Source organism: Impatiens glandulifera, chromosome 6 (assembly GCF_907164915.1).
Source record: "Impatiens glandulifera chromosome 6, dImpGla2.1, whole genome shotgun sequence".
In the NCBI taxonomy this organism is placed as follows: Eukaryota; Viridiplantae; Streptophyta; class Magnoliopsida; order Ericales; family Balsaminaceae; genus Impatiens; species Impatiens glandulifera.
In genome coordinates this window covers 11,156,715-11,228,803 of record NC_061867.1, presented here as the reverse complement: position 1 = coordinate 11,228,803, position 72,089 = coordinate 11,156,715, and the positions used below count along the sequence as shown (strand labels likewise).

The window sequence follows — 72,089 nt, the reverse complement described above, 5'->3', positions numbered from 1 at the left end:
TCTTTATTGATCAAAAGAGAACACAACTCTATATTTTGTAACTTTATCTCATTTATTGCTAAGAAATGAATATACACATACTCGAGAAATAGTGTCGGACATGAGATTTCGAGGCCTGAGGCGAGCACAAAATTTGGTGCCCTCAAAGCTTAATATTCATACATATATTTTTTATCGATTTAAATATAATAGTATTTGTAACATGAATTCTAAAAATAAAATATCATCAAAACAATATGTCATAATTAATACTAAAAAAACAAAGAAGATCCAAACAAAATATAAAATTCATATTCCGAACTAGTACATAATCACTTGAATATTATTCGTCTCGCATTTTTTGAAGCGAAAGTATTGATCAAGTTTGCATAATCAATTTTCTCAATAATTTTTTTCTCGATAGATAACATAGCTAACCCATTTAGTCTTTCTTGCGACATAGTTGATCGAAAATAAGTTTTAATCAACTTCAATTTGGAAAAACTTTTTTCCGCAAATGCAACATTAACTGGTATAGTCAGCAAAACTCGATATGCGATATAGGAATTTGGATAACAACCATCCATTGTTTTCAAATAATTCAGCACATCAATCGCTCTTTTTGCTTCTCCGTGTAATGAATGTCTTAACAACTTTAGTTCTAGAAATAAATCTGATCCATCAACATCGGAGTGCCCATCATGTGTTAAAGAATTTTGAAGATTGACACATGAGCTCAAAAGACCATCATCATCAATAGACTTCAACTTCTCCAAACTAAATAAAAACCCAAAAGTTTCTTCGTACTTTTGAAATTTCTCAAACCGAGTTTGAAGTGAAGAAAGAGCTTGATCAATTATAAATAAGAAGTAATTAACTCGAAAAGATTCTTTAGGAGATTGAGTTACCTCTTCACTGTTGATATCATCAAATTGTCTCTTTCTCCGAATGATGCGAAAAAGGCCCAAGAGCTCGAGAAAGGAGACGACCGAGTTTTCTACTCCGATTCCGGCAAGCTGGAGGATCGACGACAAGCTTGAGGTTTGGGGGAAGTGTTTCTTTTTCTTTTTCCAGAATGCTTGTTCTTTTTTTCCCTTAATTTTGTTGATAAATGAGAATCGTGCGATTCTTTTCTCCAAGTAAGATAGTGTTTTTTATTTTTATTTTTTGGATACAAATTAAGTTAGGGTTTATCATTGATAGGTTATCAATTATTATTTATGAGCTTTTTAAAAATAAGTCCATGAACATATCATTATAAATTTTTTTTTTGAAGATTTTGTTGCCCCAAAAATATTTGGGCCTGAGGCAATTACCTTACTTATTACACAGTAGGTCTGGACCTGTCGAGAAAGCACCACAAAGACAATTGGTGTGTATAAACAGTAAACGACCCGTCAAAAGTTGAAATTATTGATTATAAAACTCGAGACTAAAAATCAATTCGACTAAAGAAGATGTCGAATTGAACAAAATACAATATCAACTCAAATTTGAGCCGTAAAAATAAAAACGAAGAACCTTCTAATGTGAAAGAAGCCATAGAGGAGCCAAGAACAAAATGACTCACCAACCATCATTTCTTAAAACAAATTAGTGAGAAAAAAACTAATATACATGACACCTATATATTTGATATTTTTTGGAGAATGTCGAATTTGTCTTAATGCGGAGGAGATGGTTGCGCACCTCCTCTTGTATTGTGACTTGTGAGTGGATGGGTGAGATTTGGAGCCTTCTTTGGACATTGACTTGGGTTCAATGAGTTATGTCTAAATTCATTGGTAGTTGTCCATCCAAATTGACTGGTCTAAAACGAGGAGCTTTTATTCCCGTTATTTTTTTGTGGATCATATGCCTTGAGCGGAATCGAAGAACCTTCGACGACTATAGACGACAATTGAGGTCTATTCAAAACTCTATTATCATGACGTTAGCTTATGTGAGATTCGATAAGAACGTGGACTCAATAAGTGATCTCTTTGAAAGATTTTTGTGCTCAGTGATTTTGCATTTTCATTTTCTCAACTTGTTTTTCATTTTTCATGTAATATATTTGTGGTTGTTTTAACGATACTTTAATTCTCATGAATCATTTAAAAAAACAAAATTGATATTTTTATATGCTATTTCAAATATTATAATAAAGATGTTATAAATTTATTAAATTATATGTATTATAAATTAATTCATTATGATAGAAAAAGTTTAACAGTATATATCTTGGATAAATTATAAAGAGGTTTACTCAATAGAATTTTCTACTTTCTTTTAAATAATAAATTATATTTTTTCATAAAATATATATGAATTAAAATAGATTTTACTAGAAGACTCTCCAAACTAAATAGTTACTGAGATACTAATAAAAAAAATTGTTTTCAAATTGAAGGTAAAATTGGACCAAGTCCAAAATGAGAATTGAAAAGGAATATATTAAATAATTGATTTAAGTTGAATTTAATATAATATTAAGAAAAAGATAGATTATTAAAATGAAACACATATGAAATCAGCTAAAACTATAAAGAAATATGGAGAGTGGGATTCAATGAATCTTTAGAACTCGACAATTTTATTATTTTGATAAAATGGTGATTTTTTATTTATTTAAATCAAATAACCTTCTTAGTTCTAAATTAGGATATTTTGGTTGGATTCTAACTAAGGACTTGTTAGATATTTGGTTATTTAAGGGTTTTGAAATTTTATCTAAAAAAATATTGTTGGATTAAAAGTTGGTTATTTGAAATTTGTATTTGTTAAATTTCAGTAATTATTATAATATATTTTTATTTAAATTTTTTAAAGATAAAATAAAAATATTTTAATCAATGATTTGATTAATAGAAATGTTATAATAAAAAAAAATCTATATATCAAACGAGCTCTTAAGTTTTAAGTGATGGAATCTTTTCATAAAGATTCGTATAAGTAATTAAAGTCAAAATAGTTTATTCTTTCAGAGATCCAAAAGTTATCTCAATTTAAAAATCACACCCATTATAATGACATAAATAATAATAAATAAACTCTATTATTGTGTCTGACTAATAATTAAAACAGGGATTGTATATTATTTAAAATTCCAAACAATTAATCATTTGAATCAAATTAATTGTATAATTAGTTAATATTTTTTTATTTTTTATAAAAAAACCACTCTTTATAATCTCTATATTCAAAATCCAAATAAAAAATTGGTGTCATCAATATCGCATGGATCATGTATGATCTGTAAATAAGAAAGAAAAAATAATAATAATAATGATGCAAAAGCAAGCGTGGTGGAAATCAACGGTTGGTTGGTTTGTTTTAATTAAATAATAATTAATAAGTCACGGATGAGATGGTGGTGTGGACCATGTTTGGCATTAAATATTTGACTCTATGAGTTTTATCTAAGAATTTTCTTCATTTACATTTTTAACTCTAGAACATTCAAAATTAAAATATTAATACTTTATAATATTTCTGTGTGTATTAAAAGGAAACAAATAGAGAAAAAGATCTCACCTTTCATTTAAAATAAATATTTTAATATTTTTTTCTTCTAAATTTAATCCAATAAAGTAATTCAAGGAATCAAAGGGAAAATTTGACGAAATGTTCCTAAAAATGTCATTAATGGTGGTTGACCAGCGCATAAATTTAATTGCGCAAATAAGCACTTTAAAATATTCTGACAAAATTACCCTTGTCGCGTAACGCGAAAGGCATGATCGTCTCGCGAAAGAAAAACTTATGAAAAGTCCAGAATGTTCGTGTCCTTTGCGTGACGATCGTGACCTTCGCGTTACGCGACGGAAGTAATTTCACAGGCTTTCCCTTCGCGTGACGATCATGCCCTTCGCGTTACGCGACGAAAGTAATTTCGTCAGAATATTTTGAAGTGGTCATTTGCGCAATTAAATTTATGTGCGGGTCACCATCACATTTAAGATACTTTTAAGGTCATCTCGTCAAATTTCTCAATCAAAGGGGCTTATAAGAGATCAATTATCACCTTAAATTTGGACGGTTAAAACGAATGTTATGATTATAGATGTCATCGAGCATTTTATATTAAAAATATTACTTTAATCACTAATTTCAATATATTAATTTTATAATATTTTTATTCATATAAAATAATATTATACAATATAAAAGACCTATGTTAAAAATATTGTAAATATAAATTTAATTGATACATCTTTTTTTAAAATTTTCATATGGGTTTCATAAGTGACTCTTTAGTCTTTACTATTTGAACCCATGTCGGATTGGACCAACTAACTAGATCGAATTGTGTTGGGCCAACTTACTCAGCCCATATTTTATTTTGCATTTTTTTAAAGATATAAATACATTACATAAGATTGTAATCTTTTTTAGATTATAATGATAAAGTTTTGAATTACCTAGTAATTATAAAAATAATTCATAATTTCATTTAGGATTTATTTGAATAAGTTAAATTAGAATTGAAATTGTCAATAAAATTATAATTTTATTGATATTGAATTCTAATTAACTATAATTTTTATGTTTAAAAAAAATAATATAATAAAAAAAATTTAAATATATATTATTTATTATTAAGATATTGACTTGACACAATCTATTAAAATAACTCATTAAATAAAAATATATCGGTTTGACATGTTAACTTTCTAAAATAAAAAAAATATTTGTTCGACATTGTAACATTTAAAAACGGTCGACATCTTAAAACGTTTATTCGACTCGATAGTTTTCACCTCATAACTTACATTTATCTCGAATCTCTAGTGGGATGATGAACCAAAATGATAGGTTAAACTAGAATCTAATTTAATGTCGATTTCATTAAATATCGTGACTTACCTTTCTCTTGAACCTCGTAAAAAGAAACGAGAGTATGACTTTCTCGGAAGTCGTCTCGTATAAAATGAGGTGAGAAATTGAAATATGATATAACTTTGACTTTTTAGAGTCGCTACCCAATTTTTTCTTTAAAAATTTAGGAAAATAAAATATTTTGCATTCTCAAACGCGAATAAAAGAGATTCTGATCAAGGTTCGATGCTTGGTTACATGTGAGAAAATGCGTTAACACTATGTCTCTTGTGCCCATCAAATGATGGTCTCTATTATAAACTTTTAGTCGTTTTATATCAAATATTTCTTTTACACTTCGTTTATTTAATTAATCCTAGTACATGAGTCAACTGATAAATTCAAACATAATTATGTAACTAAAACTTTGTATAAATCTGTTTTTAAAGCACCTGTCTACCTTATTGTCATGGTGCTATAAATAAATAGATAAAATTAAAATAAGTACATAGAAATAAATGTGAGATCTCAATAATATCTTAAATTGAATGTGATAAAAGTGAGTAGAAAAAATAAATAAATTCCCAAATAAGACTTAAGGTAATTTATATTTTTGTTGGAAAATATTTATTTAATCATTTTATATTTATTTATTTTGAACTTTTTTTGAATTAATAAAGAGTCTTAAATTGGGGAAATTTGAGGAAATGACCCTAAAGAGGGGTCTAATAGCGGATGATGAGGGCTGCTATTTTAAATAGCGCTGGTGACCCCCATTTTTTTTTCTGACGAAAATACCCCTATTGCGTCACGCACCCGAGGGCATTGTGAAAAGTCCACAATGCCCTTACTATATAATTAGAAAATTTTCAGTTCTTCCTATTTCTTTCTTCCCTGTTCTCTCTCTTCACCTCCTCTTCTTCCCTTCTCCTCCTTCTCTCTAAAAAGACCACGACCCCGACGTCGGAATCCCAATGAAGACGTCTGAATCCCAACGAAGGAAGGATGTCCGCTGCTACTGGTATGCTTACTCCTTCCTTTTATTTCTTTCTTTGAATGCATTGTTTGTTAGAGTTTAGGGATTATGGATTCATTAGGTAAATGACACAGTTGCGGCGAAATACGGGTGCGTAACGCAGGTGCGTTACGCATGTGCGTCACGTAGCTGCCTCACGCAGGTGCGTAACGCAGGTGCGTAACGCAGATGCTTAACGCAGATGCGCAAGCTTGTGAATGTTGATGTTGTAGAAAGCATAAGGAGAATAACTGTTCAAGAAATGAACAGAAAGGTGTAAAACAGTTAATTCTTTGTAGTATCATACATAGGAATCTCCGAAAACTCTAATAATTGTATTCTCCATTGTCTGTTGAAAACTCAGGATAGAGAGATTGATGGGTTAAATGAGCAATTGGAAGAGGATGCAAAATGTGTTGAACACCTGGAAGTTTAGCTGTTGGAGAAGATAAATAAAAGGTCTCATGTAGAAAGAGAGAACGTGAGATTGCAGAGCCATATCGACATGTTAATCAGTTTGGTGCAGGAAAATGACGACGAAGAACCCTAGTTTCTGGATCTGATCGATCTTTTTTATGATCAACAAAGATCAGATGATATGTGTCTTTATACTGTCTTTTATAAATTATTTTTTTCTTTGTAGAGAATTCATGATATTATCACATAGATGGGTAAGTAAATATGTAATTACATTGGTTTGTAAATCAGGCATTACTCAATAATGATCACCTTATGTTGGGAACTTTATAAATATTTGAAATTTGATTTATACTGAATTTTCGAAGTTTTCGTGAACCGAACCATGAAAAAATCAAGTCGAGTTTGGTTCGAAATAGGTAGAATCGAGTCAGGTTAGAATCGTTAACCCTGCCAACTTAAATTGCCACCCTTAATATTTTTACAATTGAAACTATACATATTCCTTGTACATTTAAAAGAAAAACTAAAGCAGAAAATAATAGACCTATTATCTATACACAATTTATTAACGTCGATTTCAGAATCCTCTTAACAACCATTCATTTACTAGAACAAGTTTTCCCAACAATAGATTCAAGGTTATCTAGTTTGGTTCATCTTGGAATCCTCTGGAATGTTGAACAAGAACTATGGAAGAGAAGCAATTTTCGGGAGATTAACCAGCAGCTCACCAAGTGAATCTATTCTCGACATCTTTTGAGCAGGTTTGGTCATATTCTTCTATTGCATGGTTGTCCATTACTGCATTATGATCAGAATTTGTCAATTAATGAAATGAAAGGACAACAAAATAATTACTTTACAAACTATAATTAGTTGCACTCTACCTGATGAACTATGAGAAGGCCCATAATGTGGAAAACTTCCCATATGTTTAGAAGTGGACTGTGTTTCCCCTCCTTTGCAGGAGAAGTTTGAACATGAAGAAATGATGATCCACAGTTGCTCAAATCTAAGTAATTTTGGTTTGCCCATCCGTAAAATCTGTAAAGAAATGTACACATCGTTGTCATACAAATCAAAAGTTCACCAGCAGTAGTTCAAGAGCCATTCAAACACAAAACCGAACCAACAACAACAATCAAAAGAAGCAAGTTAATTACCACTAAATCCCCTTCATGTCTTGACTTATACTGCATCCAAACAAAACCAATGAAATACCCACCTTAAAGTAATAACTAAATCCAAAAAACATCAATAGTTTATATACCTCCCAGAAACCAATCCTCAATAGAGAACCAGTAAAATTAGAAGCTTTCAACTTCTTAGATGTAGAAGATACTGCAGCCTTTTGCTCCTCCTTAGTTAATGATTCAATCTTATTAATATTCCCTTGAGTAAGCCTCATCTGTATCAAATCCAGAAGCGAAGGACTCTTCTTAGCCGTAAACCCAATGGACTCGGTTCATCAAGAGGATTGTACTGAGATGAAGGCATTAGAAACCCACATGTTCCTAAACTTTTCTTCTGCAAATAAACAGTACCATGACGATTAACGATCGACAGAATCAATAATTCCTCATCAAAACAAATCGTTCTAGTCAACCCAATTATCTAATTAAAGCTAGAAATTGAAAAAACAAATGATAAATGAACTAAATCGAGTAATCGAACCGAAAGAGAAGAGGGTTGCTTAGATCTCTTGCTGGGATGACTGTATTCTTCGAAAAAAGCATCGTCCACAATTTCCCGCTTCACTGGAGCCATTTTCCGGCGCTTTGTATTGAATTTCTGCCTAGAATTCATCAAGTGAACCATCTAAATTAATAGAATTTCGAATTAGTAAACGGTCAATTCAACTAGAATCTGAATCGATAGTAACCCTAGTGAGAAGTTCGTCGTCTTTCTCAAAGTAAATGAAAGAGCTTTACAAAAATGACTAGATTTTCAATTGCCGCTGAAAATACAAATAAATTTGACACGTGCCAGCGTGACGCACCCGCATGACGCAACGCAACTGCGTGATGCACCTGCGTGACGCAACCAACCAACCGAAGAGCCCATATACGAATCAACCTACCAACCAACCTGCATTCAACGAATTAGGACGATTCAATGACGTTCTATAAACGAAATCAACACAAACAATCATATGTAAACGAAAACAACACAAAATATAAACGAATATAACGAATATAGTGGAAATTTTATCTTTTGGCCGTCGTCGTTCGTCGTTGGAGCCGCAGTTCGCCGTTGGAAGTTCTTCTCCGCTCTACGTCATTGAATATAGTGGAATGGTCCACGGTGTCTCTTCGATTTGTTCTTCACCGATGAAAAGAAGAGAAAATCTTCTCCGCCATTAGGGTTCACCGGCGGAGAAAACATAGATGAGAGAGAAAATGAATCGAAAATGAAAAAAAAATTATGACTTTATAGGGTTTAGGGTGCGTCACGCATCTGGAGGGTGCGTGACGCAAGTGTATAATGGTCATTAAAAAATTTGGGAGTCACCAGCGCTATTAAAATTATGGGCCCGCACCATCGGCTATTTGACCCCTCTTTAGGGTCATTTACTCAAATTTCCCCTTAAATGCAAGTAATACAAAAGATAATTAAATCAGAAACCAAATTCTTACATTCCAATCGTCCACTCCAACGCACATTACATCAACAAACCTCTTGTTGTAGCTCGAATTATCAAACTATAAACAAACTTACCTGTTCTAAGATACTCATATAAAGGCGATAAGTCAACATTACTCAACAACATACTTTTTTTAGTTTTCAGAAATTACTATTAAATTGGATTTTTCGGATTTAGGATTAAGGATAGAGATTCATCTCAACCTACACCTCACAAACACCATTTAGAATATATTCACATCATTCAAACATAAAAGCACATTGTATTAAAACAAGAATAAGCTCAAATGTCAGGAAATGTTATCTTCATTAGAATATGGTGTTACAACTTGAATAGTAGCTTACTAGTGTCTTTATTAGCTTCGAAATGATTATAAGAATCTCTTAGGATCCCTGACCAAGTTTAAAACACTACCTAAATTTGTTTACCTGATGACGAAGCATGAGGCCGTTGCTCGTAGATTCCCCTTTGATTCCAAAAAATGTGGCATCAAACCGTTTTAGAATGGTGGTTCCTTACTATTTTTAGAATTTTTTGAAAATAAAATCCTACAAAGGCTTGAAGAACAATTTGTTTTCTGTTTGTTTGTGTTGAAGAAGAAGGAAGATTCCTCTTGGGCAAAATGATGCCTTCCTACTTCCATTAATTTTCACGGTCATTTAACTTGTTAGTTTTACCTAGTTACATTATTATTATTTTTTTCTGCATAACTAAATAAATCAGAACAAATTAATGAATAACCCTCATTTACTCGTATCGCTTACTTTTATCTCTAAAATTATTTTTAAAAACTAATCGCCCCTCAAACTTTAGGAGGTTTATCATTGGGGAAATTTGATGAAATAACCCTCATAAGAGGGTTATTTCCAAACTTAGTATAGGTTAAGTAATTTTTTCAAATATAATATTTTCTCTATGGAAAATGTCTTTTTTGCCCTTAAATTTTTTAAAAAAAATCATTTTCTCCTTCCCTTCTCTCGTTTTCCCTCCCTCTCCCTCTTTTCAACCCTCCCCCTCCTCCGAAGACGACCGATCCAACCCTCCCTCTCCCCGACGACGAAAAGCCCCCGAAACATCAACGACGATCCAAACCCACGTAACCCTTCCTCTTCCCCGACCCCCGACGACAAATATGAGCCCCCGACGAGAAGCAGAATGACTATCCATTGAAGGTGAGTTTAGAGTTTTATCTTCCATGTTTTTCCCGTTTTCTATCATATTTTTCCCATTTTCTATCGTTTATACTCCATGCATGCTGAAATGGAAGAATGATTTAGTGTTTATTGTTTAGGTTTAGGTTTATTGGTTGACTGAATCGTTTTGGGTTTAAAATGCATCTGTCGAAGGCTGTTGCAGGCTGTCGCAGGCGAATGTGCATCTATCGTAGACGAATGTGCATATGTCGCAGACGAATGCGCATCTGTCGCAGACGAATGCGCATTCACCTGCGACAGATGCGCATTCGCCTGTGACAGATGCGCATTCGCCTGCGACAAATGCATTTTTCGCTAGATGCATTTTTTGTTGGGTTTTTTGTTTCCTTAGTCCATGAGGAAAAGCCCAGCAAATAGGTCCATTTGGGCCCCCACTTGATTCACTTATTTGGGAGTAATATAAAAGGGGAGAAATCTTCTTTTGCAAGAAATAAGATCAAAAGAAAGAGAGAGAAAATCAAGAAAGAAAAGAAGAGAAAAACTTCAATTTCAGCAGCCTTAGTATTTTGATGATTGCCGGAGTTTGCACCGTTGGATCGTTCTAATTTTTGGACAGCAGCTTCACAACTTCTGGGCCAACATTCTGAACGGTGGAAATCGGATTCTGAGGTCTGGAGGTCGGAGTTATGTTGCCGGAACAGTAGCAGTTGTTTTTGGTGATATTCTTCCTTTATTGTTCTTTGATTGTTTCTATATCCTTGATGTGCATGTTTCCAAGGGTATTATGAATTTGTATGCCTCTAGTATTGTCTAGAGAAGACTTTTGTATTGCTCTCTTACTGGTGATAGTGGATTTTAAGCGACACTAGGTGTCCCGTGGTTTTTACCCATTGAGGGGTTTTCCACGCTAAAATTCTGTGTTGTTTGTGTGTGCTTGCTTGGTGTGTTACTCACTGTTTTAGGGCTGTGTTGATTGCATTTTGCATACCTATTTGTTAGCTTCCTCACAGGTTTAAACGGTTTGGGAAAGTGTTGCCAAACGTAGGATAAATTCCGCATTTGTTGTTTACTGTTGTGGTGCATTTCCATCAAAGTGGTATCAGAGCCTTGGTTGCTTATTTGTGAATTGAACTGTTTGAACGATGGAAACTAATACAAGTAGGATGTTTAATTTGAATGGTTCAAATTATCATGTTTGGAAGGCAAAAATGGAAGATCTCCTATATGTGAAAGATTATTACTTACCTGTTTTTGCTACTGATAAACCTGAGAATAAAACTGATGCAGAATGGACTATTTTGCATAGACAGGTTTGTGGATATATTCGGAAATGGGTGGAAGATAATGTGCTGAATCATATTATTGGGGAGACACATGCTCGTACTTTGTGGAACAAGCTTGAACAGTTGTATGCTCGGAAGACTGGGAACAATAAACTGTTCTTGATTAAGCAATTGATCAAGTTACAGTACAAAGATGACACTCCTGTTACAGATCACTTAAATGCGTTTCAGGGCATTGTGAATTAGCTTTCAGGAATGGGTATCAAGTTTGATGATGAGATTCAAGGTCTATGGCTACTTGGTACATTACCGGATTCTTGGGAGACTTTTAGGGCATCCTTGTCCAACTCTGCACCGGATGGTATTATCACAATGGAATTGGCTAAGGGCAGTGTTATGAATGAAGAGATGAGAAGAAAGTCACAGGGTTCCTCTTCACAATCAGATGTCTTGGTCTTTGAAAAGCGGGGGAGAAGTCAGAGTAGAGGTCCGGGTAACAAAGGAAATCAACGTGGTACTAGCAACTCCGGTAAAGGGAAGTATGCTAATGTTGAGTGTTACTATTGTGGTAAAAAGGGGCACACAGTAAAGTTCTGCAGACAGGCAAAGAAAGAGAACAAAAAGAAAAACTACAACAACCAGAACAACAATCAAAAGAAAGATGACGATGGCAGTGACAAGGTTGAAGTGAATACTATCACTATTGATTTCTTTGTTTGTTGTGATGATAATTTGGTGAACTTTGCACATGATGAGGCGAGTTGGGTGATTGACAGTGGAGCTTCGTGTCATGTTACATCACGAAGAGATTTTTATTCATCTTACACTCCAGGTGATTTTGGGGATGTCAAGATGGGTAATAGTGGGCTATCAAAGGTTGTTGGTATTGGAGAAGTCTGTTTGAAATTTGATACTGGGATGGAGCTGGTTTTACAAAATGTAAAACATGTCCCGGATATGAGATTAAATTTGATTTCTACAGGTTTAGTTGATAATGATGGGTACAACAACTACTTTGGTAATGGTTTGTGGAAACTCACTCGTGGTTCTTTGATTGTGGCAAGAGGTAAAAGGTGCTCAAAGTTGTATGTGGTACAACCGAAGATCTCCAAGAGCATTATTAATGCTGTGGAGAATGCTGACATGACTGAGATATGGCATAAGAGACTTGGCCATATGAGTGAAAAAGGCATGGCTTTGTTGTCAAAGAAGGAAGTGTTATCAGGTGTAAATGATGTTCAGTTGAAGAGGTGTTCTCATTGTCTTGCAGGTAAACAAAATAGAGTTTCCTTCAAGAGCCATCCTCCTTACAGAAGAGAGAACATACTTGATCTTGTTCATTCTGATGTTTGTGGTCCTATGAAGACAAAAATACTTGGTGGTTGCTCATATTTTGTCACATTCATTGATGATCACTCCTGGAAGGTATGGCTTTATACTTTGAAGTCTAAAGATCAAGTTTTAGATGTGTTTAAGCAGTTTCATGCCTCAGTTGAGAGAGAGACTAGAAAAAAACTCAAGTGTATTCGGACAGACAATGGAGGTGAATACATTGGGCCATTTGATGCTTACTGTAGAGAGCATGGTATTCGGCATCAAAAGACTCCTCCAAAGACACCACAGTTGAATGGCTTAGCAGAGCGGATGAACAGAACACTGGTTGAGAGAGTCAGATGTTTGCTTTCACATTCAGGGTTGCCGCGTTCCTTTTGGGGTGAAGCGTTGAACACGACGATACATGTTATTAATCTAACCCCTTGTGTTCCTTTGCAGTTTGATGTTCCTAACAGGGTTTGGAGCGGCAAAGATGTTTCTTACAGTCACTTGCGAGTCTTTGGATGCAAGGCATTTGTGCATATTCCCAAAGATGAAAGGTCAAAGCTTGATGTGAAGTCTAAGCTTTGCGCGTGATGAGTTTGGATATAGGCTTTATGATCCAGTTCAGAAGAAGCTTGTTCGAAGCCGGGATGTTGTGTTTATTGAAGATCAGATTTTGAAGGATGTTGAGAAGACAGAGACAATTCCTCGACATAGTGATGATTTTATTGATTTGGGTCCAGTTCCTCTACAACATGTTAACACACAGGTTAGAGATGATGTTCCTATTGATGACCATGGTACTGATGATGTTGATGCTCAAGAGCAAGATGTAGATGAAGTTGTTCATCCAGAGTTACCAGTTCCAGACATACCACCATGTGTTCCACTCAGACGGTCTACGAGAGATCGTCATCCTTCTGTACGTTATTCTGCAAATGAGTATGTTCTTCTCACTGATGAGGGGGAGCCTGAATGTTATGCAGAAGCTATTGAAGATGAGCACAAGAAAGAATGGGCTGAAGCTATGCAAGATGAGATGGATTCCTTGTATAAGAACAATACATATGAGTTGGTGAAGTTGCCTAAAGGCAAGAGAGCATTGAAGAACAAGTGGGTTTATAAGGTGAAGACTGATGAGTTCACCACACAACCAAGATACAAAGCTAGATTGGTGGTCAAAGGATTCAGCCAGAAAAAAGGTATTGATTTCGATGAGATTTTCTCTCCGGTTGTGAAGATGGGTTCTATTCGGGTGGTTCTCGGTTTAGCGGTCAGTCTTGATCTTGAGGTCGAGCAGATGGATGTCAAGACTACTTTCCTTCACGGTGAATTGGATAAAGAAATCTACATGGAGCAGCCTGAAGGGTTTCAAGTAGAAGGTAAAGAAGACTATGTGTGTAGACTTCAGAAAAGTCTATATGGGCTGAAGCAGGCACCGAGACAGTGGTATAAGAAGTTTGAGTCTGTTATGGGGGAGCAAGGCTACCGAAAGACTACTTCAGATCATTGTGTTTTCTTTCAGAGGTTTGGTGATGATGATTTCATCATTTTATTGCTTTATGTTGATGACATGCTTATCGTTGGCAAGAATGCAGGAAAAATTGCTAAGTTGAAACAGCAGTTGAGCAAGTCTTTTGCAATGAAAGACTTGGGGCCTGTGAAACAGATTCTTGGGGTACGGATCACTCGAGATAGAGCTGCCAAGAAGTTGCATATGTCACAAGAGCGATACATTGAGAAGGTGCTTTGTAGGTTTAACATGGACAAAGCTAAAGTGGTTAGTTCTCCTCTTACTACCAACTTTAAGCTAACAGATAAAGATTGTCCTACTTCAAAGGAGGATATTGAAGATATGGATAAGGTTCCATATGCCTCAGCGGTTGGTAGCTTGATGTATGCTATGGTATGTACAAGGCCAGATTTAGCTCATGCAGTTGGTGTTGTTAGTCGGTTTCTGTCAAATCCTGGTAGGAAGCATTGGGAAGTAGTTAAATGGATTCTCAGATATCTGCGCGGTACTTCCAAATTGGGTATCACATTTGGAAATGAAAAGCCGGTGCTTATGGGATACATAGATTCTGATATGGCTGGAAATAAGGATAACATGAAATCCACTTCTGGATATTTGATGACATTTGCAGGGGGAGCTGTTTCATGGCAATCAAGATTACAAAAGTGTGTGGCCTTATCGACAACAGAGGCTGAGTATATGGCAGCAACGGAAGCTTGCAAAGAACTATTATGGTTGAAAAGATTTCTGCAGGAGCTTGGCTTCAAGCAACAACGCTACGTAGTTCTTTGTGATAATCAAAGTGCAATACACCTTGCTAAGAATTCCATGTTTCATAAGAGAACGAAACATATTGATGTACGGTATCATTGGATTAGAGAATCTCTTGAAGATGGGTTGTTTGAACTTGATAAAGTTCACACTGATGATAATGGTTCCGATATGTTGACAAAGGCATTGGCAAGGGAAAAGTTGAAGGTGTGTTGTTCGATCGCCGGGATGGCAAACTCTTCCTCATAGTCAGGAAAAGGGGGAGATTTGTTGGGTTTTTTGTTTCCTTAGTCCATGAGGAAAAGCCCAGCAAATAGGTCCATTTGGGCCCCCACTTGATTCACTTATTTGGGAGTAATATAAAAGGGGAGAAATCTTCTTTTGCAAGAAATAAGATCAAAAGAAAGAGAGAGAAAATCAAGAAAGAAAAGAAGAGAAAAACTTCAATTTCAGCAGCCTTAGTATTTTGATGATTGCCGGAGTTTGCACCGTTGGATCGTTCTAATTTTTGGACAGCAGCTTCACAACTTCTGGGCCAACATTCTGAACGGTGGAAATCGGATTCTGAGGTCTGGAGGTCGGAGTTATGTTGCCGGAACAGTAGCAGTTGTTTTTGGTGATATTCTTCCTTTATTGTTCTTTGATTGTTTCTATATCCTTGATGTGCATGTTTCCAAGGGTATTATGAATTTGTATGCCTCTAGTATTGTCTAGAGAAGACTTTTGTATTGCTCTCTTACTGGTGATAGTGGATTTTAAGCGACACTAGGTGTCCCGTGGTTTTTACCCATTGAGGGGTTTTCCACGCTAAAATTCTGTGTTGTTTGTGTGTGCTTGCTTGGTGTGTTACTCACTGTTTTAGGGCTGTGTTGATTGCATTTTGCATACCTATTTGTTAGCTTCCTCACAGGTTTAAACGGTTTGGGAAAGTGTTGCCAAACGTAGGATAAATTCCGCATTTGTTGTTTACTGTTGTGGTGCATTTCCATCATTTTTCGCCTGCGACCTTTTGGTTACTTGGTTGTTTGTACAAACAATGTTAGTTTGTTTTCTGACATTGTGATTTACTTATCAGATAACTCAGCACAAGTGAGAATGGCCCTTTATGCAGTATGTTGATATTGAAGGTCTTGGGTTGGATGACTACTATGAGTTAAGATACTTTTTTCTTTTCTGGTTTACATTTCTATTGATTTTAATGTTGGAAAGTGTGTATAGGTTATTGACAGACCTATGTACTTCAGTACTATAAAGAATCAAATGGAGGCCAAAGATGGAACTGGTTATAAGAATGTCCGTGACATTTTTGCTGATATGAGGCTAGTGTTCGACAATACAATGCAATATAACGATGAAAAGAGCGATGTTCATTTGATGGCGAAGACTTTGTCAGAAAAATAAAGATATTTTTACAATTGTTTAGAACATTCAAATTAAGTGTCTTACAATAAATGATACATGGTGATAATTTAAATAATGATGAGAATGATTAAATCTTAGTACCCAGCTCCAATTGACTGTTTTCAAATAACACTCATTTTATGTACAAAACATCAATAATATAAATATTTTGATTAATGATTATTAGATTGGACAGTAAATTATTAATTATCAAGATCATGACATGTCTAATTGGTTTAAATGAAACTTAATTTCTCAACACATATATCAACAATTAAACATCATTCCTAGTAATTTGATTTCAATATAAATGATTATGACAAAAAAAAATCTGCAACAACAAACACCACCACTCAGTGATGAAAATAAAACCCTTTTAATTCACAAACATATCAATCAATCAAAATATCATTCTTTGGATTCAAATTTAGAATTGTTCCTCTTTTACTTAGCATTTAAATCAAACTCACCCCCTCCATCACGCCAATCGTTTTGCCCATTATAAGTCTTCTCGTGGTTCAGAAAATACTCTGAAGGTTCTCTCTGATCATCCCTTTGTGCATTCACCTCTCCACACCCATTGTTATTATTACCCATTTCATTCGGGCTCCCTCCATCCTCAACGCCTATTCTGTGTGCCCACCCATTGTTATTATTACCCATTTCATTCGGACTCCAACCTCAACGCCCATTCTGTGTGCCTCAAAAGCATTCAAACGTACAGGCTAGTGAAGTTATGCTCATTCATTGATTATAGACATCAAAATAACACATGCATAGACCAGTAAGCAAAACATAAAATGGAGACTGAGAGATACATATCGCAAACGTCGCAGACGAATATGCATCTGTCATAGACGAATGCGCATCTATCGCAGACGAATGCGCATTCGTCTACGACAGATGTGCATTCGCCTTCGACAACCTGCAACAGCCTTCGACAGATACATTTTAAACCCAAAATGATTGAGTCAGCCGATAAACCTAAACCTAAACAATAAATACTAAACCATTCTTCCATTTCAGCATGCATGGAATATAAACGATAGAAAACGGGAAAACTCGGATAGAAAATGGGAAAAACATAGAAGATAAAACCATAAACTCACCTTCAATGATGTTTCGGGGGCTTTTCGTCGTCGGGGAGAGGGAGGGCTGGATCGGTCGTCTTCGGAGGAGGGGGAGAGTTGAAAAGAGGGAGAGGGAGGGAAAACGAGAGAAGGGAAGAAGAAAGTGATTTTTTTTAATTTAAGGGCAAAAGAGACATTTTCCATAGAGAAAAGGTTATATTTGAAAAAATTACTTAACCTATGCTAAGTTTGGAAATAACCCTCCTATGAGGGTTATTTCATCAAATTTCCCTGATCCTGACAATTTTTGGGGTTAAACATAACGTCACTTTAACAAATAAAAAAAAAAACTCAAGCTATTTTAATCGTTAATTTTTGTCCCTCTAACTATATATTGAGAATTTTATTTATGTAAATTATTTATACAATTTAACATATAGATCATCAATTATTTTGATTTTATAAATAATTTTATTTATGTAAAGATCTCTAGATTATCAATTATTTTGATTTTATAGAATTTTTTTTTTATATGTAAGTATTTATTTGTTTAAATGAGAATTAATTCTTAATAAAAAAATAAATTTATTTGAGATGTAAAAATATGAGGGATTTGATTATTTGGATGAAATAATAAAAATAATTTAATTTTAAATGTATAAGTTTGGTAACCATTTTTGAAAGTTTGAGAGACGATTTGTTTAAAAAATAATTTGAGGGCTAAAAGTAAGTGATCAGAATAATTGGAGGATCATCCATATAATTTCTCCTTATTTATATTTTAATTTTTTTTTTGAATTAAGGAGAACTAACATGACACCCCACTGCCATGAACTCTGTTTCAACTCAAAGCGTTTTCAGATAAAATCGAACCCGTGACATTTTTTCTCTTAAGCCGACCATTACTACTTAGCTACATTGGTGGGTTCCATATGTATTTATTTAACTTGGTTTATTTAATTTGTCTATCTTATTTATATTTTTTATTTTATTCAAATAATTCGGAATTTAATTATTTTAGAATTCGGTTGATACGACACCACTTTAAATTAATTAATTTTTAATCATGTGCAATGAGTTCACAGGAATTTTTAGAAAATAATTTCGTTAGTTCGAAATTATTTAAAATTATAAATTAGGAGTAAAATAAGTGTCTACAGAAATATTAAATTAATGAACTAAAAAAAATATTGACTTGTCAGGTTAATGTCTTTGACCTTAAGACTAGAGACTGAGCTATTAATGAATTTACTGAACATACTACTCAAATTAAAGGAAAGAACGAAAAGACAAACGGAGGAGAGACGACCAGAGAGAGCGGAATGATCGCTTAACTATAACTAATTAAAGTGCTCCCATCCCAAAAGTGCTTTCTCAACGGAGAAACTGTGCCACATCCCTTTAATCGGTCTATAGTGTAGTGTCATTAGTGTCATTCTAAAGAATTCCTCTCTTGTTTTCCACATGCTTAATTTCTTTTTGCTCACTTGGCTCGGGGATATAGCTTAGTTGGTAGAGCTCCGCTCTTGCAATTGGGTCGTTGCGATTACGGGTTGAATGTCTAATTGTCCAGACGATAATGATAGTATCTTGTACCTGAACCGGTGGCTCACTTTTTCTAAGTAATGGAGAAGAGGACCGAAACATGTCACTAAAAGACTCTACTGAGACAAATATGAGTTGTCAAGAAGGTAGAGGAGATATGACGGGCAGTTGAGATTGTTTCGATATTGTAACTTTTTAGGTTGTTACAAAAACACACATTTTTAGTTAAATATATTTCTTTTATTTAAATATTAACTTTAATAAATTTCAGATCATGCTATAATTTTTTATACCAAATATAATTTGTTTAAATTTTTGATAAATAAATATAATATTGTATTTTTTTTTTTAAATTAAGGAGAATTAGTATGTTATCCCACAATCATGCCTCTCCGTTTCAACTCAAAACGCTTTTAGTTAGAAACGAACCCGTAAACTGATTCTCACTAAACCAAGTTCTCAATATTGCACGAGACTTTCAATTTTATTTTTTTATACCGCCTCATTATGTAGCCTACTATTAATCATTATTTTTCCATTTGATTTTTGATTTTAAGAAAAACAAATATATATGATAATGATTATTGACGCATGGCATGGGGAACATTTTCCATGTTACTGCTTTTTTACCAGTGGAAAGAAAACATACGGATGGGCCTGGAGGACTCCCCATTCACACTTGCTGCACTCTACGATTAAATAATTGTGATATTTTCAATGATACTACTATTTCAAATTTCAAAAAGATCTTTCAACGACCATTAAAAAATAGAAGTGAAAATCCTTATCATAAACTTTGAGAGAATGTTCCATTTTTTTTCATAGAAATAAAAGGTTCTGAGGATATTGGTCGTAAATGAAAATATTGGATTCATATTCATAGCCTAAATTACGGAGTAAATGATCTTCTTAGTGATCCTTTCCAAATTGGATTCATATTCATAGCCTAAATTGCTTAGTAAATGTTCTTATTAGTGATCATTTTAGGGCTTGGCATGCATATAAATTTCATATTTCTGCATATTAACGAATTATGTTTCCGCAGACTTTCCCTACAGTAATGGTCACCGTAGTAGACTTTAACCATCAAGTTCGGATAGATTGGTGCGGTTCCTCTACGCCTCAAGTTCGGATAGATTGGTGCGGTTCCTCTACGCCTCAAGTTCGGGATAGATTGGTGTGGTTCCTCTACGCCTAGGACACAATTAATATCGAACCATGAACAGAAAAGCCTTAGTTTCAGAACGTATGAGGTCTCTCGAACAATTGGGAGACTCGCGTCATATAACGCGAGATTTTCTAATTTTTTAGGCCACGAACACCAAAAAATTAACTTGCACAAATGTCTTCAAGAATGAAAATAACTCTCCAATCGATTTCACGAACTTTTCAAAACAAATATATGATAGTGTCATAATAATGATGTTATGAAATATAGTAATTATGTATGTAATGCTTTGTTTTGTTGTCATTAGACTATTTTATATTTTATATTTCATTAACTTTTTTCAACTAGCTAACATTTTCAAATAAACCTAATAATACTAATAAGCTTTTCTACATTTCATCATTTTCCTTGTACTTTAAGCAACATTTCCACTCACACCATATAGGGTTTTCATTATAAGCCACGAAAAAGTTTCAATATTTGAACAAGAACAGCACTCACTGATAAGTGAGAACCCATTATCAACATTCAACCCCCACCACCATCTTCTATTTCTCTCTTAAATGCAGCAAACCATTTCCTTCATTTTCAGAAAGATCTTCAAAAAACAATGAAGAAGATCTTTCCTTTCAACTCTTCTCTCACCATTATCATCATCATCATTAATGCTATTGCCATTGAATCAGCCAGCAATAGCTTTGGCAGATCAGGCATAGGAGCTGTATGGTATGGCAGAGGTACAAATGATAATATCAGCCCATATACAGCGCTGCAAGCATGGAAATCCGCCATTACAGATGACCCATCAAAGATTCTCGACAGTTGGGTTGGATCAAACGTTTGCAATTACAAAGGAGTTTTCTGTGTTCAATCCACTCAAAATGATTACATGGGTTCCAATGGACCAACCATAGCTGCCATTGATCTCAACCATGCAAATCTTCAAGGAACCTTAGTTAAAGAACTGTCTATACTCACCGATTTATCACTTCTCCATCTCAACAGCAACAGATTCACCGGCACCGTTCCTGATTCATTCAGATCTCTCTTCTCACTCACTGAATTAGATCTCAGCAACAATCTCTTTTCCGGCCAGTTTCCATCATCAACTCTCCTCATTCCCAATCTCCTCTATATAGACCTAAGGTTCAACAATTTCTACGGAAGACTCCCTCAAGAACTCTTCAACAGAAGACTCGACGCAATTTTTCTCAACAACAATCAATTCGGAGGCGAAATCCCACAAAACCTGGGAAATTCCCCTGCTTCGGTGATCAATCTAGCTAACAACAATTTCTCCGGCGAAATTCCGTTCAGTTTTGGGTACATGGGTCCTAGATTGAAGGAGATACTTTTCATTAACAACCAATTAACAGGTTGTATCCCTGAAGGAGTAGGGATATGGCAGAATTTGCAGGTTTTGGATTTGAGTTTCAATTCGTTGATGGGTCAGTTACCTGATTCAGTATCATGTTTGGCTCAGATTGAGGTGTTGAATTTGGGACATAATAGGTTGTCCGGCGATCTACCGGAGTTGGTTTGTGAGTTGAGGAATCTTTTGAATTTGACTGTTGCTTATAATTTCTTTTCTGGGTTTAGTCAGGAATGTTCTAAGCTTTTGAATAGGAATGTTGGGTTTGATTTCTCTTTGAATTGTATTCCTGGGAAGGATATGCAGAGGCCGAGACCGGAATGCTTTATGATCCCCGGCGGTGGACTTAACTGTTTGAGGGTCCCTTCTCCTAACTCTCTTCTTTGTGGAACTATGATGGTGGAATCACACCAAACCAATTCCACTACTAGTACCACTCATTCATCTCCTTGAGTGTGTGGTTTGACTAAATTTAAGTGGATGAGAAATTGAGCATGTTCTTATTTAACCCAAATTTATAAATAGATTATTCAACTTAAACAAATTTGTAAACCCATTTTAAGTAACATAATTACAAGATGTTTCCTTCAATGCCCTAGATTAGAGTCCTGATGTACTAGTTTTATTTATCGAATATGAATTATTTGTATCAAACCGACACAATGTAATAGTATAACCAACATATTTAGTTGGTTCGTAACGTATTTAGTATAACCCACGTAATAGAACAACATGATCCAATATGACCGTAATACGGTTACTTCGATGCTACCCGTACAGGCCAATATGACCCTAATACGGTTATTTCGATGCTATCAGTACCTACAATGTCTATATCTCACTCATAAAGTGACACCTATACACAAAAGTAAAACACCACCTTCCTCAAAATTTTTTTGATTTTTTTCTCTTTGTACAGGTGGTGCTGCCTTAGTGGATATAGACAATGCATGTACTGGATGCCATCGATGATCCGAACTAACCCACTAATACTATCATACTCTATAATTTAAAAAGAAAATCACTCATGCTAGAATTTGGGAATATAGAATTCAAAATGAAAAGGTTCAAGCCCTAAATAAAAATGATTGTGCAATTACAGTCATGGGAACATTTACAAATTGTTAGAAAAGGGATCTTTACCAAACATTCTTAATCAAATAGTTGGTAATAAACATTGAAAATATATTTGTAAAGAGATGAGTAAATATTTACATACTTTTTTATAAGAATTTTTACAAATTCTTCAATACAATAAATCTTCTTCCAAGATGATTGATAAACAATATTAGGATTACGAGAAAAAGAACTCTATCGAACATTTATGACAATAGAGGAAATCGTTATTTCTAGATAGTTGATAATCAACATCGGTATTCATTTAGGGCAATAGTTCAAATCATTCTTAATATTTAGGGGAATTTTGGTGAAGTGATTGAACATCTAATTTCACAAAAGAATGTCTATTTTTAAAGGAAGACTGATCATATACTTATATGATCAAAATGAGAAGAAAACAAGACAAAATATGATAGTTTATTTATCTAGACAACACCCTTCAATATAACAAGATACAATTCTGTGGTTATTACTCGACAAATAGGTCTTCAAATCAATTTCAATAACAGCAACTTCACAACCACTAGAAATAATAACTAATACAGCAATCAATTTCTTGAACACCCCCCATTCTGATGTTCTTTCAGGCAATAAAATACATAGGATTTGGAAGTTTAAACGATCTAACTGCCATGGAAAAGCCCATCAAATCACTCCATTGATCCCCGGAATTACCATGGATTACATACCCCAATTCTTCTATCTCCTTTCTCTTTTCAGATTTGTACACAATTGCTGGTTTTCCTAAATCAGACTCTCCCCTGTTTTCACCAACCAAAACACCTCATTCATGTGTGAATCCAATTGAATCACACTTAAAAACAATGTCTATATGAATTCAAGGTGACCCAGATTAGCATTTCTCTGTTAGATTTGGATTCCATATATTCACAGTGTTTCTATTACTCTTCACTAAACACCTAAACCACAATCAATAGTTAGATCTACATACCTCAGAATCAGCTTCTCCCAGTTGCTGTAGCCAACAAACAGCAGATTCTTCACTGTTTCATTTCTTTGAGACTCACTACGGCCAGTAAGCAGAAATATCTTGATGCCGGCTTTCTTGACCTCATTGTACACTTTCAAACTCGCAGGCAAGGCAGGGGCCACAGCTAAATCCACCCACTCATTAAAACTGTTCTCATCAAATTCTTCTGACCTATGTTCAAATGGAATGTTAAATGCTAGTTTCAAAATGATGCATTCAAAAGTGACTGTACCCGAATCCATGGTCAACGTAATACGGCAGGTTAGTGAGAAGTGTCTCGTCAATGTCGAAGACCCAGGCATCCCTTCCGTCTCCTGAGAAATTGGTCGTATTAATGAAAGATGACGCTTCAGCACCAACAGCATCCGAATCGGACTTGTACCGGCCGCCGGTCATGTAATCCTGAACGTAGTCAATGCATTTGTAGGGAATTTTACTCCATGGGCCAGCGTCATTAGTCTCAATTGTGAATCTCCAGCTATCGCAATAGAATGGGTCGTCTCCTTTAGATCTAATTCCATCAGATATTAGATCGGAGTTGTGGTTTTCCCGAGAGAGACGGAGGATCGATTGACTAAGAGATTTGGACGTGAAGCAGCAGAAGATTAGTATCACGATGAAGCATTCGCTGGTTTCCATTGCTGGAAAATCGCGAAATCAAATCAATGAACTGGGTTGATCGCACTTTGGCCTTGTAGTCGTATAAGAGACCGAATTTGTGGTCCGTATTCAAACACATTTTAAACGAGCAAACCTAAAACCAACAATAAAATCAATTTTAAACATGTTTAAGGTTTCAACTAGGCTATGTTTTTTTACTTTTGGATTAAAGAGAAATTTGATGAAATGACTCTAAAAAAGGGAGTTAATTTTAAAAATAACCTAAGCTCAATGTTATTTACAAAAATAATTTTTTTCTCCTTCCAAAATACCAAACTATCCTTTATAAAATTTCTCATTTCTATCGTTCTCTTTTCCTTTCTTCATTTCAGTTTCTCTCTCCCTCCCTCGACCGTTGGACTCCCCTCTTCTTCATCTTCTTTCTCTCTTCTTCTTCCCCGACTGTGATCTCGACCAGCGCCCTAATCAACGCAACAACTCCCCCGACTCCCGACTCTCCAAGCAACGCAGACAACAACTCTCAGTGATGCCAAAACGCCTCCACCGACGGCGTCTTCATCATTTCAGCCGACGTCTTTAACGTATATTTAGGTGAGTTTCTGTTTTTCCGTCATTTTCCTTTGCATGCATGCATGCTGAGTGAGTATGAAATGGTTTAGGGTTTAGGTTTAAGAGAAGAATTATTTTGTGTGAATGATGAATGATTTGAAATTGTGTGAATCTGTATATTATGTCGGCGCAAATTCCAAATTACAGCATCGACGCAAAGTGCAATTTGCGTCGACACAAATTGTACTTTGCGCACTTGGCATCGGCGCAAATTGCAGTTTGCGCACTACACTTTGCGCACTTCATCGGTGCAGCAAATCATAGTTTTCACTTTGCATTAAAGTATATTGTGTTTTCATTAGTCTAACATATTGTATCTTTGCAGATGACACAAACCAAAATCAAAACCAAATACATTATTGAGAAGTTTCCTAGCCGTGTTTTATGGGAATCCGTCAGCACCTATTTGTCAAAGATAAATGAGAGGTTTAATAGCTTTGATCTTATAGACAGGGATTTATAGACCCAATTCCAGCATATATTCAAAGCCGGTGTATTTTTCTCAGGAACAATACTTCATCAGATGTTGGTCAAGAAAATCAGCTCAAATTCGAAGGAGATAAGGTTTATGGTCAATGGGGAGGAGGTCTACTAGGGCATGAAGGAATATGCCTTGGTGACAAGCCTCAATTTTGAAAGATTTCCTGTGGTGGAAAACAGGACGTTGAAGAATGTTCATCCCTGGTCCGCAAATATTTTGGGAGTAAAATGATTATTAGAGTAACAGAGGTTGAAACAAGTTTTCTCCAATGCTCTAATAAGGAGGATGCGTGGAAGATGAGGCTCATATACCTAATTTACCAGTATATTTTCGCAACTGATAATAGAAGGAGAGTAAGTATGGAAATCGTCGACATAGTGGAGGACATGGAGATGTTCCTCCAATTTTCATGGGGAAAAGTGTCATTTAGAGCAACCCAGAAGGGTATTCACAAAGACATGAAACATCTCCGGGAGGTATAGCTGGCCGAGAGGGAAACGTAGAAGGGGAAAAGCGGTTGTGATGTCGCTTATATACTATACATGGGTTCGCACTAGCCTTCCAAGTGTGGACCTATGAGGTTATCAAGACATTTGTCCCCAAATTTGCGGATGAGACCGAGCGGAAAGAATCTATATGCCCAAGGATATTGCTCTATAGAGCTTCCAAGAGCAACTCCATCTAGAGTTTAGGGTTTCAATGAGTTTGAGGAAGAGAAGAGGAAGTACTATAGGGAGGATTTTAAAGATATGAGATGCTATATTTATGATGAATTCTTTGAACTAGATGAGAGGAAGAGATAGAATGAAGATGAAAGTACTCTCAAAGATAAAAGTACTCCAAAAAATGAAAGGATTCCCAAACCAGCGGTCAAGAAGAGAAGACTACTTAATCCCCAGCCCGCCAAAACTGTACTAGCCAAGAGGAAGAGGACTGAGAGGTCATTTACTAATGAATCTAGCCAAGACACCTCTCAATCATTTACTGATGAATCTAGCCAAGACACCTCTCGGTCTACTTGGTAAGTCTCTTAATCGACGACACCTCAAACTAACCAAGATAATTCTCCCTCTAGTGCACCCAATCGCTACTTGGTAAGTCTCTTAATCGACGACTCCTCAAACTAACCAAGATAATTCTCCCTCTAGTGTACCCAATCGAGTGACTGAAGCCCAAACTAATGTCAAACTTGATGAGCTGACAAATAATGTAAATGAGCTTAAAACTGAAATGAAGCTCATCAAAGAGGATCAACGTCTTATGTTCAACCAAATAATCACATTATTGGGGAAAAAAAGGAAAAAAAAGAATGTTGATTCAGTAAAAGAGTTGGAGAAGGAGATGTTTGATGAGTTGAAAAAAAGGAAGATGATGATGAGTTGGAGTTAAAGAGGCTTGATGAGTTGAAGAAGAAGCAATATGATGATGAGTTGGAGAAGAATAGGCTTGAGGAGTTGAAGAAGAAGCAAGATGATGATGAGTTGGAGAAGAATATGCTTGAGGAGTTGAAGAAGAAGCAAAATGATGATGAGTTGGAAAAGAATAAGTTTGAGGAGTTGAAGAAGAAGCAAGATGATGATGAGTTGGAAAAGAATAAGTTTGAGGAGTTGAAGAAGAAGCAAGATGATGATGAGTTGGAGAAGAATGAAGATGATGATGAGTTGGAGTTGACGCAGGAGGAGAGGAAGCAGAATGAGAGGCTTGAGTTGAAGTGGGCATAAGAGACAATGGAGGTAGAGGAGTTAGAGAAGAAGTAAGTTGAGTTAAAGAAGGAGGAAAAGAAAGATTTGTCCACAAAGAAGAAGGAGTTGACCACGAAGAGGAAGTAAGAGTTGGCTAAGAAGAGGAAGGAGGAGTTGGAGAAGAAGAATGATGATGATCAGGAGTTGAAGAAGAAGAAGGATGATGACCAGGAGTTGGAGGAGGAGAAGGATAATGATGATGTGTTAGAATTGACTCCAACAAATTTTTTGGGAAAGCAGTTTCAGAAAAGAGGGAGAAGTCCACCCGATTGGAGAACTACACAGAAAAAGTTTAAATTCAATGATCCAGTAACGATCAATCCTATTTTAGATTATGAAATTGAACATATGAAGGAGTTGAACAATTGGATGAAGTTGAAGGAGCTGAAGGATGAAGACTTGAAGGATGTGAGTACTTGCATAGTTGGTCAACAAATTCTTTTCCAGATTGCTCAAGCCACAACACTAACTACATGATAATGTAAGTTTTGTTCAGTAATATACACTTTGCTTAGGCGCAAATTGCATTTTGCGTCGGCAAGTGCACTATGTGTCGGTGCAAATTATAATTTTCATTGAATGCATACTGTCAATATGTATATTGTGATTAATTAATTTTTTCTATTGCGCAAGAGATAGATGACATATGTTCCTTATTAGAAGAAGGGTTGTCGAATTCCCTAGGACTTATCATGATCTGATGAATTTAACAATATGTGACTGTCATATCGCTCCGAAGTTTCAGTGTCATTATGAAGAGTTCGCCGCAAATACTGGAGACTTCAAATTCGACATGACCTTAATGGAACATTTCATGGTGATTTTGACTAATTCATGACTTGTTGGAATACCGTAGATATCATATATATCCCTATGAACTTGAAGCAGAAACACTAGGTCCTGTTCTAGGTGCATCCACAAGATTGGTGCATCAATGTATATGACTGCAAATAAGGATTTTTTAAAAATTAAACAACTATGTGAAATGCTTCCATATTTGCTTGAACAATGAATAATCCATGTTGACAAGTCCATGTATCCTCAGTTCAAATTGGAAAGTCTGCCATATTTTGTAATACCACACCAATAGTCCCAAAGACAACAAAGATTGGGGAACGTGGTGTTCTTACAATTATATACATCGTTCATGAATTTCCCAATAATCTTGGAGATTTTAGGAGTCTATGGAGCCCATAATCAATTCTCAAACACCGATCAAGTATTGAGAAGTCATACTTGTTTGTGCTGATTAAAAATATTAGTTAGTTGTAAATATGAAATATTATTAAATAGTTAAATGAATGAATATTAAATTTCAGTATGAAATGAATATTGGTTAACATAATTAAAATATATTTTAAATTATTATTTTTATCTAAATCAATATCTCAATAAAATATTATAAAATTATATTTTTAAAAAATTAAAAAATAAAATCGTCCAAACTCGATTCCAGATATGTTTTCTAACTTAAATAATCAATGTTAACATTGTTATTTATATATATGCACCGTTGTGTTTGACTAGTCTGTTTATTCTTTTTTTTTTTTTATCAAAATATTAATTCAATGATATAGATGACATATAGCATAGTGAATAAAGATTTTATATGGTTTTAAATTGATTTTTCTTTATTATTTTATGTGATTTTTCATGTGTACGTAATCTGTTATAAGCTCCAAAATATGGTTAGTGATGGGAAATTATATTTTGTTATGTTTCTTAATTAATTATTATGAACTTCAATAATTACTAGCAGAGCTTGGATGTGTCAATACTTTTTATTTATTTATTTTGATTTTATTTTTACAATCAAGTTTTAGTATCACAAATGTAAAAAAAATAAAAATTTAATGGGTAGCTAAATTGTTAGATAATTTTGAATGTGAGGATATTCGACTTAATTATTTTTTATGTTAAAAATATTTTTAATGGTGACTTAACTAATTTTATAAAACTAAAATATGAATCAATCAACTAACCATAGTTCCATAGTTTAGTTTTTAATCTATTCATTGTGCATCAATGATCTTAAGATGAATAAGTCACATGTAATTGTGAAAGTAACCATTTATAGTAGAATAAATATTTATTTCTTATTTTCAACTCTCCTTCATGTTTATATTTTAGATATTAGGTTTCGAAATATATTGATTTTTCTATATTTGGGCATGTAAAAAATAAAATTTGACCTACCTTATTTTTGAAGAAAAAAAACATTATTATTTTTAATAATATTAAAATAATATTTTGAATTTTTAAATTCAAAATAACTAAAGGAGGAATTAAAATAATTATTATGATAATTAAACCCTAATAAGGAAAATTATTCAATTTGAGGTTAAAATATTGTATTAATTTTACCCAAATTAAACCAAGAAGGGGTTAAAATTATTTAAAGAATTTAATCATAAATTAGGTATAATTTATGGCTTAAAAAAAAATACCCAAAAATACCAAAAAATTAAATATATGAACATAACTTTTATTATTATTCTAGAAATATTTTTTTTGAAAATTTTGGTGAAGAAAAACGTAAGAAAGGGATTAAAAATTGATTTCTAATAACTCTTTTATTAAAAATTAAACTGATAATATGGTGTAGCCGAAATTATGTTTAATAGGTTGTAACAGGATTATCAACCTCAAATCAGCCTAGACTTTCATTCAACGCTCAAGAACGTGCCACACAACTCGTTGTAACGAAGCTAGCGCCGCCCGCTTCACCAAATCAAGTAACGTGATAAGCTAACTCCGTTAGTCTAATCGCTGACGGACCAGACGGAACGCCTAATGACGCCACAAAACGACACCGTTTTGGGTCCTCTTCTTCGTTGATGCAAGATGCTCGCCGTAATCGTGACTCGCCAATGCGATTCTTCTAGACAGGCTAACGCGGTCATTTCTCCACCTTCTCCCCTGATTTCTCCGCCCTTATCCTCCACTCGTCATTGCCTACAATAGCCCTATAGATAGGTTGAACACCTCACCCTAGAACTAGGCTACCACATTTTGGATAGGATTTAGGGATAAGGATGGAGATCGTCAATTTTGACTTGAATTGAGCTTCTTCGACCAACCTAAGACCACTATAAATACTCCCTAAGGGTTTCTCTACAAAATCATCAAACAATCACAACCTAATACACTACAAATCGAAGTTTGAAGATTCTGGTCAAGAACAGTTTATGTGAAAATTTGATCCGGCCACCACAACTCTAATTCAGGCTTCTAGAAAGCCTTCAACACATCTAAGGAGTGCTCTCTAGTTTTTGGTATGCATCCATAAGCTTTGTATTTCAATTTATGATTGAAAATTTGATTTTTTTTCAAAATTTTCAAGTTTGATCGGTTTGATCTGTTTTAGGGCTTGATTATGTGATTTCTTTGTTTAGAATCATTCCATATGTCATGTTTGAACTTTATGTTGAAAGAAATCAGATCAAATCAACTTGAAACAAAGATTTTGAAAATTTTAGTTTGAAAAACTGAATTTTGAAAAAATTAGTTTGAAAAACTTCATGTTCTTGAGCTTTAATTCTGATTTTTTGATTCAAATAGTTGCTAAACATGTTTGTAAACATGTTGGAATGATTTCCCAATCCAATGAATGTAACACCATTTTGATAATGTTTAACCAAAATGTATTTTTTTTAAAATTTTGGATTTTGATTATATCTTAAAAAATCTTTGTAATGATGTAATGATGTTCTTATTTTGGTTGTGTTCAAGTATATTCATCATTTCAAAGCTAATAAAACAAAAATCAGACTTTGAAATTGCCTAATTTTAAAGATCCCAAATTTTGACCTAAAAATGTTTTTTAGAAAATGATATTTGTAAAGATCCAATGACCGTGATTTATGTTAGGGCTTTTGTTCTTCATGATCATATGAACTAACTATAATTTATAGATCATAATTCCATGATCTAAATCAAAAGTTATGAGACATGTAATTTCTTCATACCAAATGAAGAACACTCGGTACTAGTCTTGTAGGTCCGGGCCCGAGTAACATGACCGAGAATCTTCGGTCCGAAGTCCGAACCGAGACTAAGGATCGGTGTTTTTGAGTTAGAACCAAGACCGATGATCGACATTATTGAGCTAGGACCGATGATGACGACCGGTGTTCTTGAAGAAGGACCGAGCCCTAGGATCGATACCCAAGACATAGGACCGCGAAACCTGACCGAATTTTCTAGCCAAGGACCGAGCACTCCCTTTAGCTTATGACCATTTTTTCTAACCTAGAACCAAGTTATATCCTAACCTAGGACCGAGTACCTCTTACCCTAGGACTGAGAACTACATAACCCTAGGACCGAGGACCTAGACTGATGAACTTGACTTGGGACCGAGCCTCCCAAACCAATGAACTTGACTTGGGATCGAGCCTCCCAGACCTAGTATCGAGTAGTCCAAGTTCAGGACCAAGCCTACCGAACCCAGGACCAAGCCCTCCGGATCCATGGACCCATGCGCCCAAGCCTAGTCCAAACCACCCCGGTTTAAAACCGAGCCCGTTTGAGCCCAGATCCACAAAATTGAACCCAGGCCCTAGGACTGGGTCCTAAGGCCTATTTGGTTCCACTTTTAAAAATCCAAAATTATTTTTGTCAATTTGGAACCCGAATCCATTTTCAAATAATCCCGAAAGGTCATAAATTGATATTAAAATATTTTCGAGATATTTTTTAAACAAATATTTTGGCTAAGGTCTTGTTGGAATTAATTTTAAATTATAACACTTTTCTAATATTTTTCAGAGTTTTACTCAGTTTTATATCAACGCAATCGTAGGTATGCCCTTTTAAATAATTTTGTACAATTTTTTACGCAATCTAAACATATCATTGTTTAAGACCCCAAACTACTAATTAAATAAAATAAATGTTATAAATAAATTTTAAATAGTCAGACTTTGTTTATTTTAAAAAATTTAAAACCGTCCTTTGACGAGCGTGATGATATAGCGCGAAAACCATTTCCCGAGCATAATCAAAACACCCCTTACCAAAATTCTAGTATAAATATGTTTATACACGTATCATTTTATTGATTTCCATAAAATTATTTGGCGACTCTAATTTCAAATAAATAATCTTTTTAATTAATTATATTTAAATAATTTAAACTGGGCTTTGGACAAATTATTATTTGGCTCCCAAATTATTAAAATTTGAACAAAAATTAATTATTTTTACATAATTAATTCCAAAGCTCCCAGGTATTTTTTTTCAAAAATCTTTTAAAAGTAATGTTTTCTTTTAAAAGAAGCTTGGCACGCAACCAAGGTTAAAAAGCATTGAACATTGAGCCACCCTACGATATTCCCTCGTATTGCCATGTGTCCACGACACGTGCTAAGCTATGGAAGAGAGAGATTAATTCTTGGGGGTTATAGGGCCTTGTTCGGTTTTGGACTATTCTAATAATCCAAAAAATCAAATATCACTTCACTCTCCCTCTCATCCATTAAATCAATCAATGCATAAACCAAAATACAAAAATATTATCTATTTTAAATTATTATTTTTTATTTTATTTACATATATCTTTTAAGTCATTTTTACTAAAAAAAAAAACATTCCACCTCCTCAAAATCATCACTTTAACCCATGGAAAAACCCTTTACGGTTTCCGTAGAATGAGGTTCGAGAATTTTAACCTCGATTTACATGTTAGGAATCTTTTTAAAATAAAACATTATTTTAAAAGATTTTAAATAATTCTTGATAGCTTTTGACATTAATTATAAAAAATATTAATTTATATTCAAATTTAAATAATTTGAGGATTTACAGTAATCAAATTACAATTTGATTTTTCTAGAAATACGTTGTTTAAATTGATTAAAACTAATTAATTTAAAAGAATATTTTTTTGAAATAGAGTTGCCGAATGATTTTTGAAAATTAATAAAAATGACGTATGTGTACAAACGTATTAGCCACAGTTTCTTTTTGGTTCGTAGTTTGGTGATACTTGAGAAATGACTTTTGCGCTTCATCCTCCGTACCCGTTTTAATAACGGTCTATACTTATAAATTTGGATTTTGAAAATTGGTTGTATAACATTTTATTTTAACAAATTATTTTTCTGGTCCTAAGCATGCATAGGTTTGTGCGTTATTTAAAAATTGTAACAACAAATATTTAATTGCTGATACTTGTTGCTGATGATAACTTAGGGAGGAAAGTAAGGGTTTAAAAATAAATCTTAAACGAGCCTTTGTCAAAAAAATTTTTTGTAAATATCCCAAAAATATTTTGAAATCATTTTTTAATTTTTCGAGATTTTTAGAAAATGGATTAGGGCTTTAATATTACAAAAATAATTTTGGAATTTTAAAAAAGGAAGCAAACAGACCTTAGGATCGGTGTCCTATGTCTTGGATTCATTTTATTGGTCGAGGACTAAAAGCCCTTGGTCCTAGGTCAAGAGCCTCTCGGTCGGGGATTAGGATCCTTGGTTGGACCTCTCAGTCTTGGTTAAAAAGCTTCAATTTGGGTGTTAAGGACTCTCAGTCCTGAGTTAGAATTCTCGGTTGGGTGCCAACATTTTCGGTCGGACCTCTCGGTCCTAGGTGGAAGTCATCGGTCTTGAGTTCAGGAGTTCTCATTCGGGTGCGAGACTCCTCAGTCCTATATTTGACTTCTCGGTCAGATGTAAAAATCCTTAGTCTAACTACTCGGTCCTAACTAAAGAACATCAGTCGGACCTCTCGGTCATGACTGAAAAAGCATCGGTTGGACCTCTCGGTCCTAGTTAAGTTTTATTGGTCAGACCTCTCGGTCCTAACCGAAGATCCTCGGTTGGATCTCTCGGTCCTAGGTCAGACCTATCGGTCCTCAAGTATATCAAAATTGCAAGTTTTGTAATTTTGATTAATGCTTGGATTCTTTAATCCAAGGGCCTAAGTAGCTTCATAAAACTCATAGGAACATTTTAAACATCACCCCCGAAGTATCAATCGACCTAGTGATGATCAATTTGTTCAAAACAGTTTATAGCTAGATATCAAGTTTTTGGTTTTAAAGTTATTTTGAATTGTAAAGAGCTAGTCAATGGCTTCCTTATACTCCATATACTTGATTGGTACTAAAACAAGAACATTAGGTTCATTTGGACCAATTCAAGAACTCAAAGTTTTTAATTATTTTGAAAATTTTGATTTTGATCAAACATGATCGGGGATAGATCAAACATGATCCAAATAGTTGTCCAACATCATTAGAAATATGTTGAGATGCTTTTTTGGGAATCTGTTTTTTAGGATTAGTCCAAGAACATCAAACCTAATTTTTGGATTTTCAAAATTTAAATTTTGGTTTTTCTATTTTAGGTTGATTGATTGATTCTAACCTAAATAGAAAGCTTGGAAACGATCTTATGATCATTTTTCAATCCTAAAATTCAACAACCAGACAATATACAAACTTATGAAAACTGAAATATAAGAATTTGAATTTCAAATTGGAAGTATGAATTAAAGAATGATTGGAAGTATACTGATGATTGAAGAACACTCCTTAGACCTTAAGGAAACTTTTAGGATGTGTAGATCCAAACTTTAGAGCCTTATCCGAAAATTTCGAAAAATTAGAAGCTTTGAGCTTTAATGGAGGATTTTCGAAAGTCTTTTATTTGAGTCTTGAGATGTATCTTCTGGCTTTAGAAATTGTTGAGGGAGACTATTTATAGCCTTCCTGAGTCGGTGGAGACTTTAAGTGGATCGAATCAGCCAAAAGTCATTAATGGCGTTTTGACTGTTCTTCATCCAACTTGCCGAAATAGGTATGATTAATACCTATAGATGTAGGGGAAATGATCACCGTGGTAGGGTGATCATTTCACCTTTCGAACCAATCGAATGATTGAGAAACGATCGAGTTCCATCTTTGAAAAATCAAAGATGGCGATTGTTCTTATCCTTCCGATGATCGCGATGAGGAAGATGAACCAGGCGCATAACGACGCATTTCGAAGGAAAATGCGGACGCCGAGCATTCGGTCCACGATCGGACGCTCCGTTAGCGTTTTTGCTAACGGGCGTTAACTGATCTAGTGAGGCACGGGCGTGCGTTTTTTCGGTTACAACAGGCTTCGCGGGCACGTCTGGGGAGTTGTATGACAATCCAACGCCCATCTAGTGGATGTGGTTTCGGCTGTAGTTTTTTTCCGAATTTCGACTCCACCCGATTACTGATTCATTTTTAAATTAAAACCTTAATGGTTTGTTTGAAATTGATTTTTTTCCATATTTTTGCTTTAATTTTGATCTTTTAAATACGCAAAATATTAAAATAAATATGACAAATATTTTGTCAATTTATTTATTTATTTTATTTTATATATTTTAGGGTTAAATAAATAAATTTTGAGTTTTAAATTATTTATTTTAATATTTTTCTAAAATTATTTTAAGATAAAATGAGTAAAAAATTTATCTCAACTAATTTTATTTTTTGTTTGGGTCATTTTTCTTAATTAATTAAGCTTTAATTATCACAATAATTAATCTAATTAATTATTTTAATTTTATAAATTAACTAGGTAAATTTTTAATGCTTATAATCACTATCATCAATTTTTTTTCTGCCTACATTATGTCAAAATAACCCCAAGAAGAAGCCATTGGTTAGTGTTTTGATTTGTTTTCATTTATTAAAATACTTCTATGTTTTATCTTTTGTTGACAAATTGAATCATCTCACAAAAATGCACAATCAACCCTTTATTAATATAATATCTATAAACAAAACAAAACAAACTTATAAAATAATTTAATATTAACTAGGCCAAGAAGACATTAATAAGACTCATTCACTCATAATAATAATAATAAAAAAAAAGATAATCATCAAAAATATTTAAATTAAACTTGACATAAATTAAACATTATATTAAAATAAAAAAATATAAAATTTATCAATTTAACAAATAATTCATATCTATCTTTTAAAATATATTTGAACAATAAATATTTATTATAATAAAAAAATTTAACTTCAATACCTTTAACTTTTAGAAAAAAAATAATTCAATAAAATTAATATTATTATAATAAAAAATTAAACAATTATTTAAATATATATATATAATTAAATAAAAATGTGTTAATTAATATTTTTCCATAAATTTTAATTACCAATTTTAATATATATATATATATATATATATATATATATATATATATATATATATATATATATATAATAATACTTAATTTTGAAAGTGTCCAGATTGTTGGGTTTTGTGGTTAATTTGGATATATATGTGAGAGTAAATGAATATTTTGGTCGGATTTTAGGTTGACCCACTCATAAATTTAAAACGGTTAAAAATAAAATTAAAAATGTTATAGGTATGTTTCAAACTCGCAACAAAAAAAAGTACAACTCTATAACAAACTAGGCTAATAACACTATATATTTTAAATTCAACACCAAATTTGATAAACTCGGAACTTTTTTAACTAACTAATATATATATATATATAATGCTTAATTTTAAAAGTGTCTGAATTGTCGGGTCGAGAGTTGTGGTTAATTTAGATATATATGTGAGAGTAAATGGATACTTGGGTCGGATTCTGGGTTGACCCGCCCATAAACATAAAACGGTTAAAAATAAAATTAAAAATGCTATAGGTATATTTTGAACCTCGTTGCCTAACAAAAATAAGTACAACTCTTTAACCAACTAAGTTAATAACACTTTATATTTTAAATTCAACACCAAATTTAATGAACGCGAGACATTTTTAATTAACTAATATATATATATATATACATAATACTTAATTTTGAAAGTGTCCGGATTACTGGTCGAGAGTTATGCTTAATTTAGATAGAGAAATGATACAGACAGCTACTGGGAGAGCGATTCTCCCAGCGACTGTCTACGTGGCAGGCCACGTAGGCCCAATAAAAAATAAATAAATAAATAAAATCTAAAAACCCAAAAGCCCAGAAGCCCGCCCTTTCATCTTCCATTTGCCATTTTCATCTTCCCAAACATTTTAGGTTTTCTCTCTCTCTCAAGTTCATCTGCAATTCTAGCGATTTACAAACGCAATTGATTAACTCAACCATCTTCAACATCTTCCAAGACATTCACATATTTCTCTCTCTTTCTCAAATCCATCTACTTTCGAATCCTAGCAATTTCCATCGTCTGCTCGCGTTCTTCAGAGAAAACCCTAACATTAATCAGCAGAGAAAATCCATCGTCTGCTCGCGTTCTTCGTTCAACACAAAATGGTAACTTCTTCATCATTTTTTACTTTAGTACATTCGGTTATATAATCTAACTTGCGACATTTTTGTAATGTTTAGGAATCAAATAAACAAGTGGTTATATATGATGTTTCTAAGAAGAACGAAGCAAAAAAGACGAATGCAATGATTGAGATGAAAACAGTGAAGAAGAAGAACGAAGTGAAGAAGAAGAATAAACAGAATGAGGAAGAAGAACGAATGTAACAAACGAACAACAGTTAACTGCATTGTCTAGTTGATTTTGTTAACTACATTATGTTTTATTTATGCAATTTCATGTTTATGAACTGTAATGAACTATAATAAACTCCAATGTCATGCTACATGAGCTGCAATGTCATGTTTCATGAATTGCAATGTAATGTTATATGAATTATTTTGTCATGTTATTTCTGTTAACTGTATTGTCCTATTAACTCTGTTAAATGAATTCTATAATGAACTGTAATGAACTCCAATGTCATGCTACATGAGCTGCAATGTCATGTTTCATGAATTGCAATGTAATGTTATATGAATTATTTTGTCCTGTTATTTCTGTTAACTGTATTGTCCTATTAACTCTGTTAAATGCATTATGTTTCATTTATGCAATGTCATGCTTATGAACTACAATGAACTGTAATGAACTGCAATGTCATGCTACATGATCTGCAATGTCATGTTTCACGAATTGCAATGTAATGTTACTTGAACTATTTTGTCATGTTAGGTGAACAACAATGTCATGTTATCTTAAATGCACTATCCTGTTATTTTCTTAATTGCATTGTCATGTTTTATGAACTGCAATGTCTTGTTAGGTGAATAACAATATCATTTAACTGAACTGTCCTGTTATTTTTCTTAACTGCATTGTCATGTTTCATTTCTGCAATGCCATGTTTCATGACTGAAATGTCATGTTACTTGAATTACTTTGTCATGTTACTTGAACTATTTTGTCATGTTACTTGAACTACTTTGTCATGTTAGTGAATAACAATGTCATGTTATTTTAACTTCATTGCTCTGTTATTTTATTTTAATTGTATTGTCTTGTAATTAAATTCATTTGTCATATTTTTTTGTAGTGTGAATAAAAAAAAAGGAAAGCAGTTTCACCACCTCCACCTCCCGCATCTTCCATGAATAAAAAAAAGGAAAGCAATTTCTCCACATCCACCTCCCGCTTCTTCTATGAAGCTAAAAACAAGGAAAAAGGTCATTTTTAACACCAGAACCTCGCCTAATGGTCTGTTCAATCTCGTTCGAGAACTCTCAGATGTTCAGAAAAAAAGCCGTAAGAGAAATTGGATTCGGCTCCTTACTCTCTTTGGGAATATCTAGATGCAACTTAAAATTATCCCATTACTTGGTGAAGAATTTCAATGTTAGAAGAAGTGTTGTTCTCCTCAACAATGGGGAGCTATTAAAAATTGATGAAGAAGATGTCCAATGCATTCTGGACCTTCCAAGAGGTGATATTGAAGTGACTGAATCTACTGGGAAGAAATCGGATGGAGCCCAATACATATCTATGCTGCAGGATTGGAGGAGGAGGTGGGGTGAAAATGAAAATAAAGGAGCTCCTAACACTCTCTCAATGACCGACAAAATTTTATCAAACACCAATGCAGATGACAATTTCAAGCGTGACTTTGTCATCTATGTCGTCTCGAGCTTCTTATGGACAACACAAAATCCACAGTGCAGGTAAACAACAATCTTATACTTAAGAATGAATAATGTTATGTATTGCATTGTTATTAATTTTGCTTATATTTTGAAAATTGCAGGTTCAAAATTTTAAAATCTTTGATGGATGTTAACAAGATAAAACAAATGAATTGGTGTAAATTCGCGCTGAATGGATTACTCGAGAGTGTCGAGAAATGGCAGTTAAACGAAGAATCATATTTCCACGGACCACTAAGTTTTCTAATGGTAATTTATTTCTAACTTTCATTTTGGACTCATTCTATCATTTCTGGAATGACACGTTTCATGAACTATAATGTCACGTTTCATTTCTGCAAGGTCATGTTAAATGAACTACAATGTCATGTTATATGAACTACAATGTCATGTTACACGAACTACAATGTCATGTTAAATGAACTATAATGTCATGTTACTTTTCTACAATGTCATAATATATTAACTGCATTGTCGTGTCTTTGTTTCAGTTGTGCTACCTGGACAGGGTATTAGATTATAGTACAAGAAGTAAATTCAAGAGACAGTTCCCTATTTTGTCATGTTGGGATGACAAGATGATATCTGAAAGAGTACAAAAAGAAGAGGAACATGGGGGATTCGGCCAAAGGAGGGTTGTTGATAGGATTCAGTTACCTACAGTGGAGAATGTGCATGATGTGGAGAATGAAGCTGATTCGGAGAATGTGGAGAATTCAAGTGTTGATGCTTGGAAGAATGTGCATGATACAATTGAGAACTTAACAAAGATCTCAACATGCAATTCTTCAAATGTTCAATCCATACATTCAATACTTCAAATATTGAATGCATACATAAAAAATCCAAGCGCTCACAATGATGGTGGAAGTGACAAGCCTGAGCATGAGCTTGAGCCTGAGCTTGAGGCTGAACATGAGCCTGAACCCCCATCCACTGCGTTATCAATCCCCATGGAAATAATACAAGCTATACCGTTGAAGAAGAGAACTCCCCGTCTAAGGAGGAAACCTTTGAATTTGAGAACTCCAGTGGCGAATGATGTTGTTAAGAAGGTGGCGAAAGATGTTCTTAAGCCGGCGGCGAAAGATTTTGTTAAGACTGTGGCAAAAAATGTTGTTAAACCGGTGGATGAGATCCTATACTCAAGCAATTATATAAGCCTACCACGTAGTGTTTTGTCGTCGATGAAGAATGGCCACTGGCTTGACACAAATATCATCGACGTTTGGGCAATGGAAATGAATACCGTTGCACAATACGAAGCCTTAACTAACAATATCAAAAGAAGAAGGATATTCTTCTCAACTGTACATTGTGGAGTGTATGAATTTAGAGACAGTTTATATAATGATTCACTGAACATGGAAGTGAAGTCATTCGGCATAACAGTACAAGCACTCGATGAAGCAGACCTAGTAAGTTCTCATGTTATTTTTAACTGCAATGTCATGTTACGTGAACTTAAATGTCATGTTATATTAATTACAATGTAATGAACTGCAGATTTTTGTTCCGTTATGTATAAATTCACATTTCTATGTGGCGGTATACAACAAAATCAAACAGGAAATTGAAATCATCGACAATAGGACAGTCCCTGATGGTATTAAATTTGAGGACAAGTATGAGAAGCTTCCGACAATACTGAAAAAGCTAATGGGTTTTTTGAAGTCTATGATGAAGTCTCCCATTGCTGATGCACTCTCCACCTACAAGATGAAGTTGGTCACTATGTCGTGGCAAGATAACAGCAACTATGATGATTGTGGAGTGTATCTGATGCTTCATATGGAGAATTACATGGGCGAGGCCCATAATTGGAAGTGTGGCATCACACATGCCAATTCAAAGGAAAAACTTATTTGGTTGAGGAATCATTACGTGAACAAAATCTTGCACTCGAAGAATAATAATATCAACCTGTCTATTGATTTTAAATTGTAAACTTGATACTTGCTTGTATGCTTTTAACTTGATATTGGGTTATCATATTTATAATCCTGAACAAGAAAATCCTGTATTATAAATATGATAACCCAATATCAAGTTAAAAACATACAAGCAAGTATCAAGTTTACAATTTAAAATCAATAGACAGGTTGATATTATTATTCTTCGAGTGCAAGATTCTGTTCACGTAATGATTCCTCAACCAAATAAGTTTTTCCTTTGAATTGGCATGTGTGATGCCACACTTCCAATTATGGGCCTCGCTCATGTAATTCTCCATATGAAGCATCAAATACACTCAACAATCATCATAGTTGCTGTTATCTTGCCACGACATAGTGACCAACTTCATCTTGAAGGTGGAGAGTGCATCAGCAATGGGAGACTTCATCACAGACTTCAAAAAACCCATTAGCTTTTTCAGTATTGTCGGAAGCTTCTCATACTTGTCCTCAAATTTAATACCATCAGGGACTGTCCTATTGTCGATGATTTCAATTTCCTGTTTGATTTTGTTGTATACCGCCACATAGAAATGTGAACTTATACATAACGGAACAAAAATCTGCAGTTCATTACATTGTAATATAACATGACATTTAAGTTCACGTAACATGACATTGCAGTTAAAAATAACATGAGAACTTACTAGGTCTGCTTCATCGAGTGCTTGTACTGTTATGCCGAATGACTTCACTTCCAGGTTCAGTGAATCATTATATAAACTGTCTCCAAATTCATACACTCCACAATGTACAGTTGAGAAGAATATCCTTCTTCTTTTGATATTGTTAGTTAAGGCTTCGTATTGTGCAACGATATTCATTTCCATTGCCCAAACGTCGATGATATTTGTGTCAAGCCAGTGGCCATTCTTCATCAACTGCAAAACACTACGTGGTAGGCTTATATAATTGCTTGAATATAGGATCTCATCCACCGGTTTAACAACATTTTTTGCCACAGTCTTAACAAAATCTTTCGCCGCCGGCTTAAGAACATCTTTCGCCACCTTCTTAACAACATCATTCGCCACTGGAGTTCTCAACTTCAAAGGTTTCCTCCTTAGATGGGGAGTTCTCTTCTTCAACGGTATAGCTTATATTATTTCCATGGGGATTGATAACGCAGTGGATGGGGGTTCAGGCTCATGTTCAGCCTCAAGCTCAGGCTCAGGCTCATGCTCAGGCTTGTCACTTCCACCATCATTGTGAGCGCTTGGATTTTGTATGTATGCATTCAATATTTGAAGTATTGAATGTATGGATTGAACATTTGAAGAATTGCATGTTGAGATCTTTGTTAAGTTCTCAATTGTATCATGCACATTCTTCCAAGCATCAACACTTGAATTCTCCACATTCTCCGAATCAGCTTCATTCTCCACATCATGCACATTCTCCACTGTAGGTAACTGAATCCTATCAACAACCCTCCCTTGGCCGAATCCCCCATGTTCCTCTTCTTTTTGTACTCTTTCAGATACCATCTTGTCATCCCAACATGACAAGATAGGGAACTGTCTCTTGAATTTACTTCTTGTACTATAATCTAATACCCTGTCCAGGTAGCACAACTGAAACAAAGACACGACAATGCAATTAATATGTTATGACATTGTAGAAAAGTAACATGATATTATAGTTCATTTAACATGACATTGTAGTTCGTGTAACATGACATTGTAGTTCGTGTAACATGACATTGTAGTTCATATAACATGACATTGTAGTTCATTTAACATGACATTGCAGAAATGAAACGTGACATTATAGTTCATGAAACGTGTCATTCCAGAAATGATAGAAGGAGTCCAAAATGAAAGTTAGAAATAAATTACCATTAGAAAACTTAGTGGTCCGTGGAAATATGATTCTTCGTTTAACTGCCATTTCTCGACACTCTCGAGTAATCCATTCAGCGCGAATTTACATCAATTCATTTGTTTTATCTTGTTAACATCCATCAAAGATTTTAAAATTTTGAACCTGCAATTTTCAAAATATAAGCAAAATTAATAACAATGCAATACATAACATTATTCATTCTTAAGTATAAGATTGTTGTTTACCTGCACTGTGGATTTTGTGTTGTCCATAAGAAGCTCGAGACGACATAGATGACAAAGTCACGCTTGAAATTGTCATCTGCATTGGTGTTTGATAAAATTTTGTCGGTCATTGAGAGAGTGTTAGGAGCTCCTTTATTTTCATTTTCACCCCACCTCCTCCTCCAATCCTGCAGCATAGATATGTATTGGGCTCCATCCGATTTCTTCCCAGTAGATTCAGTCACTTCAATATCACCTCTTGGAAGGTCCAGAATGCATTGGACATCTTCTTCGTCAATTTTTAATAGCTCCCCATTGTTGAGGAGAACAACACTTCTTTTAACATTGAAATTCTTCACCAAGTAACGGGATAATTTGAAGTTGCATCTAGATATTCCCAAAGAGAGTAAGGAGCCGAATCCAATTTCTCTTACGGCTTTTTTCTGAACATCTGAGAGTTCTCGAACGAGATTGAACAGACCATTAGGCGAGGTTCTGGTGTTAAAAATGGTCTTTTTCCTTGTTTTTAGCTTCATAGAAGAAGCGGGAGGTGGATGTGGAGAAATTGCTTTCCTTTTTTTTTATTCATGGAAGATGCGGGAGGTGGAGGTGGTGAAACTGCTTTCCTTTTTTTTTTATTCACACTACAAAAAAATATGACAAATGAATTTAATTACAAGACAATACAATTAAAGTAAAATAACAGGGCAATGAAGTTAAAATAACATGACATTGTTATTCACTAACATGACAAAGTAGTTCAAGTAACATGACAAAGTAGTTCAAGTAACATGACATTTCAGTCATGAAACATGGCATTGCAAAAATGAAACATGACAATGCAGTTAAGAAAAATAACAGGACAGTTCAGTTAAATGATATTGTTATTCACCTAACAAGACATTGCAGTTCATAAAACATGACAATGCAATTAAGAAAATAACAGGACAGTGCATTTAAGATAACATGACATTGTTGTTCACCTAGCATGACAAAATAGTTCAAGTAACATTACATTGCAATTCGTGAAACATGACATTGGAGATCATGTAGCATGACATTGCAGTTCATTACAGTTCATTGCAGTTCATAAGCATGACATTGCATAAATGAAACATAATGCATTTAACAGAGTTAATAGGACAATACAGTTAACAGAAATAACAGGACAAAATAATTCATATAACATTACATTGCAATTCATGAAACATGACATTGCAGCTCATGTAGCATGACATTAGAGTTCATTACAGTTCATTACAGAATGCATTTAACAAAGTTAATAGGACAATACAGTTAACAGAAATAACATGACAAAATAATTCATATAACATTACATTGCAATTCATGAAACATGACATTGCAGCTCATGTAGCATGACATTGGAGTTTATTATAGTTCATTACAGTTCATAAACATGAAATTGCATAAATAAAACATAATGTAGTTAACAAAATCAACTAGACAATGCAGTTAACTGTTGTTCGTTTGTTACCTTCGTTCTTCTTCCTCATTCTGTTTATTCTTCTTCTTCACTATTTTCATATCAATCATTGTATTCGTCTTTTTTGCTTCGTTCTTCTTAGAAACATCATATATAACCACTTGTTTATTTGATTCCTAAACATTACAAAAATGTCGCAAGTTAGATTATATAACCGAATGTACTAAAGTAAAAAATGATGAAGAAGTTACCATTTTGTGTTGAACGAAGAACGCGAGAAGACGATGGATTTTCTCTGATGATTAATGTTAGGGTTTTCTCTGAAGAACGCGAGCAGACGATGGAAATTGCTAGGATTCGAAATCAGATGGATTTGAGAAAGAGAGAGAAATATGTGAATGTCTTGGAAGATGTTGAAGATGGTTGAGTTAATCAATTGCGTTTGTAAATCGCTAGAATTGCAGATGAACTTGAGAGAGAGAAAAAACCTAAAATGTTTGGAAAGATGAAAATGGCAAATGGAAGATGAAAGGGCGGGCTTTTAGGGCTTTTGGCTTTTTAGATTTTTTTATTTTTTTTATTGGGCCTACGTGGCCTGCCACGTAGACAATCGCTGGGAGAATCGCTCTTCAAGTAGCTATCTGTATCATTTCTCATTTAGATATATATGTAAGAGTAAATGGATATTTGGGTCGAATTCTGGGTTGACCCGTCCATAAACTTAAAATGGTTAAAAATAAAATTAAAAATGTTATAGGTATATTTTGAACTCGCAATCTAACAAAATAAGTACAACTCTTTAACCAACTAAGCTAATAACAATTTATATTTTAAATCAACACCAAATTTGATGATTGCGAAACATTGTAACAATATATTTTTTATCCGTGTGAGTTACAAATCACATTGAAATTTGAAAAGAACTAACATTATATTGAATAAATAAATATTATTAAAATTTTTAATATATAATTAATTACAAAATATCTTAAACATTTTTACATTTAAATCAAACACTCCAAATAGTTTCATAATTATTTACTTTTTTTTTATAAGAATAAAAAAAAAATTAATGAATACATAAAAACAAAAATTATTATAATTGTTATTAACATGTGAATATTTGATTGGTTGTGTAACAAAGTATCTCAAACAGAAGGTGTATACTAGGGCAGCCCCAAACATGTGTATTTCCTGATGATGAAGATGATGATGACGTGCATTTCCCTCGTTCTTCCATAGCTCTGATTGTAACAAGTATTATTTACAGTGACAGACGAATTCATCTTCACAAGGAAGAATGGGGAACAAAATCGCCCGTACGACCCAAGCATCGGCGACCGAGTACTACCTTCACGACCTGCCGTCATCGTATAATCTCGTTCTGAAAGAAGTTCTTGGCCGTGGCCGTTTCCTTAAGTCGATTCAGTGTAAGCACGATGAAGGACTTGTCCTCGTTAAGGTATACTTCAAAAGAGGCGATTCAATCGATCTACGTGAGTACGAGCGTCGACTTGCTCAAATTCGTGAGATCTTCCGTGGTCTCGATCATCCTCATTGCTGGCCTTTTCAGGTCAATTTCTTATTTTTATGCTAGAATTTTGAAAATACGAGTTGCTTCTGTTTGTTTGATGATCAAATTCGGGGAAAATTAAAGAGATTAAGTCTCAATTTTGAAAGAATTGGTTGAGTTAGTATTTGATCTGTAGTATTTTGTGAAAAGTTGATTTTAAATACTATTGTAGTTTTGGCTAGAATCTAGATAAAACGAGTTGCTTCTGTTTGTTTGATGATCAAATTCGGAGAAAATCATAGAGATTAAGTCTCAATTTTGAAAGAATTGGTTGAGTTAGTATTTGATCTGTAGCATTTTGTGAATTATAACTTTCAGTTAATTTTAAATACTATTGTAGTTTTGGCTAGAATCTAGAAAAACGAGTTGCTTCTGTTTGTTTGATGATCAAATTCGGAGAAAATCAAAGAGATTAAGTCTCAGTTTCGAAAGAATTGGTTGAGTTAGTATTTGATCTGTAGCATTTTGTGAATCGTAACTTTCAGTTAATTTTAAATACTATTGTAGTTGTGGCTAGAATTTAGAAAATACGAGTTGCTTCTGTTTGTTTGATGATCAAATTCGGAGAAAATCATAGAGATTAAGTCTCAATTTCGAAAGAATTGGTTGAGTTAGTATTTGATCTGTAGTATTTTGTGAATCATAACTTTCAGTTAATTTTAAATACTATTGTAGTTGTGGCTAGAATCTAGAAAAAACGAGTTGCTTCTGTTTGTTTGATGATTAATTTTGGAGAAAATCATAGAGACTAAGTCTCAATTTCGAAAGAATTGGTTGAGTTAGTATTTGATCTGTAGTATTTTGTGAATCATAACTTTCAGTTAATTTTAAATACTATTGTAGTTGTGGCTAGAATCTAGAAAAAACGAGTTGCTTCTGTTTGTTTGATGATTAAATTCGGAGAAAATTAAAGAGATTAGGGTTGAATCAGTATTCAACCAATTGTCAATTAACAATCTGTAGCATTACTGAATGGACTAGGATCATAGGTAACTTCATTTGTTATGAAGTTTTTAAATATTATTGCAGTTTTGGCTAGAAACAGACAAGGCAGCTTATCTTCTTAGACAATATTTCTTCAACAATCTTCATGATCGGCTGGGTACTAGGCCTTTCCTCAGTGTTGTAGAAAAGAAATGGTTGGCTTTTCAGGTGATATTACGTCTCTCAGTTTCTACACATCATGTAGCATTTTGGGCAAGTTGAGTTGGTTGGGATTGACATTTCTTTCCTTCTCATGCAGTTACTTTATGCAGTTAAACAATGTCATGAAAAGGGAGTTTGTCATGGTAAGTGCTATGACAAAACTAATTAATTTTTCTTTCTAAGTAAATCATTCTTTAAGTGGATTTGCATGATTTTCAGGTGATATTAAGTGCGAAAATGTTCTTGTTACGTCATGGAATTGGTTATACCTTGCTGATTTTGCATCGTTCAAACCCACGTACATTCCTTACGATGATCCATCGGATTTTTCATTTTTCTTTGACACTGGAGGAAGAAGGCGTTGTTATCTCGCACCTGAGGTTTGAGCATAACTTTACTATTTCCATCTTCAGTTTGAAGAATCAAGTTCTCATAACCTTGAAGGAGTATATATCTTCTTGATGTGTTTGAGTATTTTATTTCAAGCATATAAAATCAGAGTTCTTCTTGATAGAGATACACAGCTACTGTTTTTTTAGGTGGAAACTTATCATTTCTTTTTGTTTGGCCTCAGAGATTTTATGAGCATGGAAATGAGATTCATGTCCCACAAGAATCACCTCTAATTCCCTCCATGGACATTTTTGCTGTGGGGTAAGTATTAGAACTGAGATTGTTCTCTTTTACATAGGAATTGATGTGTTTCAGATTTTATGAATATATGCTTATGATCAGTGTCTTAGAATGAAGTGAAACAGATCATTCTCATTTCTATCTGTGCCTGGTTGGTATTTGTTATCTTAAGAAATTTGTAATTTGCTGTAATCAAGGTCAAGCATAGCTGCTTAGCTCTTATCCATTAGAAGTAATAACTCTTTTTAACTCTACCATTTGTTTCCTTTTCTCCGTATACTCGTGCTTCCGTAATTGTTACTTGGCTTCACCCACATTGTAAATTGATATTTCAATGCAGTTCTTTGTATTAATGATTTGCAAGTTAATTTGTAATTTTTGTTGAAATTATTCAAAAAATAGCTTACTTCACTTGAATAGATTTTGCAGAGATCATTTTCACACAATAAATAAATAAGAACTTAGATAGGCGAACTATTTTATTTTAAAAAGCAAACTTAGATAAGGTAGTTTTATCAGTGAACTTAGATGTGCTAGTTTTAGGATGAGTTATTATATATTCATAATTATTATGCATAACTGATGTTTTTATATTTGGCTTTCTTAGCTGTGTCATTGCTGAACTATTTCTGGAGGGTCAACCACTTTTTGAATTATCTCAACTTCTGGCCTACCGGAGAGGGCAATATGATCCTAGCCAACATCTTGAGAAGGTACTCTCTCATGCGGACTGACATCTCTTTTATGTATACACAAGTATTCCCTGCTATAACTGTTGCAGGTTACTGTTTTCATTTGTTTCCTAATTACATTTGTATCTTGAGTGTTCTCTGCTTCATTGGATTGCCTGTAAAACACTATAATGTTGATTGTCTAATGTTGTGGACATTATAGATTCCAGATGCTGCCATCCGAAAAATGATCCTTCACATGATACAGCTGGACCCAGAATTACGGCTTTCAGCTGAAGAATACCTTCAGAGCTACACAAGTGTTGTATTTCCGAACTATTTTTCACCGTTTCTGCATAACTTCTTTGCCCACTTGAATCCATTTGACAGCGACAAAAGGGTAAAAGACTGTAGTTTTCTCATTTGTGATTGACCACCTTGACCGATTAAACATTCATTTTTTTTCCTGGTTAGGTATTTGCATGTCAGACAATTTTTCCGGAAATTCACAGACAAATGATGGGTAATCAATTGAACAACGAAAGTGTTGGTCTGATAACACCTTCAACCACCAATGTTGGCCACTTATCACAGCAGATGAATACTAATCAAACCTCGGTTTCAGGAAGAGAACCAGTAATGAAAAGCTCTTCTTCTCATGGTCGGCTTGAACTTCTCAGCGACATCAACAATTTAGCCAGGGATGTAAAAACAACCAAGCTAGATTCTGTTAAGAATGTGGCTATTAAGAGCATGCCAGCTTCTCATAAGGGAGAACAATGTGATATCCAGTCCCCAGACGAACTCCTTCAATCCATGTCTAGCGTGTTTAAAAGAAATCATCATCCTTTTGTGAAAAAGATCACACTGGATGAGTTAAATGTATTTACGTCAGATAATGAGTATCAATCAGATAACTTTGGAGTACCTTTCTCTCCATTACCTGATGATAAAGTGAGCTGTGAAGGTATGGTCTTAATTGCGACACTGCTGTGTTCCTGCATACGCAATGTCAAGTTCTCTTATTTGAGGAGGGTAGCCGTACTTTTATTGAAGGCTTGTGCATTATATATAGATGACGAAGATAGATTGCAGCGTGTTATTCCATATGTAGTTGCTATGTTGTCTGATCTATCATCAATTGTGCGTTGTGCTGCTTTGGAAACACTATGTGACATATTGCCTTTAGTTCGAGACTTTCCACCTAGTGATGCTAAAATATTTCCAGAGTATATTCTTCCAATGCTTTCCATGGTTCCTGATGATCTAGAGGAAAGTGTGAGGATCTGTTATGCCAGCAGTATATCTAAACTAGCATTAACTTCTTATGGGTTTTTAATTCATTCAATTAGCTTGAGTGAGGCTGGTGTTCTCACTGAATTAAACCCACCTAATAAATTAGCTTCTTCTGTTACGGAAGATAAACTGCAGAAATTAAATGCCACTGGACAGCTTGCACAATTAAGAAAGTCAATAGCTGAGGTCATTCAGGAACTTGTAATGGGTCCAAAGCAAACACCAAATATCAGAAGAGCACTCTTACAAGATATTGGCAACCTTTGTTGGTTTTTTGGCCAGAAACAGAGCAATGATGTTTTGCTGCCTATACTCCCTGCTTTTCTTAACGATAGAGATGAGCAGCTAAGAGCCATGTTTTACCAGCAAATTGTCTATGTTTGCTTCTTTGTCGGACAAAGAAGTGTAGAGGAATATCTTTTACCCTACATTGAGCAGGCTTTAAGTGATACTTCAGAACCTGTCATTGTGAATGCCTTGGATTGCTTAGCAATGTTATGCAAGAATGGTTTTTTGCGGAAGAGGATACTTCTTGAAATGATTGAGCTTGTTTTTCCATTACTATGTTTTCCCAGTCAATGTGTAAGGAAGTCAGCAGTTACTTATATTGCAGCTATTAGTGATAGTTTAGGTCCAGTTGATTCTTACGTTTTCCTTGTTCCTCGTATACATCCTTTCCTCCGTAGGCAACCATCTTCTTTAGCTTCAGAAACGGCCCTTCTGTCATGTCTAAGGCATCCTGTTACTAGGCAAGTGTTCTATGAAGTGTTAGAAAATGATAGTAGAGCATCATCAGACATGTTAGAGAGACAAAGGAAGATTTGGTACAAGTCCACATCACAGTTCAAACAGTGGGAGACTGTAGATTTACCGAAAAGAGAATCTGAAGACTTGGATCCAATGATGAGCTGGTCTGACAAGCCTTTTGGTAGTTCTAAGGAGTTGTTCAACCTTTCTGAACACAGTGAGGGTGATGCTAAGATGAGTATGATGAAAAGCTTTGCGCCAAATTCTACTGTGGCGACTGAGAGTCGTGACTATCTTTTCCAGGAAAAAACTCAGTTATCTAGCTCCATATCTCCACAGGCAAACGGTGTCAGTAGCTTGTTTTATGATAAGCCATCACACGGCATACCTTTGTATTGTTTCAAAGAGGATAAGCGAGCTGTTGAAAAACCTTCTGCAGCTTCTGAGTCATCCTTACAACTGAATGATCTACGGTTTAGTTCTTTATCCACCCCTTGGTTGGATACAGTGAATAACTCACTAAGCTTAGCTAGTTCAGTTCCAGCACCTAAACTCGTATCTGGTTCATTCAGCATTATGGGTGGTGGATCAAAACAGTTTCACAGGGTGGTTCATGAAGCAGACGGTCGAGACAACGATCAAATCGCTTATATCAACAGTAAATTTCAAGACAATTCGGAAGATATCTCTTCACCAACCGAGAATATCGGTTTACCATCCTTTCCTCGTTCATCTTCGATTCCAGATTCAGGTTGGAGGCCAAGAGGGGTGCTGGTGGCACACCTTCAAGAACATCGTTCTGCTGTCAATGACATTGCAGTTTCTTCTGACCAGAGCTTTTTCGTGAGTGCTTCTGATGACTCCACTGTTAAGGTATGGGATTCGAGAAAGTTGGAGAAGGACATTTCGTTTAGATCAAGACTGACCTATTCACTTGAAGGAAGTCGCGCACTGTGTGTTACTATGCTTCAGAGCTCTGCACAAGTGTTTGTTGGGGCTTGTGATGGAACGATACATATGTTCTCAGTCGATTATATCTCTAGAGGACTTGGGAGTGTAGTTGAGAAATATACGGGCATTGCTGACGTAAAAAAGAGGAGTGTCGGTGAAGGTGCCATACTCAGTCTTCTGAGTTACCTTTCCGATGATGAGGGCAAGCAGATGATTATGTACAGCACACAAAATTGTGGGATTCATATCTGGGATGTTAGATCAAATTCAACAGCGTGGAATTCAAAGGTGAAGCCTGAGGAGGGCTATGTCTCTTCTTTGGCAACAGGGCCATGTGGCAATTGGTTTGTTTCAGGATCTTCTAGGGGTGTGCTTACTCTTTGGGATCTGAGATTCTGCATACCTGTTCACTCTTGGCAGTATTCTAATCCATGTCCTATTGAGAAAATCTGTCTTTTCCTTCCACCTGCAAATGCAGCTATGTCTACTGCTTCAAGGCCTCTTGTTTATGTTGCTGCTGGTTCTAATGAAATTTCACTCTGGAATGCTGAAAATGGGAGCTGCCATCAGGTCTCGCCCAATTCTTTCCTTTTAATGTCTCCAAATTCGTTAAATTCCTTAATATATAAATAATGTTTGATAGATGCACTGCTACTTCTTTTGCCTGAAAAAAACATAGCCCATATAATGGACATGATTTAGGCCTTGTGTGATCAAGCCTCAAGGATATGTCCAAATGACCTTGTTTGGTGTAAGTTATTGCAAAACAGGTTACTTGGGTGAAAAGACATTAGGAATATAAATATATAATAGTAAAAAATATTTTGGTTTACAATTTGAATGATGTGATTGATGAGGAGATGTTGATTTGAGACTCAAATAACCTACATCAAACAAGGCCTTAGGTTTATTTTGCATGTAGACCCGTCTTTTTTGTTTCTAGCACGGAAAGAACAACATGCTTAAGGCAGTTACCCTGAAGACTAAGCATTAACTATTTCTAGGTGAGTTGAAAATTTTTGTGGGAATGTGATATATAAAAGATGTCCTTAGGAAATATCCATGAACAATAACCCAACACCAAAACTCTATAATCTTTGTTTAACACTTTTAGAGCTTTGTTTGGTTTAGGTATTTTATTTAAATAAACTGATTTTTTAGAGAAAAGAAAACCTTGTTTGGTGAAAAATGTATTATTTGACGTTATTTGGGTTGAATGACTAATAAATATCCTCTTGATTGATGAAGTGATTGAGATGGGATATTCAAATAACCCTTCAACAAATATTATTATTATTATTATATACTTCTTTGTTGGGGGATATAAATTCCTGCCTTTGATGGTCTGTTTTAGGTTCTGAGGATGGCGAGTTATGAAAATGAGGGTGACTCATGTGAGAAACCTTGGGCCTTAAGCAGACCGTCTTCAAACAAAGGAAACCTGAAAGCAGATCTTAGACGGAATTTGAACCCAAAATATAGAGTTGACGAGCTCAATGAACACCCCCATCGTCTTCCTGGAATACGATCGTTGCTCCCATTGCCTGGCGGAGATATATTAACTGGCAGTACAGACTTGAAAATCCGGCGTTGGGACCATTGCAGGCACTCTTCTCTTTCACTCTATTGTATTCTATTACCATTTGCACAAATCAACTAAAACTTTGTTCTTCCTATTGCAGTCCCGATCGAAGTTACTGTGTCTGTGGGCCGTCGATAAAGGGTGTTGGAAATGATGATTTTTACGAGACAAAATCTAGCTGTGGAATGCAGATAGTACAGGTATATATATATAATACTAATGAGTAATATATATATTTTTTGGTTTAAGGGAATTGAATTAGGATTGGATTTGATAATAGGAAACGAAAAGGCGGCCACTAGCAACGAAACTAACGGCGAAGACAGTTCTTTCAGCTGCTGCGGTTGATTCAGCAGGTTGTCATCATGACTCGATCTTGTCTTTGGCTTCGGTGAAGCTGAACCAGAGACTTTTGATATCGAGCAGTAGAGACGGGGCTATAAAGGTTTGGAAGTAAATATATATATATATATATATGTTATACCACTGATTTATGAACATTTTGTGTACATATTTAGATCTCTTCTAAAAGGATTTGTTTTTCTTATTGAGATTATGATGATACCTCAGAAACATATCATTTATTTGGTAACAATTGTGTTCTTATTTAGATTAATGAAAAATGTATATAGTTCAAAACATACCTTCTATTTGGTTCTATTTTGGAATATATTATATTTTGATCAAGTGGATGTATCAAATATTTAATTATTTAGATTGGTACATTATTCATATATTTTGAGTGTTTAAATGAAAGTGGGAGTGGTAGGTCATGATAATTTTTTAAATAATAATAATAAATGACCACGTTTGGATATATTTGGAGCTGGCTTCTCAAAAAAAAAATATTTTTGTTTTGAAATTATTTATATTGGTATATTAATTTATATGAAATAATGTTATGAAATTTATTATAATTATGTATATATTAATATAACTAGATAGTGCAATTATTTGAGTAAATTTTATATACTTTTATTTAATTTTTTTAAATTTAATCTTAATTAAATAATTATTTCATTTACTTACACATCAATTAAATCATACAATTTATTCACTAAAAAAAATTTATAAAATTATTTTATCATTATATATTAATACCCTTTAAATATATTTATCAAAAACAAACTATAATCTCAAAATCAACTCCCCAATCAACATTGTTTTAAATAAATCAGAATTATATCAAAATCAACCCTCAATCAACCTTGTTTAAATAAATCAATCAGAATTGATTTAATTTAAATACTTAAAACAAGACAGCATAAAAAACAGAAACCACCCAAAAATACTGTTTTTATTCATAATAAACTATTAATAATCAACATACACAAACAAGTGATTCACAAATCAAACAAAATTAATATTATTTTTAACAAATCAAATAAATAAAAAAAAGTAATATATTTTATTAGCATGACCAAAAAGTGCAACATCTGTAAACAAAAGAAATCTGTCAACAATTCCACTCCTGTGATCTTTCTCTCTCTCTCTCCATGATTGTCAGTGGATCGATCACCCGTGACCTCTAATAACATGTCATAATCCTCTTCCCGCCACCTAACCCTACTTTAGTTTCTTCATTAATTATAAATTCCAGATTCTCAATAATCAATCTCACTCTCTACAATCATGTTCATGTTCATCATGTTCATGTCAAAATTCTACATTCTTGCTTTTCTTCTTCTTCTTCTCTTAAATGCAAATCATGTATTCTCCCATACAAAAGGCATTAGACCCAAGAGATTTGATCAGTTCTTGACGCCAAACACAACACAAGTTGAATTATCAGAGACCCAATTCATGAAATGGGTTGAATTTGTTGGAACACTCAAGCATTCACTCTTTAAACCCTCTAAAAACAAAGTCTTTCCTTCTTTTAGTCTCACCGTCGACAAGAATCCGGCCACCGGAGACTTTACATCAATTCAAGATGCTATTGATTCTCTCCCTACTGTTAATCTTATCAGAGTTGTCATTAAAGTCCATGCAGGAGTTTATAAGTATATTACAGAATCTTTTGGTTTCTGTCTTTTATCTGTTAACTTTATCTGCATGTTGTTTGTTCTGTTTCATTTACTTTTTCTTGTCTTTGTTTTTGTTTAGGGAGAAGGTAATTATTCCTGCAATGAAATCATTTATATCAATTGAAGGAGATGGAGCTGATAAAACCATTGTTGAATGGGGAGATACAGCTCAAACAATTGGTCCTAATGGGAAACCTTTAGGGACTTTTGGATCAGCCACTTTTGCTATCAATTCTCCTTTTTTCATAGCTAGAAACATCACATTCAAGGTGGGTTTTTGTTCATTCATTGATTCATTGATTGATTGGTTCATTTAATTACAATTGTTGATTGTGGTGTAGAACCCAACTCCGGTGCCGGAGCCGGGGGCAATAGGGAAGCAGGCGGTGGCGTTGAGAATATCAGGGGATAATGCAGCTTTTTATGGGTGTAAGTTTTTGGGTGCTCAAGATACACTTTATGATCAACTTGGAAGGCATTATTACAAAGATTGCTATATTGAGGGCTCTGTTGATTTCATCTTTGGCAATGGCCTTGCTCTTTTTGAGGTTAATTTCCTTCAATCTCTATCATTATATTCATTATAAGGGTAATATGGTCATTTAACCAAAATATCAAACAATACTTGGAGTTTGTTTGATCTTGGTGGGTTTTTTTAGGTTTTTGGATAAATTTACTTAAAAAAAAAAAAAGTAGTTTTTTAAAGTTGAATGACAATTATATTAATAATTATAGATAAAGATGAGAGGGAAAGATATTAAATAAAGGATATTTTGGTAATTAAATTGATAGAAGGAGTGATGAGATAATGAACTGAAAAAAGAAAAATTATTAAATTTTATGTAAAAATAAAAAAATAAAAAAAACAATATCAAACAAAGGTTTTACCCAAGAATAAGGTAAAAAAAGTTAAAAGGGTTGATATGGTCATTTAACCAACATATCAAACAATCCTAAGCTTGTTTGATCTTGGTGATTTTTTGGGGGGTTTTATATGGTTTAGTATAAACTTATTTTTTAAATAAAAAAATAGTTTTTTAAGGTTTGATGACTATTATATCATTTTGGCATAAAAAGATAAATAAAATATTAAATAAAAGATTTTAGTATTTAGATGAATAAGACAAGTGATATGATAGATGAATTAAAAGAGGGAAATATTGAATTTTGAGTCAAATTTAAAGAAAAAAAATATCAAATAAGCTTTAAGGGTTTTACCCAAGAATAAGGTAAAAAAAAAGTTAAAAGAGTTTGAAGAATAATCTTTAATATTCCATTTATATATATATAAATTGATATGAATTAAGTTAGTCTAATTTTGAGCATGAAGACACTATGATGTAAGGAAGGAATCTTATCCCCTATCTATAAATAAATTATTGCATTAGGTTATCCCCTTTTATAATATCTCTATTTTATTCTCCCTTCATTTTGATGCCCACTTTAAAAGAAATTAAGTCAACTTCGTCGACTAAATGAGAATGTTTATAAAAAAAAATGTAGGAGTGTCACGTTCATGCGATAGCCCAAAGAATGGGGGCAGTGACGGCACAAGGGAGAAGTAACATGCTTGAGGACACGGGTTTCTCATTCGTCAATTGTAAGGTAACCGGTTCGGGCGCCCTTTATCTAGGGAGAGCATGGGGGCCTTTCTCTAGAGTTGTCTTCGCCAATACTTATATGGACGATATAATCATTCCGAAAGGATGGTTTAATTGGGGCGATCCTACACGCGAAATGTAAGTCAATTCTTAACCATCCCAATTGTTATTTAAAAAAACATGCCAAAATGCATCACTGAATTTATCATAGTGGTGTGGAAGGTTTCTTGTCCCATATTTGTTCAAATTTTAAATAAGATTCAATTATGTTATAAATTTTGTATCTATTATTAATTTCAAATAATTTGTGGGGCCTGTGGTTATTAAAAAAATGCAGGACTGTGTTTTATGGGCAGTACAAGTGTACAGGACCCGGGGCAAGGTTTGCAGGTAGGGTTTCATGGTCAAGAGAACTCACTGATGAAGAAGCTCAGCCGTTCATCTCTTTAGGTTTCATCGACGGCTCTGAATGGGTCAAATCTTAATTTCTTGTTTGTATATACTCAGACTCAAATTAATACTGATCCATTATTCCTTCTCTACCAATATATCTTAATCAAACAAGTCTTATTTATGGTTTCTAATATTTAGGATGCCAATAGATTTGATTAGTTTTTTTTTTATAATTTTAATAAAAATCTTTGTTTGATAAAAAATTTATCAAGAGTATTAGAAAATTTAAAATTAAAATTCAATTATTAAATTTTATGTATTAAATAAGTTAAATAATAAAATTGATATACAATTTAAAATTAATATTTGAAACAAATTTAAAAATTAATATTTGAATTAAGACTATTATACTTTTATATATTAGTTAATAAATATAATATATTGAATTATATAATTTAATATATTAAATATTAAATTATTAATTTATGAACTAGTATAATATATATATATATATTAATTATATAGTGAATAAGAGAATAATAAGATATTATTATATATATATATATATTTTTTTTAATTATGTTCGAATTTAATCTAGTAATATTAAAAATTTAATAAAATATGTTAAAAGAAAAAAAAAAGATTTATTGAGGTAAATTATGATGTATTTTTAAGAAAAATAATTAAAAGTCTAATACAATTTATACATACATGTACTTTTATTAAATTTACTGGGATAAAGTTGCCTTTTGATAGATGTGTTTTTAATAATAATGTGTTTAGCTTTTTTTTCTTTTTTTAAAATAAGCTATATATTTTAATTCTTTTTTTAACATGTCTTTATTTAAGTAGGTAAAAATAAATATTATACTTATATTAAATAAGTCATCAATATATTAAATTATGTAATACTTAAAATACTCTGATGTTATTTTATTTGAAAAATTATACTAAAAAAGATGAAATAATAAATAAATACAAAGAATGTCATACAAAAAAAACAATTAAATATCAAATGGAGTTAGTGAAAAGGTACTTTAATTACTTTAAACTCAAATTCAACACACAACAATAGACAATAGCAATAGAAAGTAAAAACATGTAATTTAAAATTTTACATGCTTATGAGAGATTCTTCATATTCGACTTAGTCATTGATAATGAGTTAATTAAAATGGACTAGTAATAAATATACAATTCCACCATTTTTCTAGTCACATGCAACCCTTTTAATCTTCTTCCTATTTTTTTCTACCAAATTTGGTAACTTTTCAATTTTCACCACTTCGACCTCGAATTGATTACTTCTTGGGCCTGCGAACACGACCTCTCCATTTTAAGCCCGCTCAAACTTCCTCTCGATTCCATCATATCACCCAACGAAACCCTCCTATTGGGCCCAAACTCGGGCCTCTGCTTCGGGGCGCTCCTAGACCTAAACTTCGCCTTTGAAGAACGCGTGTTCGACATGTAATTTGGAAACACATTTAGTTTCTCGAAAACAATCTCCTCCCCGCAAACACTCTTTGCTCCCACTTTAGGCCCATCAAATTGGCCCAACTTAGGAGTGCTTTGGGCTGACGATGATCGACACTCTTCCCACATTGGGCCTGAATCAGCTTCATAAAGATCTTGATATTGGTAATGGGCTTCTGACCCATAGAAAGGTGGAAGTGGAGAAGAGAGTGCTTTCGACGATGATCGATCGCTTCGTCGGGCTTTTGGCTTATTGGGCCTGGGCCTACCGTTATCCATTTCAACAATCTTTGGGCACTCATCGATTGATTGTAAACTGGTCTCATACGAGGCAGAGAGTCTTCTACTATGAACTTTAGAAATATCACCAAATCTTTCCTAAAACACAAATTTATAAATCAAGCTTAGGTATTGTTATTTAGGTTTATTTCAAATAACCAAAATTTATTTATCTAAAAAAAATCATTATATATTTATATTTGAAAATTATCTACACCAAAGAAGATTATTTAAAAATAACATATGACCTTGCTAGGATTAATGAAGTTATTTGACATTAATCTCAAATTATCTATCATTCCAATCATTATCAAAATAACTTTTATTTGTTTCAATAAAAAAAAAATGATCATAACCCATTTGAAAACACTCTAGAGGATCTATAGGTAAGTTTAAACACTAAAAAATCAATAAATTCAATTAGAAACACATTGTTTTTCTCAATAGTTTATACATATGTTGATTTACATAAAAATTAATAAATATATTTGACTTTTTTTATTCAAACTCTAAACAAGTTTTAAAAAGTATTTTCAATCAAGCACCCTAAATTTAAACTAGAAATGTTTTTTTTTTGTGTTATCAAATAAATAACCCTGTTTTCATTACTAAGTTTATTTAAATAGGACTTGTTTGATATTACATTTTTTTGAAATTTTAAGCAAAACCCAATATTTTCTTCTTTTCACTTCATCTATTCCTCACTCTCTTTTTATTTATTCAAAAATACCCTTTATTTAATATCTTTTATCCAAAAAAACAAGATCAAACTTGCTCTATGGTTAGCCAAAAAACCAAACAAGGCCTTAACCCAAAAGAATAGTAAAAACAAAAAGAAAAGAGAGAGGGGAGGAAGAACCGTAGATTTCCGGGGAGGTGGGAATTCAAGATGGTGGTCGGCGCCGGCGCCGGCGAGAGATTTCCGGGCACGAAACCTAGCCTGAGCTCTAAACAATGATTCAATGCTATGTAAAGTTGCATTTGCTTGTTTCCTCACCAAATAACCTCTAACAATAGCTTGTAACTTCACTAATCCCTTCAATGCTCTCAATGCTTTTCTAGCCTTTTTTTTCCACCATAAATCACCAAAAACAAAACCCTAAATTATATTTACTTCAATAAAAAAAACATATAAAATGAGAAAAAACTAACCAAATATCCCCTGAAAAATGATTGAATCTTGATAGCAGCATTCATTCTCTCAAATCCAGCAGCTGTAATTCCTCCTCTACCCCTACTTGTTAACCTAACAACTGCCACAGCCGCATGGGCGGCTGCCACGGCGGCGTCAGCCGCCGCCGCAGTAGCTGCGGCCACCGCAATAGCATGCTTGCTCTGTTCTGTCTCAAGATACAAAGATCTGATCATCCAATCAGCCGGATTCTTGATTTTCCGGTCACCGGAAAATGAACAATCTTTTTGGTTTCTGTCTTTTTTTAAGCCGAATAGACCTTTCAACCACCTAATTGCTTTACCCATTTGGTTGTTTTAGAGAGTAGTGAAGATTTTGAAGAAGGAAGGTCTGAGAATAGGATTAAAAAGGGGTAGTGTAAATGTGTAATTACAATTCAATGGTTTATTTTTCAGATTGCTAAAAAGGTTGACATGAAAAGGGACGTTGAAAAATGGTTACAGAAAGACAGAGTTACCTTAATACAGAACAGTACAGATCGAGGAGGAAGAAAAAAGATCCGATTAGGGAGGAAGGGAAGAAGATCTTACAGAGGTTAAAATAGGAGTGTGAAAATTGGAAATTACAAAAAATAATGGATTTTGGGTAGAGAAAACTAATAAAAATGAAAATTAAACAAGTTCTAAGGGGACCCATTTTGAAAAAATCAAAACTTGATTGTTAATAAAGGTATGTTCTTTAGTCTATGATTTCAAAAAAGTCTTGATCATGCATTTAAAAGGTTTAAATACTTAATTAAGAAAGGAAATTAATGTTGAAAATTTAAACCATTTGTTTGACTTCTTGATTTTGTTTAATGGTAATCAGTGTTCTTGTTTGTTTTAATTAAATTGTTAAACTCAAAAAAATATATTAAAATTTCACATGGAATGAAATTATGATCCAAAAAGGTTAGTCATTATGGGTTATATGTGTTTTACTAGTTTTTTTTTTGAGTTGATATTTACCAAGAAGATTTTGAATAATTTAATATAATTAATGTCATAATTTGAATTAAATAATTTTTTATGGGTTTTACTATTACATTATTATCTTGGTAATTTAATGAATTAATAGATGTGTTTTATTTATAAAAATAAATTATTACATAAGCAAACTGAATTTATCAATAATATATGCCTGAGTTTTAATATCAAATTAAAATTTGCAATACTTTAAAATACAAATTATGGAAAAAGCAGCATAAAAGAAGAGAAAGCTGCCAATTAAACAAATAAAGAAGGAAAATGTTAAAAAATAAAGAGTCTTTTAGGAAGTTTGAAAAAGTAAAATTATATTAAAATAAACCCATAAGAAATATCAATTAACCAAATTTAAAACATATACTCATTATAGTGGAAGATCATTGTATTATTATTATTATTAGCACAATAATAGTACAGTCAATGATGTCAGAGTTCAATAATAATCATTTAATTTAATGTTTAAATTTGATGAAAAGAGGGAAGAGGGGGGACCAAATTCAAACATCAAGAGCCCACTTTTAAACTAATTCAAAATAATAAACAAATAACAATTATGGTTCATATTCAAATATATTGGAATATTTAGATTTTTATATTGATTCAATTTGAACTAAAAAAATTGATAAAAAAATAAATATAAAATTTTGAAATAAATAAATATTTATTAAGATTGAATATAGCATCTTTTCAAATAATCAAATCCATTCAATTTCGAAATATATTAATTAAAAAATATATATCAATATGAATTTTATGATTTTATTTAACAAAAAATTTAATTAGTTTTTTTAATATGTCATATACTAAAAATAACAAACCTACTTAACTCGGATTTGATTATAAAATTTGATTTTCGTTAGAGATATTAAGGTAAATAATTATTGTTTAGGATTCTCCTAGTTTTTGTAAGATAATAATTTTATTTAAAAAAAAGGTAAATATAAAGAGTATTATGTTTGGAATTCATTAGCTTTTAAACTTATAATTAGAGTTTGATTTTGGAATGATTAAATCAATGATTAATTGTTGAGATTTGATTTCTCACTTTCATATAAGATGTGCGTGTGTGTAGATAAAAGAGAAAAAGTGCTTGAAATTTGCAATTCTCTAATGAGGAGAAGAAAAAAAGCATCCTTTATGGAAAGCCCTATTTTACCTTTCTAGAGCAACGTGAAATTGTTCATGAAGAAAAGTGCCTCTATGTTTCTTTTGAGAGAATTATGGTTCTTTCCATTGGTTAATTTCGAATCTCGATTACAACAATAAAATGTTAAATTTTATGTTTATTTCGATTGGTTAATTTTAAATCTTAGTTTACAACAACAAAATGTTATTTTTTACTAACAATCTATGCATGGTCCTTATTCTCGTCGTCGTCGTCAAGCCTTTGATACTATATATTAAACGCATCATATTCTTCATCATTACATTGACACGACCGATGGACATTCTCTTGTATTGATGTTTAGAGAAATAAAATTGTAAGGAGTTTAATGATAATCAACAATTAATTTAAATCACTTTTTAGTTCCAATTTGGATATACAAATCTAAAGCGAAAATCTAATAGTTAACTTTTGTTTAAAGAATAAACTCTAATTTTATACTCAACAATAATAAACTATCTATTTTTTTCAATTTTGTTGGAATATCTCCCTCCTACTTTTATCTATATTCTTCTTACTCTTATCTATATTTAGTTATATTTGCTAAAATCATTAGATGTTTTTTTTATTTTTTTCTTGAACACTGAGTTATGCTTCTCTTTTGGAGTGTGATTAATCCCGCGAAATAATAATATAGCACACAAACACACTTAACTAATTAACCAGACGTGCAAAACTTGTTGCATGACAAACTCGAACCCAATATTTAGGGAGACCGAGAATATCCACCTCTTGCTCCCTAAACTTATATTTTTTAATGAATTGAGATTAGGGCTTTTACAGTTTTTAACTCATGTTATTTTTAAATTAATTTGTTTAATTTAGATTATTGAAAAATTAGTATATTTGAAATGGTTTGATTAATGATTTTAATAATGAGTTTGATAATGAGATTATTATGAATATTATTGGTAAATAAATTATTTGAAATTAATCTTCAAAAACCAAAACCATGAATAAGGCCATGTTTAAAATTACAACTAAATCATAGCTTTATTCATATGATAATATTATTATATAATTTCTTTCTCAATTTTTTATATCCTCATTTACATCTGAAGTTTTTTTTATGAGCAACTTTAATTTGAATTTTTATTTTTTAAGATATTTTAATTGAAAATAATTTTATATAACAAATAATTAAAACCAAAACTTACTTTTAATTTCACATAGTTTAAAAGATTATTTATTTAAAATTATAATTAAATTATTGGTTTATTAATGATACTACTATTATGTAATATTTTTTTTCCTTTTATGATATTCTCATATACATCTTTTAAGATTTTTTTTTGTTTTGTTTTATAATTAATTCTATTACTAATCAAAATAATTTATAAAAATATTTAATTTGAGTCTCTAATTAATTATATCTCTTAATTTCTTAATCAAAATACTAAAATAATTTAATTATTTTAAAAAATATATTATATTATTATAAATTAATATCATTTAAATATTTTTTACCAAAAATAAACTGTCAACGCAATAAACTAAAGTTTATTTAAAATAACTTTAACCAACAAGTTCTTAATTTTAGTTTGTAAAACTATTTTAATTAAAAATAATTAAAACCACAGCTTATTTTGATTTATCATTTAATTTTAATAATTTAAATTACAGATTATTTCATATTAATAACTTTATTTTTAAAATAAATAAAACAAAATGACTAGGCTATGAGGCCCTATGACCTACTTGGCTCATCAGAAGTACATGGAACTTTGACTGCCTTTTCAGTTTTTAAAAACTCATCGTTAACTTTAAATTTACATTTTTTATATAAAAAAAAGAACAAAAGAAATGTTAATATTACCATAACGGTCCTCATTTTAATTCAGTTTTTTTAATAAAAATATAAGAAATTTAAATATCCATACCCCCACATATTATTATTATTTGGAACTTATAATTTATGTTTTTAAATATAATTATAATTAATCACAATTTAATTACTTCCCATTAATCACATTAATTAATTTATTAATTAAAATATTATTTATTTTAAAAAATAATTATTTTATAATTATAAATTAATACCTATTTTTTTTTCCAAAAAATATAAATATCAATTTTAAAATCACAGTCAATAAATATTTTTTAAAATAAATTAGAGCTTATTTAAATAAACCCCAACCAAATAAGTTCAATAAAGTTGTTCTAATTCAAATTTTGATTTTAAGTTTTAAATCTTAATTTTGATTTCACTAAAAAAGTATTCATTTAAAGTTTGAGATGTTTTTGTGAATCTTGATTTTAAATAATAATAATAATAATAATTTAACTCCATGTTATAGACACAATTTTAGGAAAATATAAATTTCTAGAAAGAATTTTGTTCCAATAATTATTTTTTTTTGCATGACATACCCCAAAACTGGTCTCCATTTTCAATCTGTAACCAAGAAAGGACTATATTTGACCAAAAATAAATAAGGACATGACCAATTTTAATTGGTCAAGAAAATAACATGCGTCACTTTGGTAATATTTTTAAACATACAAGTAATATCTCACTAAAAACTAAAAACATTATAGTAATTTAATTAAATAAAAACTCAAATAATTCAATATCAAGCTATTGAGCCGTTTAATTGAGAATTATTACAATTTAGTGGATCAGGCCTAAATGATTTAAATAGTTATTTGAAAAATAATAATTAGTGATAATTTTGAAAAAGAGTAAAATTTTATTTTTATAAAATAATTTAAAAATATTAATATATAATAATAAAATAAATAATATTTTAATATTTTTTTTAAATAAATTAAGTGATATAATAAAAGATAAAATAATAAAAAATAATTTTTAAATTTAATTAAATACCTTAATAAGTTATAGTGTACTATTATTATTACTATTTAAATTTTAAAAAATATAATGAAGATACAAATATTATAGTTTCCGTACATTTTTACATGATTGCTAAGAGAATAAAATATCAACAATTAAAGAAATTGATTGTGACTTATTTAGTATTTTTGGTGTCTTCTTCTCTCTAATAATGATTATGAACCATTTCAAACAATTTAAAATTTGTAAATTTAAAAAGTGAACTTGAAATATGAATTTTAAATACAAATACTTTTTGTAAACCTAAAATTTGAACACTAAAATTTGAACAATTGAAATTATTTTATTTGAAATCTTAGATTAATTTAAACAAATATTAATATTCAGTTGAGTTATTCTCATTTTAAATACAAGTACCATTTACTCTTGTAATTTTTATTTCAATAAATAAAACTAATTTGCTTGCTGATTTGTGATCAATATGTTCTCATTTCGTGTAATTTATAATTGACTCATTTTTTTTTCATCCTTTCTATCTATCATCAAACACTCAATGAAGCCAAGCTAATTTAAAGCTGGTTTGATTTAATGATTTATCGTTTTTTAAATTTATTTTAAAAACATTTGTTAATAAAATTTCTTTGTTATTTATTTCCTTTTATTTATGTATTCAAGCACCCCTATCAAGTCCATTTAAAAGGCTTTTTTATCAAAGGTTTTATGATTTTAAAAAAAAATTTATCTAAGAAAACCTTGTTTTATAAAATATGGGTTATTTGAGATTTTTTTAAAAATAATATAAAATTAAATATTATTTAAATAACTTAAATTAAATATTTTTAGTTTTTTCTAAAATATAAATAGACTTATTAAAATAACCAAACTTGGGTATAAATCTTGGTATTATAATAGTATCAAACAATGTAAGTGGGAAAGAGAGGAAATTTCGTAACATGTGATAATATGACAATGAATATAAAATAAAATAAAAAGATTGGTATTTTGATTATGGATAAATGTGTAATATATTATTTTAATTATTTGTGGGTAGCTAGAGCCTATATATCATAGCCCTAGAGGTCAGCTGGATGCGACTGCACCTTAATTGTAGGGTTGGAAGAACCCAAGATCTATCCTTTTTTCACATTTCTAGACTGAAACATCCTACAAAACAAAAGTACCTACTAGCTAGACTTATAATGAGTGCTTATTCCTACAAATATCAATTAACAAATAAAGTTTTTTATTTATTTATTTAAATAATTGTAAGAGGTTGATTATTAATGTTGGAGCATTATATATCATAGTTTATTTAAAAAATGACTAGAAACGATAATTTTGAAGTTTTTTAAGAATAAATATATATTATTTTAATATTTTGTTATATAATTAAGTCATTTGATTAATTAGAGAGGAGATGAAGTGATGTTTAATTATGTTTGAATAAAATGAGTAAAATATTTTAATTAATAAAATAAATAATTTAATAGTAAAAATTGTAATTTTTATTTTATACAATGTTTAGTAAAATGTTTTAAAAGAAAACAAGAAAAAACTCACATCAAATAAGTTTAAAAGAGTTTAATACAGGTTATTTGGGAGAGAGTTGTATTGAGTTTTAAAATAAATATATTAATTTTAAAACCTAAATTATTTAGGTTTGTAATTGGACTAATATAAATTATATACATGTTTGGATATTCAAAGTTAAAGTATAAATATTTTAAATAACAAATTATTTTCAAAAGATAAAAATTGGCTCCTTTAACTAGTTTCCCTCAGGGTATGTAAATATGTTACATATTTATTTTGGTTAAGACTTGAGAGGGTTAGTGGTTCGGTTTAATCAGTATATTGATCAAAATATACATTAAAATTGTTGACGTCGGTTAATAATTTTCAAATCGTCAATTTATCGATTTGAACAATTAGTAAATCAATTGATTGTGAATTTTGTTAAAATAGATTATAAATATATATCAATAACAATCCACACATATATTTATTTATATTAACAAATATAATATTAAAAATAAATTTTAATAACATAATTCATGAATCACTAACATAATTTTCAAAACATTAAAAACACAAATACATTATATTAGGAATTGTTTTCTTAAACATCATATTAAAAATTTGAAATTAAATTTGTCTATTAATATTTTTATCTACTTATGTTCACAATATTCTTTTATTACTATTATTTTAAATATGTGTTATGACCTAATATTTATAATTCATTAATGATCATTATCAGTTTAAGGTTTTATTTTTGTTCCGGATTTATTTAAATATTTGACCGATTCGACGGTTTGGACAGTTTCAGTGACGCCGAACCAACAAACTGAACCGTTGGGATCAATTTAGTAAAAAAGAAACCTTAATTAATTCGATTTGACCGATTTAGTTTGTTTATATTCAGTTTAATTTAAACGGTTGGTTCAGTTTACTTATCTTATTAATTTTTATTTTGATGATATTGCATTTTCAGTTAAAATTATTTAATTTTATTTAAACTTTTTATTTAAATAAATTATTTTTCAAGTCTCTAACAAATAAATTAATAAATTAAAATAGTCCTAACTTTTAATACAATAACATTTTATATTTTAAATTTATAAAATATTTTATTATTTAACCTAAATAACTCATAATTATTTCAAAATAATATGTTAGTCACACAACAATCTTTACGACCTTAAAATTTTGATATATATATATATATATACTCAGATTACTCTATACTTAAAATTTTGATATATATATATATATATATATATATATATATATATATATATATATATATATATATATATATATATATACTCAGATTTCTCGATACTTAGTTTGCTTACTGTATAGGTTATGTCTAGTCTTGTACAACTTATTAAATACATTAGACTCTCAATTATTAGAAATCCATTGTACGATTACTTAAGTATTTAAAAAATACTCGTGATTATTGTCTACACTACACGAGACATTCTACTGTTATCGAAGGGTACACTAATGCTAATTGGATTTCAGATATAAAAGACTCTAAGTCAACAAGTGGATATGTATTTACACTTGGAGGTACAACTATATCTTGGAAATCTTCCAAAAAAAACTGTTATTTCTAGATCTACGATGGAATCTGAATTTATAGCTCTTAACAAGTGTGGTGAAGAAGATGAATGACTATGTCTATTATTAGAAGATATTCTAATGTGGTCTAAGCTCGTACCATCATTTTCTGTTCATTGTGATAGTCTCTGCGATCGGACGAACTAAGAGTCATATGTATAATGGTAAGTTTAGACATATACGTCGTACACATAATACCATTAGACAATTACTCTCGATTGGAATTATCTCAATTGATTACTGTAAACATGAAAATTTGACTTACCCTAATTTTTCAATAATATTATTATTTTTAATAATATTTTAATTTTTTATATTCAAAATAACTTAAAGAAGGAATTAAATCCTAATCAAGGGTTAACTATTATGATAATTAAATTCTATTTCTTCAAAATTCTAAAATTAATTTGAGGATAAAATATTATATTTATTTTACCCAAATTAGACCAAAGAAGAGGTTAAAAATATTTAATTTTTATTTAATCATGAATTATGTTTAATTCATGACTTAAACCAATTAAATTAAATACTCCAAAATTCCCAAAAATATCAAAAATAAATAAATTATGATTCCAAAAATATTTTTGTGAAATTTTTGGTGAAAATATGAATTAAAAGGAATTAAAAATCGATTTTAATAAACCTTTTAAATAAAAATAAAATCGGATAATCCCGTGTAGCCAGATTTTTGTCAAAACATTGCAGCAGGATTCTAAACCATCATATGAGCACCAAGATCTCATCCAACATTCCAGACGCTCCCACACAGTCCGTTACAACGAATTAAGCGTGCGCCTGCCACACCAGATTTACTAACAGGATTGTTAGCCCCGTTAGTCTAATCGCTAACGGATCCAACAAACCCCCGTGTTCCGTCACTTGAAATGACGTGTCGTTTCAGCCTTCTTATTTGCTAAAATCGCGACCTCGCAGGAAACACAACCTCACTTGTGTGTTTTTTCCAGAAGGGAGAACTTCGTCATTTCTCAACCTTATCCACTATTTTCTTCGTCTACCATAGCCCTAGACTTAGGTTGTACACCTTGCGCTAAAACAGGCTGCCACGAATGGATAAGAAATTAGGGATAAGAATAGAGAAGGGAAATTCGACTTCAATTACCCCTGACCGCCTTAGAGGCAGTATAAATACTCCTCATTGCTCTGTAGACTAAATTATCAAAGAATCATCGGAGAACAACTACGAATTACACACTGAATCAAGCCTTGAAGATTTCCGCCGAGAACAATTTTTTTCAATACTTCTTCTGTCGATCCCATCTTCGATCCAGGCTTTTGGATACCCTCCAACACATCCCAAGAGTGTTCTCCAATAGTTGGTATGAATCCAAAAGCTTTGTATTTCGTTTTGTAATTGAAATTTTGAATTTTAATTTTTTTCAAATTTTCCTACTTTAATCGGGTTTGATTTTTTCTAAGATTTGAATATGTGATTTCTTTGTTAAGAATCATTATATATATAATGTAAGAACTTTCTGTTGAAAAAGAATTGATCAAATAAACTTGAATAAAACATTTTAAAATTTTAAGTTTGAAAACTGGATTTTTAAAATCTTTGTGTTCTTGGTTCTAATCTAGATTTTTTTTATCAAATTAGTTGTTATACATGTTTGTTAACATGTTATAATGAATCCCAAGTAATTATAATCATGTTTTGATCATGTTTGATTAAACTAAAATTTGAAAATTTAAGCTTAAAACTAGAATTTTTAAATTCTGCGTTCTTGAGTTTTTAATCCGGATTTGTTGATCTAATTAATTGTTATACATGTTTGTTAACATGTTAGGATGAATTTCAAGCAACTGTTATATCAATGATCAAATCTTGCTTTTGAATTTTGATTCAATTTTCATAAATTATTTTAATGATGTTTTTGTTTTTTGGAAAACGGTTAAAACTATTTTAATGATTTAATGATGTTATGATGTTCTTGTTTTGGTTGTGTTCAACTATATTTATCATTTCAAAACTAATAGAACAAAAATTAAACCTTGAAACGGCCTAATTTGAAAGATCTTAAAATTTGACATGGAAATAGTGTTTTAAAATTGATCATTGTAAGGACTTCAAAATCGTGATTTATGTTAGGGTTTTTGTTTTTTGTGATCATATGAACTTACTATAGCTTACAGATCACAATTTCATTATTCCAATCAAAAGTTATAAACTTCTGAAATTTTGGACCAAAATAAGAACACTCAGTCCTAATGTTTAGCCTAAGACCGGAAATCCTCGGTCCTGTTCTTCAGCAAGGACCGAGGATCTCAGGACCGAATTTTCTATCCTAAGACTAGTGTTCTTCATCTCCAACCAAGGGCCAAGATTGGTGTTTTAGAGGAAGGACCGAGCCTCACGACCGATAGTTTTAGTCTAGGACCATGGAGCCCGACCGAGTTTTTTGACTTAGGACCGAGTCCTTTCCTTAGCCTAGGACCGATGTTTCTAACCTAAGATCAAGCCATATTTTAACCTAGGACCGAGAGCCTTTAGCCTAGTACCGTAGACTAGGATTGAGACCCTTCGACCTAGGACCGATGATTAGGATCGAGCCTCTTAGACCTAGGACTGATGATTAGAACCGAGCCTCATAGACCTAGGACCGATGATTAGGACCGAGCCTCCTAGACTTAGGACCAGTAAAGATAACCCTAACCTAGACCTAAGAGCGATAACTACCTAACCCTAGGACCAAGTACCTAGACCGATAAACTTGACCTAGGACCGAACCTCCTAAGTCCAAGACCGAGTCGCTTGAGTTTGGGACCGAGCCTCCCAAGCCCAGGACCGAGCTCTCTAGTCCCTTGACCCATGCAACCGAGCCCTGGTCTAGACCACCCCGGTCTTGACCGAGCCCGACCTAGCCTAGATCGGCCAAACCAAACCTAGACCATATGACTTCAGTTCTAAGGTCTATTTGGTTTCACTTTTCAAAATCCAAAATTATTTTCGTAATTTTGGAACCCAAACTCATTTTAAAATAATCCCAAAAGATCAGAAAATGTCCTAAATCAATATTTTAGATAAGGCCTCGTTTGGAATTTATTTTTAAATTCTAACATTCTCCTATGATATTTTCAGGTTTTGTTAAATCTAAACACTAACGCAACATGTACACACCCTTTTTAAATAATTTTGTACAATTATTTAAAGCTCATCCTTACTTAGGATCCCTAGAGTGCTAATTAAAGCTAAAAATGTTATAATTGTATTTGTAAAATCTAGACTTTGTTTATTTTAGATTTTTTTTAAAAAATCGTCATTAGGCGGGCGCAGAGGACATAGCGTGAAAGTCTTTTCCCGAGTGTAAATGGACAATGAACCACCCTTTTTTAGAAACTCTGGTCTAAATACGTTTATACACGTACTATTTTATTGATTTTCAAATAAATTATCTTTTTAATTAGTTATGTTTTATTAATTTAAACCGAGTTTTGGTTAGATTGTTATTTAGCCTCCCAAATTATTTAAAATTTGAACAAATGATTAATTATTTTTACATAATTAATTTCTTACCGCACCAAGTATTTTCAAAATCTTTTAAAAATTAAATGTTTCATTTTAAAAGATGTCTAGCACACAAACCAAGGTTGAAACGCATCGAACCTCGAGCCACCCCTTGACATGACATTTTTCCTCATATTGCCACGTGTCTGCCTCGCCGCAGCACGTGCTAAGCTATGGGACCAAGAGACAAATCATCTCGTTTTAAGGGCGTTACAATTACGTAAAATTAAAAGATAATATTACGAATTTGTTAACCAAAGGGTTAAATAGAGAGTTTGTGTTAAAGTGCTCACAAGGAATGAGACTTAAGCCTATAATAAGTTAGTATGAAGGGAAACCCAACCTATGATGACTGGAGATCCCAAGAACTAGGTTTAATAGGACAACCTAACTGTACAATACTTGGTAGATTGCTATGGGTGAAAAATTCTATGATAAAATAGCATTTCGGGAAATGATAAGCACACATGCTTTTAATGATTCTTTGTGACAAAGAGAACACCTATGTGAGAGAGAAGT

General features: G+C 32.5%; 5 protein-coding genes across 5 annotated transcripts; 3 read left to right on the top strand and 2 right to left on the bottom strand.

Moving 5' to 3' along the window:
* The first annotated feature begins 20,572 nt into the window (after positions 1–20,572).
* Positions 20,573–22,035, top strand: LOC124941415 (leucine-rich repeat extensin-like protein 4). Its single transcript, XM_047481738.1, has one exon. The coding sequence runs from the start codon at positions 20,691–20,693 to the stop codon at positions 21,903–21,905; it is 1,215 nt and encodes a 404-aa protein (XP_047337694.1). The 5' UTR covers positions 20,573–20,690; the 3' UTR covers positions 21,906–22,035.
* A 922-nt stretch (positions 22,036–22,957) lies between these two features.
* On the bottom strand, positions 22,958–24,257 carry LOC124941961 (acid phosphatase 1-like). The gene is made up of 3 exons (XM_047482353.1): positions 23,795–24,257; positions 23,524–23,733; positions 22,958–23,332 (listed from the first exon to the last, which is right to left on the bottom strand). Exons 1-3 carry the CDS (start codon positions 24,199–24,201, stop codon positions 23,155–23,157), a joined length of 795 nt encoding a protein of 264 aa, XP_047338309.1. The 5' UTR covers positions 24,202–24,257; the 3' UTR covers positions 22,958–23,154.
* A 21,370-nt stretch (positions 24,258–45,627) lies between these two features.
* LOC124942013 (serine/threonine-protein kinase VPS15) lies at positions 45,628–53,709 on the top strand. The gene is made up of 11 exons (XM_047482419.1): positions 45,628–46,000; positions 47,030–47,152; positions 47,244–47,289; positions 47,366–47,526; positions 47,721–47,800; positions 48,387–48,492; positions 48,674–48,850; positions 48,925–52,014; positions 52,799–53,049; positions 53,127–53,226; positions 53,307–53,709. Exons 1-11 carry the CDS (start codon positions 45,728–45,730, stop codon positions 53,481–53,483), a joined length of 4,584 nt encoding a protein of 1,527 aa, XP_047338375.1. The 5' UTR covers positions 45,628–45,727; the 3' UTR covers positions 53,484–53,709.
* A 970-nt stretch (positions 53,710–54,679) lies between these two features.
* LOC124942687 (probable pectinesterase 53) lies at positions 54,680–57,169 on the top strand. Its single transcript, XM_047483233.1, has 5 exons — positions 54,680–55,029; positions 55,133–55,322; positions 55,395–55,601; positions 56,557–56,792; positions 56,992–57,169. Exons 1-5 carry the CDS (start codon positions 54,680–54,682, stop codon positions 57,137–57,139), a joined length of 1,131 nt encoding a protein of 376 aa, XP_047339189.1. The 3' UTR covers positions 57,140–57,169.
* Positions 57,170–58,034: 865 nt separating this feature from the next.
* Positions 58,035–60,529, bottom strand: LOC124942691 (protein IQ-domain 26-like). Its single transcript, XM_047483237.1, has 3 exons — positions 59,955–60,529; positions 59,662–59,865; positions 58,035–58,901 (listed from the first exon to the last, which is right to left on the bottom strand). The coding sequence occupies exons 1-3, from the start codon at positions 60,279–60,281 to the stop codon at positions 58,326–58,328; spliced, it is 1,107 nt and encodes a 368-aa protein (XP_047339193.1). The 5' UTR covers positions 60,282–60,529; the 3' UTR covers positions 58,035–58,325.
* Positions 60,530–72,089: the final 11,560 nt, after the last annotated feature.

Bases quoted from the DNA above. Each gene is read 5' to 3' on its own strand.
- LOC124942013 (XM_047482419.1), top strand. From the start codon at position 45,728: ATGGGGAACAAAATCGCCCGTACGACCCAAGCATCGGCGACCGAGTAC. The intron at 52,015-52,798 runs GTCTCGCCCAAT...GGTCTGTTTTAG, and splicing joins AAAATGGGAGCTGCCATCAG to GTTCTGAGGATGGCGAGTTA. The intron at 53,227-53,306 runs GTATATATATAT...ATTTGATAATAG, and splicing joins GTGGAATGCAGATAGTACAG to GAAACGAAAAGGCGGCCACT.
- LOC124941415 (XM_047481738.1), top strand. From the start codon at position 20,691: ATGAAGAAGATCTTTCCTTTCAACTCTTCTCTCACCATTATCATCATC.
- LOC124942691 (XM_047483237.1), bottom strand. From the start codon at position 60,281: ATGGGTAAAGCAATTAGGTGGTTGAAAGGTCTATTCGGCTTAAAAAAA. The intron at 59,866-59,954 runs GTTAGTTTTTTC...TGGAAAAAAAAG, and splicing joins CATTTTTCAGGGGATATTTG to GCTAGAAAAGCATTGAGAGC. The intron at 58,902-59,661 runs GTTCTTCCTCCC...TTTGTGTTTTAG, and splicing joins CACCTCCCCGGAAATCTACG to GAAAGATTTGGTGATATTTC.
- LOC124942687 (XM_047483233.1), top strand. From the start codon at position 54,680: ATGTCAAAATTCTACATTCTTGCTTTTCTTCTTCTTCTTCTCTTAAAT. The intron at 55,030-55,132 runs GTATATTACAGA...GTTTTTGTTTAG, and splicing joins GTCCATGCAGGAGTTTATAA to GGAGAAGGTAATTATTCCTG. The intron at 55,602-56,556 runs GTTAATTTCCTT...AAAAAAATGTAG, and splicing joins ATGGCCTTGCTCTTTTTGAG to GAGTGTCACGTTCATGCGAT.
- LOC124941961 (XM_047482353.1), bottom strand. From the start codon at position 24,201: ATGGAAACCAGCGAATGCTTCATCGTGATACTAATCTTCTGCTGCTTC. The intron at 23,734-23,794 runs GTACAGTCACTT...ATTTGAACATAG, and splicing joins TACGTTGACCATGGATTCGG to GTCAGAAGAATTTGATGAGA. The intron at 23,333-23,523 runs GTATGTAGATCT...TGGTGAAAACAG, and splicing joins TGGGAGAAGCTGATTCTGAG to GGGAGAGTCTGATTTAGGAA.